At 33.9% G+C, this 69443-nt stretch overlaps 13 protein-coding genes across 15 annotated transcripts in view; 6 read left to right on the top strand and 7 right to left on the bottom strand.

Annotated features, from left to right (window-relative positions):
• The first annotated feature begins 8157 nt into the window (after nucleotides 1-8157).
• Nucleotides 8158-12634, top strand: LOC137825349 (putative CDP-diacylglycerol--inositol 3-phosphatidyltransferase 2). Of its 2 annotated transcripts, none has more exons than XM_068631022.2 (11): nucleotides 8158-8358; nucleotides 8927-9050; nucleotides 9449-9533; nucleotides 9631-9680; nucleotides 10681-10720; nucleotides 10844-10888; nucleotides 10971-11036; nucleotides 11134-11248; nucleotides 11336-11392; nucleotides 11478-11576; nucleotides 12329-12634. In XM_068631022.2, exons 2-11 carry the CDS (start codon nucleotides 8984-8986, stop codon nucleotides 12386-12388), a joined length of 684 nt encoding a protein of 227 aa, XP_068487123.1. In that variant the 5' UTR covers nucleotides 8158-8358; nucleotides 8927-8983; the 3' UTR covers nucleotides 12389-12634. The 2 variants fall into 2 exon arrangements, with proteins under 2 accessions (XP_068487123.1, XP_068487127.1); XM_068631026.1 differs by having other exon boundaries at nucleotides 8219-8550.
• A 1290-nt stretch (nucleotides 12635-13924) lies between these two features.
• LOC137819537 (chloroplast protein FOR GROWTH AND FERTILITY 2) lies at nucleotides 13925-15997 on the bottom strand. The gene is made up of 2 exons (XM_068623423.1): nucleotides 15626-15997; nucleotides 13925-14908 (listed from the first exon to the last, which is right to left on the bottom strand). Exons 1-2 carry the CDS (start codon nucleotides 15899-15901, stop codon nucleotides 14060-14062), a joined length of 1125 nt encoding a protein of 374 aa, XP_068479524.1. The 5' UTR covers nucleotides 15902-15997; the 3' UTR covers nucleotides 13925-14059.
• Nucleotides 15998-19423: 3426 nt separating this feature from the next.
• On the top strand, nucleotides 19424-32088 carry MRL1 (Pentatricopeptide repeat (PPR) superfamily protein). 2 transcript variants are annotated; one of them, XM_068609920.2, is made up of 19 exons: nucleotides 19424-19881; nucleotides 20119-20869; nucleotides 21006-21279; nucleotides 21523-21586; nucleotides 21668-21812; nucleotides 21893-22008; nucleotides 22110-22238; nucleotides 22343-22516; nucleotides 22608-22772; nucleotides 22949-23089; nucleotides 23713-23812; nucleotides 24678-24786; nucleotides 24873-24964; nucleotides 26041-26131; nucleotides 26461-26692; nucleotides 26790-26882; nucleotides 27555-27603; nucleotides 31124-31217; nucleotides 31393-32088. In XM_068609920.2, the coding sequence occupies exons 1-19, from the start codon at nucleotides 19564-19566 to the stop codon at nucleotides 31625-31627; spliced, it is 3372 nt and encodes a 1123-aa protein (XP_068466021.1). In that variant the 5' UTR covers nucleotides 19424-19563; the 3' UTR covers nucleotides 31628-32088. The 2 variants fall into 2 exon arrangements, 1 of the variants encoding a protein (XP_068466021.1); XR_016517272.1 differs by lacking the exons at nucleotides 27555-27603; nucleotides 31124-31217; nucleotides 31393-32088 and having other exon boundaries at nucleotides 22340-22516; nucleotides 26790-26861.
• A 1721-nt stretch (nucleotides 32089-33809) lies between these two features.
• On the bottom strand, nucleotides 33810-34251 carry LOC137832997 (auxin-induced protein 15A). Its single transcript, XM_068641400.2, has one exon. It carries the CDS (start codon nucleotides 34206-34208, stop codon nucleotides 33936-33938), a length of 273 nt encoding a protein of 90 aa, XP_068497501.1. The 5' UTR covers nucleotides 34209-34251; the 3' UTR covers nucleotides 33810-33935.
• Nucleotides 34252-47161: 12910 nt separating this feature from the next.
• On the bottom strand, nucleotides 47162-47865 carry LOC137822274 (auxin-induced protein 15A). Its single transcript, XM_068627163.2, has one exon. The coding sequence runs from the start codon at nucleotides 47818-47820 to the stop codon at nucleotides 47521-47523; it is 300 nt and encodes a 99-aa protein (XP_068483264.1). The 5' UTR covers nucleotides 47821-47865; the 3' UTR covers nucleotides 47162-47520.
• A 6861-nt stretch (nucleotides 47866-54726) lies between these two features.
• On the top strand, nucleotides 54727-55329 carry LOC150022975 (auxin-induced protein 15A-like). The gene has a single exon (XM_090297507.1). It carries the CDS (start codon nucleotides 54919-54921, stop codon nucleotides 55195-55197), a length of 279 nt encoding a protein of 92 aa, XP_090153633.1. The 5' UTR covers nucleotides 54727-54918; the 3' UTR covers nucleotides 55198-55329.
• A 1219-nt stretch (nucleotides 55330-56548) lies between these two features.
• On the top strand, nucleotides 56549-57161 carry LOC137824246 (auxin-induced protein X10A). The gene has a single exon (XM_068629795.2). It carries the CDS (start codon nucleotides 56647-56649, stop codon nucleotides 56923-56925), a length of 279 nt encoding a protein of 92 aa, XP_068485896.1. The 5' UTR covers nucleotides 56549-56646; the 3' UTR covers nucleotides 56926-57161.
• Nucleotides 57162-59901: 2740 nt separating this feature from the next.
• LOC150022976 (auxin-induced protein 15A-like) lies at nucleotides 59902-60489 on the bottom strand. Its single transcript, XM_090297508.1, has one exon. It carries the CDS (start codon nucleotides 60340-60342, stop codon nucleotides 60082-60084), a length of 261 nt encoding a protein of 86 aa, XP_090153634.1. The 5' UTR covers nucleotides 60343-60489; the 3' UTR covers nucleotides 59902-60081.
• A 1610-nt stretch (nucleotides 60490-62099) lies between these two features.
• Nucleotides 62100-62633, bottom strand: LOC150022977 (auxin-induced protein 10A5-like). The gene has a single exon (XM_090297478.1). It carries the CDS (start codon nucleotides 62527-62529, stop codon nucleotides 62257-62259), a length of 273 nt encoding a protein of 90 aa, XP_090153604.1. The 5' UTR covers nucleotides 62530-62633; the 3' UTR covers nucleotides 62100-62256.
• Nucleotides 62634-63941: 1308 nt separating this feature from the next.
• Nucleotides 63942-64511, bottom strand: LOC150022978 (auxin-induced protein 6B-like). The gene has a single exon (XM_090297476.1). It carries the CDS (start codon nucleotides 64348-64350, stop codon nucleotides 64072-64074), a length of 279 nt encoding a protein of 92 aa, XP_090153602.1. The 5' UTR covers nucleotides 64351-64511; the 3' UTR covers nucleotides 63942-64071.
• Nucleotides 64512-65068: 557 nt separating this feature from the next.
• Nucleotides 65069-65619, top strand: LOC150022979 (auxin-induced protein X10A-like). The gene has a single exon (XM_090297477.1). The coding sequence runs from the start codon at nucleotides 65185-65187 to the stop codon at nucleotides 65461-65463; it is 279 nt and encodes a 92-aa protein (XP_090153603.1). The 5' UTR covers nucleotides 65069-65184; the 3' UTR covers nucleotides 65464-65619.
• A 2527-nt stretch (nucleotides 65620-68146) lies between these two features.
• LOC137829983 (auxin-induced protein 15A) lies at nucleotides 68147-68686 on the bottom strand. Its single transcript, XM_068637042.2, has one exon. It carries the CDS (start codon nucleotides 68545-68547, stop codon nucleotides 68269-68271), a length of 279 nt encoding a protein of 92 aa, XP_068493143.1. The 5' UTR covers nucleotides 68548-68686; the 3' UTR covers nucleotides 68147-68268.
• A 500-nt stretch (nucleotides 68687-69186) lies between these two features.
• Nucleotides 69187-69443, top strand: part of LOC150022980 (auxin-induced protein 6B-like) — a 565-nt gene continuing 308 nt past the window's right edge. The window contains exon 1 of the mRNA XM_090297578.1: nucleotides 69187-69443. This exon is cut by the window's right edge and continues 308 nt beyond it. Coding sequence (XP_090153704.1) covers nucleotides 69325-69443 — 119 coding nt within the window. The 5' untranslated portion in view covers nucleotides 69187-69324.

Genomic DNA, 69443 nt, shown 5'->3' on the forward strand with positions numbered 1-69443 from the left:
AGTTAAGAGCTTTGTAAGTAAAGACAAACAAAAATGTTATATTGCAATGTCTCTGTTAAAACAGTTTCAAGGGGGCACTCTTTTTCCCTAAGGAGGGTTTTTTAATGAGGCCATCCAATAAAAGAAGAGTTTTCGAAGTATAAAGTGTTTCCAGATTGTATGTGTGCTATTTTAGAAAGTTTGGAAAAAGACCTTGTCATTTGTACATGATTGGAGGCAAGAAAAGATATATCGCACGCTTTCTAAAAAGTACAAAGTCCTCATCGTCTTTCGGCGATTGGAGGCACCAGTTAAGTTTTTAAGTCCTCATCGTCTTTCGGCGACCGGAGGCACCAGATGGAAGACCTCAACGCCCTCGCGCGTTTTGAGGCAAGTTAAAAGACCTCCTCGCCGTTGAGCTAGTGCAGGCGAGAAAAAGAAAAAGTCCTCCGTGTTTCTGGGAGCGAGAAGATGTAACTCCTGGAGCAATGTTGAGGCAGGTTAAAAGACCTCCTCGCCGTTGAGCGAGTGCAGGCGAGAAAGAGAAAAAGTCCTCCGTGTTTCTGGGAGCGAGAAGATGTAACTCCTGGGGCAATGTTGAGGCAGGTTAAAAGACCTCCTCGCCGTTGAGCGAGTGCAGGCGAGAAAGAAAAGGTCCTCAGTGCATCCAGGGGGGGGGGAGATGTACACCCTGGGCAAGTTGAGGCACCAGACAAAGTCCTTCTCGCCGTCGAGCGAGTTAAGGCCATTAAAAGCCCTTCTCGCCGATGAGCGAGTTCAGGCAAGTAAAAGTCCTCCTCGCCGACGAGCGAGTTCAGGCGAGTTAAAAGACCTTCTCGCTTGTATGCGGGTATAAGGCAAGATAAAATCCTTCTCGTCTTGAACGAGTTCAGGTATGGCGAAGAGGGCGGAAGAAGCTTGAAAGGTGGCTAAGGTAGGTTCGAAGAGAACGCCTAGCCAACCGGTCTTCAGCTCTGAAGTTCAGGGAGGTAAAGGAAGATCCCAAAGGGCATTTTTGCCTCAGTTAAAGAAATGACTGCCAAAGCCTGAGGCCAAGAAAAGCTGGTGTTACCAAGAGGTCCAGGTGATCGCGAAAAGTTCAAACACGGCAAGAAGGTTGAAAGACTTGTTTGATAATGCGGGTCAAGTGGGACGTTGTTTGAACTGATGATTGAATCACAGTTCGTTGCTTGGAACTTTCCTTATGATCAGGTTAGTGCCTCAGGGGTACGAGTTGTTTAAAGCGATTATTGCTTAAGTTTGAATCGGCTCGAAGCAGTTACGCCAAAGGTCATGTTTGCAAAATCGCTAAGTTAAACGTAGCAGAGTTAGGCATACAAAGAAAGTAAAGCGCTCAAGAGAAGTCAGAAGAAATATCCAAATTTCGCTATTGAAATAAGTAGCTGTTCAAAATACATGTGCAAGAGTTTTTACAAGGTAAATACAAGTGAATTCATAAAGAAGCAGATGGGGTAGAATTGGTTGAGCCTTCGGCGGGAACGACCTTCCCATCTACTACTTCGTTGTCTAACGACACCATGCTAAGGTCAAGATCAGGGAATAGGCATGCGAACTGTTCTCGAGCGGCATCAAACCCGGCAACCAGAATCTGAGCGGAGCTTAGCTTAAGTTCTTCGATTTGCTGTTGAAATCCTTCAACCTGCTGCTTAAGCTCCTTGTTCTGCTGCTCCAGCTCTTCGACCTGTTTTCGGAGTTGTTTGTTGGTCTCTTGAGCTTGAAGAAGGTCGTCGACCACCTTCTTGGATTCTGTTTGAGCCTGGGCCAACTCGGCAGCCATCTTCACCTTCTCTTTGTTTGCCTCAGAGAGATCAGCCATGGCGTCGTCTCTTGCTTTCTCTACTTGCCCAAGTAGCTTCTCGCGGTCGATCGACCTTTGCTCCAGTTTTTGTACCTTATCGGCATTAGCTTGAATTTGAGCCTCCAGGTCGCTCGCCTTGGTGCGTAGAGGCACGATTCTGCTTTCAAGTTCGACTTTTTCTTGGGCAAGTTCATGGACTTTGCGGCGAAGGTCAACAGCTTCCTTGCGCGCAAGCCTAAGCTCGGTGTTTAGGGCATCCTCCACTCGAGAATGTTCCATTTCCGCGAGCGTCAGGCTGAATGACACCTTCTCCACCTCGACTTTCATTGTGCTGTTCTCGGTCTTGAGGTTGTAGATGTCATCTTGTAGCCGCCTGGTGGAGCTCTCCACAGCTCTCGTTATGATTGAGGGAATATCCTCTGCAATGGTTTTGAGTTTAGCAGTCAGAGGTTCCCACATCCTCGTGACCTCGAGGGAAAGATTTGCAGCTTGGAGAGGCGTCAGGGGGGCTTGTTGAGGGTTCTCGTCGCCGCCTTCCTTAGCAATATTTTCGGTGGTTGCTTCTTGGCGTGGCGACGCAATCGGGGACTCGGTGATTAGGATTGGAGAGGTGTGAGCGACCTCATCCCCGATTGGAATGATTCCTGCAGCTGAAGTGTTGGAAGGAGGGCCCCCTCCTGCTGATATACGTGGTGTAGAGGCGCTCGGGGGGTCCTCTAAGAAGTTTGGCTCCGGGGCCTCAGTTGCAGGCGGCGCAGTGGCCAATGGAACTGCTTGGACTGGTGGTGAAGGAGCTCGTGGTGTTGGCGACGAGGGAGGAGGGGCAGGCGTTGACGGTGGTGTTGAGGCTGGAGGAGGGGGTGGGGCAGGTGGGGAAGGTGGTGCCACCCTTGTCCTCTTCGTAACGAGGCCATCCTCAGTGACCTCGTCGTCCTCCTCCTCATCCTCTTGGACAACTTGGGGGGCTTTTCGTTTTGGCCTCTTCAGGACCAGTTTCTTTCGTTGGGCGGGCTCCTTAGGCGGTGATCGCCCATGGATGATGGCCTTCTCGACCGCCGAGTTGGGCACAGTCTGGGAACCGCTCGCCAACCCGTGGTTGCGGGCGAGCGCCTTCAAGTCAGCGAGCATATTCTTACCCAACATGGTGTCTGCGTAAAATGAAAGTGCATAAGTTAGCTCAAAGGAGAATAGAGTAAGTGTACAAGGCAATGAAACAGCAAAAGCAGGTATATGCGGAAAAGATAAAACCAAAGTCTTGTGTGTATCGCACAAGACGCCCAGAAACAATATCAGAAGCAATGTTAAGACAAGGGTATAGCGTCCTAACCTATTTGGAATTCCAACTGGTCCTCAAAGAACTCGAAGGAAATCAGGGTGGGGGTCAAGAATGTTATGTGGGCATCTGCCACCCTCTTCCAGAATAGGCAAAGGTCTCGATCCAGAGCTCCCATGCTATCAGGACTTCTGGGCCTCCTGAAGCAGCTCTTAGACTCCTTTTTCCCCTTGTCCACCCAGTACAAGGGGAAACCGTCGAGAAGGGAAGGGTCTTTGTCATTTGCGCGAACCTGGATGAACTTCCCCTTCCAATCCTTGTACGACTGCTGGAAGATGGTGAAGATGGATCTCCTAGCAATGGCGTTCAGGCTGACCCACAGGCGATCTCCTGGGTGTTTGGCCTCAAACAGAAATAAAAATACGTCCACTGACGCGGGCAGCCCCAGGTGGGCACATGTTATCTCGAAGGCTCGGACAAACGCCCAGCTGTTGGGGTGAAGCTGGGCGGCAGCAATATTGAGCTCGGTTAAGAGTTCCCTCTCAAATCGAGTGAGAGGGAACCTGAGTTTGACCTTCTTGAAGAAAGTGGTGTAGACGAAGCAGAAGGGCCCGTCGGCGCTCACTTTATCATCGACGCACACTGGCAGAGTGGCGGGGCAAGGCAGCACCATCATTCTCTCATCGTGCTCCTTGTGGAACAATTGGTGGGCCTCGTCCCCATTGGTCAATCGCAGAACCGCTCCCGCAGTGTTCACCGACGACGTTTCCTTTAAGAGGGTTGAGCTAGCCCATGAGTATAAAACCTTGAAGTTTGGCAGAGGGATGGGGGCTCCTCCAGCGTTTGGTGGAGTCGCCTAGGCCAGAGCGGTTTGAGAAGACGCAGGCCTCACAGCCTGCGAGGAGGGAGCACCACGAACTTGCGTTGAGTCGTGTGCTTGTGGAGGAGGGTCTCGCGCTGATGGAGGGGGGTTCGGGGTGATCTTCGTGCGAGTCATGATAGCAAACTGCAAACGAAGAAGAAAGGGAAAAATAATCAGGAGGGTTACAAAGGCTGACTCGATCAGAGAGGGAAGGTGAAAGACGAACGAATGTGAGTTCGTTGCGACGATCGACAAAGCCCTAAGTTACGCAGAAGGAGAAATGGAAAAACAGCCCACAGCGTATGCACCAGACAGTTACAGGATGATGCAAATCGGTGAAAATGCAAGGAAACCCACCAGATGGAGGAAAGTAGTTACCTTTCGATGATCAGGAGAACGTTGAAGGGAGGTGGTGATCTGGAGCGTCGAGGAACGTCGAGAGTTTTCGCAGAAGGAAATAAGAGCGTATGCAAGTGTGAGGAAAGTGATGGAACAGTAGGAGCGTAAGGGGTTTAAGGGTTTTTCGAAATAAGTTTGGAAGCGCTAACGGCAGATGAAGAGAGCCGTTGATGAAGCCACGTGTCGAACGATGCGCGAAGGGTTTGGTGGGGCGTCAGAGCAGCAGAAAGTACTATCGCTTGGAATTCTGCGTCCACGCCACGTAGACCGGTGTTAACGAAGGCTTTTTCAGTCTTTTCGCTAGACAAGTCTTCGCTTAAGACTGGGGGGCTTGTGTACCGCCCTGGTGGTCGGGTGCGATGACGTGGCACCCTGCTACAGTGTAGGCGTGTTGACAAGGCGCCAGGTTGGCAGTTAGGAAGGAAGTCGGGAGGCACGTGTGGTCGCCGATTGTTGAGTCGGCGTGTTCCGATTTCCAGTTTACCAGAATAGGCGATCGCCAGGTTGAAGATGAAGTCGCCAGATGTAGACTCAGGCGACCAGGCACTCGGAGATCGCCAGAATGATCACATCGCCGAAGACGAAGGAGAAGCAGATTATGAAGGCGGCCGGCGAGACCACAGGGAAGGTGTATGAAGGCCCTAACTCGTCAGTTTCAGTAGAGATCGCACTCCTAAAGTTAGCTATGCACTGGGCAGTACCATGCATAAATAACTTAGCCAAAATAAGAGTAGAAGTAGCGCCAAGTCAGTGAGCCTCCAGATGATGGCACGTGTAGAGACGGATGCGAGCCACGTGTCCAGGTCTGTAACTGCCAGAAGAGAGAAAACCACCAGGTATATAAGAGTTCCTAACAGATTTTCTAAGGTACGCACGTTCAGTTCATACACTTTACGCTTGCGAGTGACAGAGCTGTTTGTGAGAGAGATTTGCACGGTTCCAGTTCTTAGTATTTGGTGATACCGTCACTGACTTGAGCGTCGGAGTGCGATCGGCCGCAGCGGCGCCGTATCGTTTCTTTGCAGGTTCTTGAGATAGATCCAGAGGAGGAACGGAGGTGAGAAGCGGCGCGCACGTCGATCCTTTGACGAGGCATTCTCCAGCGCTCCGGTCAACAGGCAGGATCAGTTTTGAAAATTGATATTCAATTTTAGGTTGAAAATTCAAGTTAGAACATGTGAATAGAAAACAAGTATTTTTTTATTTTAATTTTTTTTTGGTCGGCAGTATAGTAACACCTCAATTTTATTATTTGTACTTGTTATGTTTTGATAAACTTATAGGAAATTTGATTTGAACATATAATAAAGAATTATGAATGAAAAGTAAATTATTAGAGTATTGAACTTATAACTTAAACATAAAACATAAACTATCAAATATATTAAATCCTAACAATATTATAACTTCATTCATTTATTTTCATTACCAATATTTTTACCGTTGAAAAGAAATGTTGTTTATTTTCCATATTTATAATTCATTTTAATTCAATAAAATCAATGACAATTATTTCAATTTCTTTACTTATTGAAATTTATTAACTGTTATTTTATTTTACTTATATATTATACACATTTTAATATTTTTATTATAAATTTTTGTTATTTCATACTCTTTTTTTTTTCTAATCTTATCTTCGTATACCATTGTATTTTTTTGAGATTTGAAGATAAAAAGAGTTATAGTTGTTCTCGAACGGATGATGTTGGACATAGAGAACAATGTTTCTGCTTTCATCTTAGGTCGGTCACTGCTACTCCAAGCTTCCTGCTTCGTCTTCCTTCTCCCAGTCGCTTGCTCCGCAGACGAGGGTGGTCCGTGCAGAAGACACTCCAACGCTCAAGTCAGTAACGTGTCGACACTCGAGTGTTAGAGTACTATAGATAATGACGTACCTGGTTATTTGAATGTGAGCTATTTATATTACTTTAATGGTCATTTATTGGTGGATCGGATTACGAGGTTGATTTATGGTTAGAGTTGTGTTAAACAACCCTTAATTGTGGATTAACCCTGTTGACTTGGTTAGTCATGAGCCGGTCAGTCACGTGCTATTATATGACCCTTTCATTGTGGTTAAGTGACTGAATGGACTCACTAGAGTCGTCTCGGTCGTCCGAGTACAATAATAAAATTGTCAAAATGTAGACCAATCACCAAACATTTACAAAAGTAAAAAAAAAAAAAAATCAGCATGAAATTCTTCAAAATGTAATTTTAAACATATGTTCATCTTATTTCAGAAATGAAAACAAATCTAAGATATAGAAAGATAAAATTTGGAACATGTTAAAAACCACTATAAGTGAAACTTAAATATTTGAATTAGTAAACAGGGTACAACAGATAAATTTTTATTTCCTAAAGGTAAAAACTGAATTATCTGAGTAACTTGACCACACGTATATAATTATTAACAATAAAAAAAACTTTAATAACAAATTATTGTTGTTATTTAAAATATTAACTAAAATGTAAAAAAAAAAAACTAAAAACACTATATCAAATAAGCAGACGAATAAGACTGCATAAAAATGATAGACTATTATTGCTTTATCCAAAATATTCACAGTCTCGGGCTCCAAACAACTGTTTCAACATTAAATAAAGAAGATATTTAAATTTCATTAACTTACATAAATTAATATATATGAGTAAAAATTTTATGATCATTCCATGTTGAATCCATAGTTTTTATTCCCTTAAAAGAAATTGTATTCGTATTTTTTTTATGCAAGATTTAAGAACAGATATTATTCTTTTGTTTTAAAGATTCCAAATTATCCATCCTTCTTTTTTATTCGAGATAGTTTATTTTAAGTCATAGATTTCCTTAAAATTCAGGATAGGTCAAAGAAAATACAAATAGTTTATTGTATTTGATTTCTTTCATATTAACTTATGCTTCTTGTTAAATACAAAGGAAAATAACAATTAAGTGTATTTAATATCATTTTTTAAAAAGGTTTATATAGTTTTTCAATAGTCAAATATAATTAACTTAAGCGTATAATTAATATGAATATAAAAAAATAAAAAAGTTTATATAAAATTTGTGTTGTTCAATTATTTTTTAAGAAATTTATCTTTTGACACAATACTTAATTTTAGTAGCAATTAATATATAAATTAAGAACACAAAAAATTATTTATAGATAAAATAATTTTATTATAAATTAAAAATATAATACATAAATAATTTTTTATTTAATATTTGATTTTCAAAGTTAAGTACTTCACAATTTAAAAATGATAATAAATAACTATTACAAAAAACCTATTGAAAAGTCCAATAAGAAGGATCTAACTTTTCATGAGTGGGGAGCCCAACTTCTCTCTTACAAAAATTGCGTGTGTTTAGGAAAAGATTTTACAACCTGTTTGATTCCAAATTGAAAGAGGTTATACATGTTCCAAAGTTGAAACAACAAATAAAATATAATATAAATGATTATTTAATGTGCACTCAGTTGTTGAAAGAACAAAGAATCTTGTTTAGTGTATTAATTAGGTCTTGGTCAGAAGTTTAATGAAAATATTTTGTAATTAAAATTTGATTCTAGAGATTAAAATATTAAGTTAAATATTATTTTGTCAATATATATATTATAATATTTAAAAGTTGTTTATATTTTTTCAATTTGTTTATATCTTATACATTTAAAGGTTTATCAAATTCTTTTTAAAGACCAAAATTAATATTAATTGTAATATCATAGGCAAGTTAAATTAAGAATTAATGGATGCACTTTATACTTTGTACACTTCTAATTAGCTTCTTTTCTTCTTCTTTTATATATGTGGTAAGAATAATGATAAACTACTAAAGAGGGAAAAGAATTACATAAAAAATAAATAAAGAGGGAAAAGAAAAAGAAAAAACGAAAAAGGAGAACGCATAGTTTTGCTCAAAATAAACAAAGTGCCACCTCAAGTTTGTTCCCTGTTTGGATCAACCCGTCGTTGCAACCGGCAGCCGCACCTCCTCTGTCGCCGGAATCCACCGCATTCTCTTCGGCACCGGTATCGTATAATCATCTCTCTCGTTGATACCGTTATTCCTTTCAATTCCCTCTCATTAAGCCCTAGCTACTGATAGCATCACCGCTCACACCGTCAACGTGCCGAATGAAGAACCGTCCTCTGCGGCACGCCAGTTAGGGCTTGGACGGTGCACTGCATTTTCGAATTCCTGACTTTCAATTGGAATTAAGGGTGCAGAAGAGAACATTTTTTGATTTGGCATCGATTTGTGATTTGACTTTTGTAAAACGAATCCACAACACACACACACGGGCACACTAATTGAGCTTATGGTTATGTTGCCTGAAACTGTTATTGTGGAGAGGAGATTGGTATTCGGTTGTTTCTGTAGGGGAGAATATACTAAGGAAGTACGTTATCGGATTTTGAGTTGCGGTACCATCAGATTATTGGTTGTCTGTTCTGTTTTTATATAGTTAGGTTAGGTAGATGATTGCGACTTAATGCATGTTCCATATGTGTGCATGACATGGGATGTGAGTACCTATTTTAGCACGTGTCTTCATAGATTTTGATGGATTTCTTACTGGAAACTACTTGCATGCAGGTGAATATTTGATTGGCAATACTTAGTAGTGAAATTTTAGAATACAAAGAAGCTTCAATGGCCAAGAAACCAGGACAAAGATCCAGTAAATTATCTGTGTACCTTTACATTCCTAATATAATAGGTGGGTGTTTACTTTCTACGTTTACTTACGTAGTGTAGCAACAATGCTCTTAAAAAAACACATTGTAGCAACAATAGTGTTCTCTAACACTTGCGTTAATAAGAATAAAGGGATACAAATCTGATAAGGGACATATAGACAGAGCGAAACAGAAATTTCTCCGGGCCATTTGTCTTATTGGCACATTTGTTTTTGGAAAACATGAGGCTCTGTTACTCCTTTATTTCATTATACCATGTGTTAGCAACTGCTGTTTTAAACAAATGGTTGTTTGATATTGTAACTAGTGTAACACTGTTTATGATTGGATCGTTCAGGAGATTTTACTGAACTTCTTGGTCATAGTTCTCCATGAATACAAACTGTCTTAACTCCTGACGGTGTCCATGGTGATGCAGGATACATCCGGGTTCTTTTAAACTGTTTTGCCTTCTCCCAATGTTTAACAAACAAAATATTGTTCTCTTTTCTCTATTTTTTGAGGTGGGATACCAGTTTATGGACTTTCTCTTTTATTGATTTTCTTACCATTTATGATTGTGGGATGTGGGACATAATTTGGCTGAATCTGTGTTGCCAGCTTTGTTTGTGATGCTGTCGATGGCTGGTGTGCCCGCAAATTCAATCAAGGTATGAACTTTTTTTTTGATGTCAGATAACAATACGTTTATCTGTTAAGGTTCTCCTATTGAATTGAGAAATAATGTCAATGCTCAACTAAGAAAAATCTTGCTCATAATTTATCTGTGTTTCCACAATGCATGCCATTGCATTTGCATATATCACACTAACCTTCAGAAAAAGTTAATTGAGGGATAATTGCGTTTTGACTCCTTGTAGTTTACTCTTTAGAGCTTTTGAACACGATCTCTGTGTTAATTTTTTTGTACCCTTAGTTTATCTCGGTTTAGTGTGAGAACACGTAAAGTTTTACTTTACCTACTCTTTTATCGATTATTGAGTCCTTCAAAATCATCTGGAACTTAGAATCTGGAAAATAAGTTTGAAACTGAGGGAATGTCTATATATCACAGCAGAGCTATAACTTCCTTAGATATTTCTTTGAGACGCATAGTATATACAGTATGAATTTGAGGTAATACTGATTTTCACACAATTCTAAGGCTGATACCATCTGAACAAATATACATATTATTCTACTATTTTTTCACTTAGCTAAGGGTTATTTAATAGCAAATTTAGATGAAAATCTGAAGAGTCCACCAAATTTCATCATGTGCTAACTCCCAGTGTTAAGGATGTTTGTTTGCATTCCGTTGTCTGTTTGACCTTCACATTTTTTAATAAAACACTTGGTAGACCATATTGAACAAGAAAATAAAGGGATAACATGGCATATGCTAATGAGGGTTGGCTTAATTGGTATAATCAAACATCATATGTGAGAAGGTCCTGGGTTCAAATTGTGCTAGTGATCTTTCAGTGATATCATGTGTAAGCACCACTATCTCCCTAAATTGGCTTGTAGCTTGCCCTAAATGGGGGATTGGGACAGTTACCTATCTCCCTAAATTGTCTATTTTTATTCTGAAAAGACAATTATTCTGTATAATAAACATATATATTAACCTAGCATTTTTTATTTTGTATTGTTATTTTCTTGATTCAGTGTCAACCTTTGGGGCTGTGCTGGACATGGTAACTGACAGGTTATTCTCGGCTCTCTCTCTATGCTTGCATGCCAAAGATGTCTGATGATCAATGCTGTTATAACTTCTTTATGTTGCTCAATTCTTGTGTGCTTTGAATTAATGTGGCTTCCTTGATACCAGAATTAGCACTGCTTGTCTACTTGTTGTCCTTTCCCAACTGTACAAGTAAGATGTTTTCCTTTCAAATTCGTTAGTCACTGTAATATTAAGCATGTAAACCTGACTTTTGGGTTGAACTTGAGTAAAGGCCCGGCCTTATCTTCTTGTCATTGCTTGCTCTAGACATTGCCAGCCACTGGCTGCAAATGTACAGGTAATGCATATCGTCTGTGTATTTTTCCCCTAATTTTTATTGATGTTTCTGCAATTATTGGGTTTAATCTTGATGATATTTGGACTTTTTAATGCAGTACTTTCTTGACGGGGAAGGCTAGTCATAAAGATGTAAAAGACAGTAGCAACTGGCTTTTCAGGGCATACTATGGGAATAGGATGTTTATGGCTTACTGTTGTGTCTCATGTGAGGTAAGTGTAATATCCTCTTCTTGATCTCTGTGGAAAATCTTTAATAAATAGTTTTTTATTTGGATTCTTATCCTTAATATTCTATAGGTTATTTACTTAATCCTGTTTTATCTTGCGGAGAATCAAACAGAGAAATTGGTGGATGTAAGTTTTCGCTACTGGTGTTAAATTATTTAAGACTTTTCATTTACCATGATCATCACAGTTTCTCAATTGTTTCTATTTCCAGGTTTTATCAAATAATTTGCAAAAGATATCATTACTTTCTCTCCTAATTGGTACTAGTTTATTTGGATGGGCAGTCAAACAAATTATAAATGTTATTCAGGTTCGTATGTTAGCTCTGCATTTTTTTATGATTAGGTGCCTTCATATTTTTAGATTTTGACCACCCAGTCAATAATGAAAAGACGATGAAGAAAAATGAAATTAAAAGAAGTAACACGTCAGAGAAGAAAAGAAATTCCAAAGTCCAACGAAACAAGTGGCTGTGGCACTAATTGTTCATTTTTTTTAATATTCATCCTGGAAGTATCGCAGTAGTACAAAATTTTGAATCAAAATATTTTGTATTCTACTTTTATTTGTGGTTTAATTATCGTTTGCCAACCTTTTTTCTATGCAAAAGGAGAAATTTACATGCAGACAATTTTTTATTTTGAAGTCGGCACAAAGTTTCGTGAACTGTATTTTATTGAGTACAGTTATAAAATTGTATTCTACTAGAGATGGTGACATTACTTCAATTTGCAGAAGCTTTCCACACAGTATCAATTAATCTTGATAATAAATTGAGGGATTGTTTTAGGCTGTTAAAATGTGGATTAAGATTCAACACATTCGGTAACTAGCAGGTTCTGTGGTGCCTCAATGTGAAATATATTAACTTTTTGGCTTGACTTGTTAACTTAATATCATGACTTGATAGTGAAAGGAGTTTTCTTTACATTCTAGCTATATAGAGAGTCTTGGAATAACAACTGATTCTTAATGTTTTTTTTCTGATGCTTTTGATTATTATTTACTTGATCATTAAACTGAGTCCTGCATTTATCTGCCCCAATACCCTTGTGATTTCAGATGAAGACAGCAGCAGATGCGTGTGTGCTTTATGACATTGACAAAAAACATAAGAACTGATGTTCCTTCCACGACGAGAATCCCTTGCCTTTGTCTCCTTGTACCAAATTAATATGAATTGCCATAGACGGTAATTGAGCTTGAATTGTTCAGTTTTCTACATTTGTAATGAAAGAAATAGAAAATGTTAAAGTAAAGAATTCACCTTTCCATGTAGCAAAAAGATTCTGTTCAAGGCTGAGTGTTTTTTCTTAACCCACTGTTAATTACAATGCAACGCAAAGAAATATTTGTTCTGTTGTGAAATTTCAAATCCCTTTGTAGGAAAAGGATTGTCTGATTGTGAGTTTATATTCTCTCTCGGGCGAGATGGGGGTGGGGGTGTATAAACTGAATAAACACCTTTTATTCCACTTTGCAACACACTCTCTTGAATGTTTATGGAAATTCGTATCACAGTGTGAAGTGATCCAATGTCACGTGTTCTTATATATTTTGCTAATTTACGGTATTCGCCACTGATGTCTCTGTCGAATCTATTCCATGAATCCATGAATGATAGATTCATTGCCTGCTCAAAATTTAGTTTAGACTGGATATGGTTTGCGCAAAGTAATTTACACAGGATTCGACAACGCATGATGGCACCATTTTTTTTTTGCAATTCCATAACGGGTGATGACTGCTGCTTTCTGTTTCTCTTTTGTAAACAGTATTTTATTTGTTACTTACATTGTTGGATGCATAAAACGATCCATCTGGGATCTTTACAGTAATAACCATAGTTTTCCATAACGACACTGGAACGATAGTAATGTACTATTTTCAACTTATTTTTCCCTGTTAGGTACAATTCATTACTTAGGAAGTAAATTCCAACATCATTTAACAAGTTTATCATGAGTTTTATCAAGTAACAGAAAATGATTTTAAAATATTCATTTTCCTGCATTCTCATGTCGATATTAGATAATAGCTAAGCACACTTTTAGCTTAACATAGTTTATTTAAAGAAATAATTTTATTGCTGTAAACTGTGATTAAAAAATAAATCATTTATTCATATTTAAGCTATACTAAACATGTATAGGGTAAAAAGCAAATGACTCACTTTGATACAAGTCACTATTTGTTTGTGCTCTTCAAACATTAAATTCCTAGTTATGCAAATAATCGTTCATTTTATTTTACTATTTACCTTTTTTATGCCAATATCTTAATTTTATGAGGTGTGCGTTATTAGTGTAATATCGTATAATAATTTTCAAGAATTTCTGAACCGGTACGACGACGTTCCAGTGTCGAGTAAACATGGTACAATGCATTACGCCTTTTGTACATGGCTACATCAGCAGCTGCAAACTGGCGAAATGGTACAATAATATCACACCTTTGGAAAAGCAATGACTAAATTATCGTCCTGTCTGCATAATACATACTACTACTGCATAAGATCCAAGGCATAACAATACACATGCATAAGCAGAATATTGATAAAATCAATCCAAATCTTCAAATGAAACAGCTACACAGTTATTGACTGCATAATAATTGAACCTACCAGAGATATATACATTCACAAGCGTAGTCAAATAATAGACAAAATCAAAATCACATGTTCCATAAATAATGACCTTGCTCCAAACAAAGCAAATTTCTCTATAGCGTCCCTACTTTTCCTTGACAGCAAAACAATGTTCATAAAAAAGGTTCCTGGCTGATTAAAGAGTGCTAATAAAGGCTAAATCCAAAAAACTGGCTAATGATGATGGCAAATCCAAGGGCTATTGCAACAAGAGAAGAAGCCCAAGTAAGTTTCTCGGTTATTCTAGGTATTCTATCTTTTAGTGCCTCGCTACACGAACCAATAAATACCGTGTAGCTCCCCATTGCAACCACAGTTCCAAATAAGAACATAATGAGAAATGCAGCACCAGCCACGCGTGAAGGCAGAGCAAGGGCAGGCAACACCATCATCAGAGCGTCTGGTTGCAGTCCATGAACTATTCCAGTGGCAAAAGTAGCAAAACCAATCTTCTTCTTTCCTACTACAGGATTACTATCACGCGATTCATAGACGCCGCCGACATCACATTCACCATTTTCTAAGGCAACACATGGAGCAGGCACTTCTGAAGCTTCCTTAATCCCCATAGCACCAATTACTAGCAGGGTAAGGCCAACCACTCTAGTGCCCCATGTTCGGATAATTTCAATGTGAAGTCGATCCTTTAGGAGCAAAAATATTAAGCCAAAGATCACTTGACCAGCATCATGGCCACAGCCCCAAAGGGCTCCAACAGCAGCACTCTCCATCCGTGACCGGCCTATTGACAGTGGAGCCAAAGCTGCAAGGTGATCAGGCCCTGATAGTGTGTGCAAGCAACCAGCAAAGAAACCAGTCCAAGCACTGCTTAGAAGCTCAGTGCGGATAAGTTTTCCACCAACTGCAGCAGCGGCAGGGCCACCAGTCTTGGCAGCACTTTGAAAAGTCGCAAAAGCTGCCGGTGCAAAAGCCGGCTGGATTAAGAGCAAAACAAGAGCAGACAGTACTGCAAATGTCCGAGCTGTTATTATTGCCTGAAAAAACATAGCAAATCATACTTTTAAACTTCACTAGAGTGTTCAAACATCTAAAAGGCAATAACTGTGTGAATCAAGTCTTATATAGTATAAACCCTTGTAACCTTAAGCCAAATAAATGAATAATAATAACAATTTCAGTGAAACCTTTCACGTATACCCAAATTTCAACTCGGTTAGACCCAATTCAACAAATAATTTAATGATCACGTTTTACAGGTAATAACACGTGATTAAAAAGCTAAGTTTGGTTATGATTCAACTCAACTCAAGTCCAGAAACAAACAGTATTACCAAAACAGAGCTATTGATGAAAAAAATCAGTCACAAAACTGCTATATGCATAGTACACAAGCAACATAACACCATCCGTTCAGATTATAACATTTCTGCACACATATAAAAATTCCTCCTTTGTTGGTAATGTCCAATTTTCTAAGGCCATTAATTTACCCCCTTTAAATAAAAAAAAGTAACGTAAACAACCACATTAATAGAATTTGCCACTTAGCAGAATACAAAAATTACACGGATTCCCTATGAACCAATGACATGGTTAGATGCTTTTGAATAAAATCACGAAGAGAATATTCTAGAGGATACAGTTTATGACCCAGAACACCGTTGCATTAAAAACGAGCAGGATATCAGATGCAAACAGCATGAAATGCACCCAAGATCTAAGCCGAAATCATAACAGCAAAAAGCACCTACCTTTGGTTTTTGGAAATTATTCCCAGTGGTGATCTGATTGAGGGGTTGGGATTGGGGTGTGGAGGTTTGAGCACGAATGGGTTGAGAAGTGATAATGGGAAGTAGGGTTTTTGGAACAGAAGACGACAACGGAGATGATGCGTTTTCATGGTAGCAAGAAATTGAGGTGAAGGAAGAAGGCTTTGAGGAGAAAAGATTGAACCTTGGAGAAAATCGTGTAAAGGGCTTGAGATTGGTGTGAAGAGGAGAAGAGGATAGAAGCCTATCCATGGCCATGGCTTCTATCGGAAACGAAGAGAAGAGAAGTGAAGAGAGATGCTTTGATTGGATAAAGTCTTGGTTTTGCACCCAAAGTTGAAGTTTACCAATTTCCTATTATTTTTTTTAGGAAATTTTTTTTTTTTTAATTTAGAAATAAATGATCTGTTGATTTGATTGTACCTATAAAAAGTAGCATTAATTTTAGGAAACAAGATTGTTTAATCTATTCTTTAATTTTTATTAATTAAGATTTTGATATATTCTTCCTTCAAAATTTAAATAAAGGAACTGTTATTTTGACATGGTAAAAACACTCCTCTGACAACTCAAAAAATTAATATTATATTTATTTTATTGTGTTTTTTACTTTTTATTGTGTCAAAGAATCATTATTGAATATACGATCATTAAAATCACGACCCTGCAACACATTTATTATTAATTAATATAAATCAAAATAACATAATTTCTATTTTTCTTACCAAAATCATTACCCGTGTGAATATGGAGGTGGGATTTACCTTTAAGTATTAATTGACATATGATTTTTTCAACTTATTATCAAATAATTAATCTGCATTTATAAATCAAATAACTAAACAAAATTTTCAACGATTTACACCCATTAAATTTATTTTTCAAAGAATTATTAAATACAACAAAACAATCTCGAATAGTTGGAATTTTTTTCATACATTTTAAATCATGTTTACTACCACGCATAAATTCAAAATGGTCTTGTCACTATTAGACTAATATTTTATAGTTCAATCCACTACATTTTGAAAAACCGTTTAGAATATTTACTATAATTTCTTTCTTTCAAAATCTGTTATAAAATCAAATAATATCTTGAAAAAGTCATAAAACCGAATATAACTTTCCTAATATAGCATAAAAGGTAATTTTTTATTTATTTTCCATATTATTATAGTAAAAGAAATTCATCTTAATAATAAAAACATATTTAAACACTGGTAAATATCCTGATAAAATTTAGGGTGATAATATTTTTTTTTTCTCACTTTTCATAAATGAAAAAAAAAACAATTATTTTAAATTTTAAAAACTCAAAAAGTATTCCGTGTATAGATTATAATAAGTCGATAATTGAGTTTATTTGAGTGCTTTGATCTTAAATCCTAATTGATGATTGAGTTTCTTTATGTGTTTTTGATCTTAAACACTAATAGAGGCTAGGAGATGTTCAAAAAAAAATTTCTATGAAAAAAAAAAAAAAAACCACAAGCAACATTGCATGGAAATTAGAAAGATGTTTATGGAATCAAAATGAGACTTAAGAATTGTTCACTTCTTTTTACTAGGTGGAACAATTTAACAATAAGAGGAAAATAGCAAGATGGAGTCCTCCCCTTCCTTGAAAGCTCATGGACAACAATGGAACCAAATAACTAAGTGTTTGACTTCTCTTTAGTTATACTAGTTAGAAGGTGAAAATAGTGTATTAATGCTTTTCTGATGGTTTAAATGAGATTTTAAACACTCATTGAAGACAATTCCCTTTTGGTTAGATTTTTGTTTTAAAAAATTTAACTAAATTATAGATTATACCAAAAGGTAAAAGTGTAGTTAATTTATATTTATCTTATTAATAAACCTAAGTGTAGTGTAATCAATAGTGTCTAATTAGATTTTAAATAGATGATACATATAGATCCATAGGTGGCAATATATTTTTGTGACACTAATATATGTGGACAAACAATTTTTTTCAACCAAATTAAAATGGTGATTTTTCAACGTGTCATAACAAGTCATGAAACTATATTCCTAACAAGGTTATATCATGGTAGAATATGGTTAGTTGTGTTGTGCCAGTGATTAAATTGGTAATTGTGATTCTTGATATAACAATGAGAATAAATGGTGATGGAATGATTAGTTAAACAATTTTTAGTTGACATGATGGTTGAAAGAGTTTGATTGATTTCTTCATTAAAGATACTCACAAAATATGTTGCTGAATTAGTTACGAAATAAGGTTAAGTGTGCTGTTGTGTTAAGTGTTTCACAGTTGTTATGATTGTTATGAACCCTTCTAGTTGCGTAAAAGATGTTCATGGGTCTCATTGTACCATTGTGAAGGGAACATCATTGACATTCATTGGCAAGATAATTGGTTAAAGTTGACATAAAATGTGGTTATGAAATGGTTAAATGATAGTTATAATTGGAACAATGCTTAGTCATTGATGATAGGTATACAATGACACATTCACATTGTCACTTACACTACCATGTATTGGTGTGGGACTGATATAATTAACTTTGTTTCGTTAAAGTTTATTTGCAAACTCATTTCTTGTACATCCAAAACACATAAACCAATAATCATTTGTATCATTTTATCAACTAGATAGTTGATGCATTTAATAAATTAAATATACATATTCAAATTCACATTACAAGAAAATCATTAAATAAAGATTAATTTTAGAGACAAAAAAAATTAGTAATTACATTAACTATTAAATATTATTTTAAAGACTAAAAGAATTATTGATATGTAAAAGAATTTCTATTATTAATAAATAGTTTCTAATTTAGTATCTAATTAACTAACAAAATTTTACCTACCAACTAATTAGTTTATAAAGTTGGTAACTAAATTTTTTATAACTAATTAAATACCAATTCAAAAACTATTTATTAATAATAGAAAATACTTTAGATAAAAAAAATTTATAAAATAATATCTAATTTAATTAATATAATGACTAATTATTTTTTATAGTATTTTTCTTGTAATATTATATTAATTTATATATTTAATCACTTCAACAAATATTCCTAATTTTAACAAGTTAAAAACAAAAAACAGTCCATTAACTTGATCTTTATATATATACAAAGCATATTTCCGTAATATAATTTATACAATTTTTTATTAATAAATTTATACTAATCTAAAAATCTTTTAAGGAAATATGTAAAATATGACACCATCATCTTATCACATATCAACAAATTATACTCTAAATATATTTAAAAAATAAATAAACTACTAAAAATAGTATAACGATCTTACATAGACAGTAAATAGTTGGTATAACAACGTATTTTTGTTTTCAGTATAATAAAAAAATTACAATCTCATTACAATAAATTGAATGTTAGTTTTCTCATTAATGAGTAATAAGATTCAGCAATCTTTCGTGACTGTTATGTATAACAACGTATTTTGTTTTCAGTATAATAAAAAAATTACAATCTTATTACAATAAATTGAATCTAATTACGTTAGTTTTGTCATTAATGATTAATAAGATTCAGCAATCTTTCGTGACTGTTATAACCGTTCTATTAAAGAAACAAATCTTATGATTTGTACTGAATATATTTATCCACATTTAAATTGCTGAATTTATAACATTTGTTGAAGTATAGTATAATAAAGCAGGTAGGTGTAGAGAGTTAGTTACAATGTTGTTTTAAAAACAGTAAAAGGTTAATACCGTTGTGGGTAGGAAGTGTGTTGTAACAGAAAAACAAAAACGCGCCACGTCAGAAAGAATCGGATGAGCAAGAAGTGGTGTCGCTGGTTGCTCAAAAGAAGGTGTGCTGCGTCCTCTCCTCTTCTTTCTGCTAAATGCTAATCCACTTCTTCTCTTCCACTCTCACTCTCACTCTCTCTCTCATTCTCTCTCTCTTCATCCATGGAAGTTAACCTCTCTCTCAACCGACACCGCGCCCTCTCCCTAACCTCCCGCGCTCCGCTCTCCGTTCTCCGCTCACACTTCCTCGCCTCCACTCACTCCCTCCGTCCGCCTCCCACGCCGCTCTCCCTTCGCTCCCGGAACAAACGCACCACCAGCCGCAATTTAGGTCTCCTCCGCTTCCACTCCCCGCGCTTCGTCTACAAGGCCTCCCTCCATTCCCACTCCCTCGTTGTCCTCGTCATCGTCGTCACTTTATCCGCCGTTTCCTGGCTTCACTTCACTCTCACCAAGAAAAAAAACGACTCTCTTAACCAGGTCACTTTCCAACAATAATATTCCAATTTTCCACTTCTTCAATTTTGTTATCAGATTCTTTTCTGTCAATTACTTTTTTATTTTCGCATTTACCGAATTCTTCACTCCGCACCTCTGATTAGATGCGTTTAGTGTTGTAGATAGAGTTTTTGTGCTGCCCAAGCCATGCAGCTTGTGAATTGATTGAATGTCTTCTGTTTGTGTGACTGCCACCTTCTAACTTTTTCGCTAGTGCAGACACGGGGGCATGCGAAGTTCGCGTTATCGCCTCAAGGAACTAACGTTGGGAGTCAGGTCATTGATGGCGAGATTCTTGGTTTTACGGAATTTCAAAGGGATAGCGCGCTGAGTGAGATTGGGAAGTTGAAGGATCACCATGGGGAAGAGTACCGGGTGTTTGAGGAAAACGAGATCCACCTCCCGTTTTTGAAATCTTCGGTGGTACAAGAAGTGGCCCTCGCCGCTGAGACTTCAGAGTCATCTTCTACTGTTCTTGACTCTGGTGTGAATAATAATAGTAATAATAATAGTTTCAAGGTGTTGGATGAGTCTTTTTCATCCGTGGGTTTCTCATCAAGTTCATTACCACCTCTAGAGTTCGCTGAGGAAATGGTTATACAAGTGGAAGAAAGTCAAGATAAAGTTGACTCTGATCCCGAGTTGTCTTTAAATAACGTCGAGTCTGAGCATACTGCTTCTTCTGTTCGCGTAAACAACGCACTGGCAACTGTTGGTGGACATACTAAAGAAAAAATTGAATTTGGTTCCATCAACGGTGACGTCGTTTTTGGGGAGTCAGTTAGGGAAGGGCTTTACATGTTTTATGAGGTTAACAAGCCTGCAACTGGTTCTATGACACCACTGAGTGGTTTAAAGCCATTATCTCCCCGTGCTTCTTTTATGAATAAAAAAAGATCGCCCTCAGTGATGGGAAATGTCACACTGAAAGGAACAGGGTTATCTACAGATATTCCTCTACAAAATGCAGGTAATTTACATGAAAGAAAATTTATCAGCATATCATTTCAATGATGATATTTTTGGTCAAATCCTTTCATAGTTATCGTGATGAACAGGCCAATATTTAAAGAGAATTTTATGTAAACCATGTTTTATTGTTTCAGAACATGTCAAAGGAGCAGCTGAAGTTTCCAGTCATAAAGATGGCTACCCTCTGCAACATGTGAGTAAAAACTTGAGGAGAGGCAGAAGCTTTTCAGGAGACAGGGAAAGGACAAACATGGATTACAATAATAACACAGTTTTCCCCCAGAATACTACTCTCTCAATGAAGATGCATATTGATCTGAAAAACGATCAAATCATGGTGCATGATGATCAGAAAAATGTTCCTTCGGAGCATCTAAGCAAATATAATAATTTGCTAAAAGTTGGGAGGTAATTTGCTAACTTGATCTGGCTCCTATGAACACTGAAAACTTAATGTAGTTGATTTATGAGAATACTAGTTGGAGTTTTAAACATGAAACCATTTACTTTCAATGAAACAGTGAGGTGAAATTCCTCCCTTCACTTCTTTCTTATTTGTTAACTATATCATGATCATGATGCCCATCTGACCTATTTTCACTATTACTTTTAAGTTTGAGAAACTTATACTAAGTACATTGATTTTGTTAGGCTACATGAATGTGTAGAATTGCTTAAACATATGGAAACAAAGGGTTTATTAGACATGACTAAGGTACCTGCATCTTTCTGGTTTTACTTGATATTTAGTTCTTCAATTTTTTGTTTCTCTTATTTGCCTATTTACTGGTTATAGGTTTATCATGCCAAGTTTTTTAACATCTGCAAGAAGCGAAAGGCTGTTAATGAAGCGTTTGATTACATTATGCTCATTCCAAATCCAACGCTGAGTACATTTAACATGCTTATGTCAGTGTGCGCAAGCTCCCAAGATTCGGAAAGTAAATATTCTGGTTACTCTCTAAAAGTTCCTTCTTTGTTATCTTTTCAGCTCATCGCATTTTTGTTGTGCATGTTTCAGGGGCTTTCCATGTTTTGCAGCTTCTTAAGAATGCTCAACTAGAACCTGATTGCAAACTTTATACCACTCTGATATTAACTTGTGCAAAGAGTGGAAAAGTTGATCTAATGTTTGAAGTATATTATCGCCCTTCAACTCACCATAGCATGATTTAATTAAATCCAATATAATTTTCTGTAAATTATGAATCTATTAAAATTGTTAATCGTATGCCTAGGTGTTTCACAAGATGGTTAATTCTGGAGTCGAACCTAACGTACATACCTACGGAGCACTTATTGATGGTTGTGCTAGAGCTGGGCAAGTGGCTAAAGCATTTGGTGCTTATGGAATAATGAGGTCAAAGGTACACTTATTGCAAATGTCTTTCTAAAGAATTATCTTTGTAGTATGACTTGAGCTCCTCCCTGTTTTTAATTGTACATGCTGATGTGATGTTTTATGCAGTAGAATGTGAAGCCAGATCGTGTTGTATTCAATGCACTTATAGCTGCTTGTGCCCAATCAGGAGCTGTAGATCGTGCTTTTGATGTTTTAGCAGAAATGGCAGCTGAAATGCAGCCCATGGACCCTGATCACGTAACTATAGGTGCATTGTTGAAGGCATGCACTAAAGCTGGTCAGGTGCTGTTTCGTTCTTTCCTAATCACTCTTTTTTATTGTACTTTATTATGTATCTATTTAATGTTAAATGATTTCTGTTTTTTTTTTTCAGGTTGAACGAGCAAAAGAAGTGTACAAGATGTTACAAAAATATAACATAAAGGGATGTCCAGAAGTTTACACCATTGCCATTAATTCGTGCAGCCAAACTGGGGATTGGGAATTTGCTCTTGCTGTATACAATGACATGACCCAGAAAGGGATCCTCCCAGATGAGGTACTTTAAAAAATTAATTGTTGGTGATATGGATTATTAAAATCTTTAGTTTCAGTATATTATAAAGCATAATAAAAAACACTTTCATTTTTATTGTGGTTTCTTGAATTGGTTCGTGTATGTTTTTCATCATTTCTATACTGTTGTTTGCTTACAGAAGCTGACTCATCATGCAGATATTTCTGAGTGCACTGATAGATGTTGCTGGTCATGCTAAAGATCTGGATGCTGCCTTTGATGTTCTACAAGAAGCCCGTGAAGGAGGAATACGTATTGGAATAATGTCATATAGCTCATTGATGGGTGCCTGTAGTAATGTATGTCCTGTCAAGTAATACAATTAAAGTTGAAAAGAAACAGAAAACGAGACTGTCATGAATGAAAATGAAAACATCAATAATGAAACCTAGGACAAATTTTTAGTCATGAAACTCAAAAAAATTGGATTATGGATTTTTTAGAGTATGCATAATAAAAGGTAAGGGAACTGAAATGGATTGAAGGTCTATTTATGGGACAGTAGAGTGTATTTGAATTATATATTAGAAACGGATGATAAAAAGATGTTTTTATGTTTTAAATAAAAACATTAATTTAAAAAGAAATTCATTTAATGACTGTTATTACTCTTTCTACTTGGGAAAGTAATGAAGTAATGGGTTTCCTAAAATTACCATGTTTTTCTGGCATTCTAGCTATTGATTTTAATTAAGAAATATGTATGGATGTAGAATGTTTTCTTCAGTGTAGTGTATATATGGATTTTGTGCTCTAGTTGGTGATCCGCAATCTAGAAACTAATAATAATGAAGTACAAGTATGACCTAAGGCAACTACTGTGTACTTTTATGTTTATTTTCCTTAGTAAGTTATGTTTTTTCAAATCTTTTGCCGCCTGCATTGACTTCACCTACTAACTAGTGGCAACTGCTTGTTACAGGCAAGAAATTGGCAGAAAGCATTGGAGCTATATGAATATCTTAAATCTCTTAAATTGAGAATGACCGTTTCAACAATTAATGCTTTGCTGACTGCACTTTGTAAGTTTGACTTTTTTCCTTGGTCCATAAGATTGTTACATTCATTTCTTTATGCCTCATCACTAAATTTTTATCGGAAAAACATTCAATAGCTTGGAAGAGTAGTTCCTTCTAAAAAATAACTGCAAATTTGAAGGTCTGTGAATTCAGGGGAGTTTAAGTTAATAGGTTTAGTAAATATATCTGAAGATGGAGAGATAAGAGAGACGGAACGAAACTTGTCACATGACTAGACAACTAAGGCTAACATTTCATTCACTCTCAGGTAATAACAGGTGAGTTATTGCTTGACTTGGGACTTGTCAAAGTTAGGGTACCATTGTCGACCAGTGAAGCCAAGGAAATGGGGATTTAACTAAAACTTTGAGTAGTCCCAAGTATTCTGGCATTTTACACACACACACACATATATATATAGAAATACCCGAACTAGAAACTTTGATTGCTAACCACTAAAATACCCCTAAGAATGGAGTGATGGAGAGAAATTGCTAGAGAAGCAGAGTATTTTATACACAGTTACTGTTACTGAGCACTTCTTTTATACAAATTACTGAACTTTTAACTACAGAAAGCAAAACTTGTAACTGAACTCAACAACTTACTAACTGAACCTATAACCAAAATGTCATAATATGATATAACAACTAAAATATGATAAGGACAGTGTAAATTAAGATAAATTCCAAATGATCTGACTTTGTTTAAAATTTCTTTTCCTAAAGCATTTCTTGTAAAGGGCATGAGTGACACCCTTTTCTTGTTTTCATTTTTATAGCTGTTTCCCCAATTTGTACAGTTTCATTTTTAAGTTAGCTGATTAATGGGGAAAATGGAGTTTAAACATTGTAAGAGTTCTGTACAGGTGATGGAGATCAATTTCACAAGGCTATGGAAATATTTTTTGAAATGAAAGGATTAGGATTGAGCCCAAACAGTATCACTTTCTCGATACTTATAGTGGCAAGTGAGAAGTAAGTGGTCTAAGGATTTTATCTTTAAATTAATGTTTTCTTTTGGTTCTTTCTCAACCAATTTCTTATTTTTACTTCCTTGATAGAAAGGATGATATGGAGGCTGCTCAAATGCTCCTTTCTCAAGCCAAAAAAGATGGTGTAGTCACTAATCTCATAATTTGTCGATGCATAATTGGTGAGTCTCGTTTAATTTTGTCAGCTTCAATTCTCGCCCTGTATTCGCTTTTTCTTTGATATTGCTTTGAAAATCACCAGTTTTTTTGCATGACTGCTGTATTATTAAAAAATAATGTTGCTTCTTGTGATGAATGCAAATACATTGAAAATTGATGTATAGTTTTCCTTTTTTGCGTTTTTTCTTTTATGTTGTTACCTTTGAAGCCCAAATATTTCATACACCACGGGTACAATATGACACGTGTAAATGATATGAAAAAATTCTTAAATTTCAAGATTGATTAGAGTTAGATTTGTTAATATGAATTAAAAACAAGCATTTTTTGCATAAATGAACTATCTTTTTTGAGGGACATATCCTTTCTATTTAATACTTAATCATATTAGTGGTTGGTGATCACAGTTTTAAAAAAATTACTTGTTGTGATCATATGGCCAAAGACCATATCAAAATATTTTCTTTCCTCAGTGAACATATTATAAAAATTTCATATTTACTCGCACCTCTATTTGAACATCACAAAAAGCATCTTTAGTCCTCTTCAAGAGAAGTCTTCTATAAAAAAAGTTTTGGCTCTATAAATTTGCCTTCTTTTAACTATTTATTTAAGAATATAAATGAATAAAATAGACTCGTATTAAAGCTGTGTAATTTAATCCTTGTCAAAACGTAAGAGTAGTATTACAAATGTATTAATATTTTAAAAAAATGTAAAAGTTGGAAAATGCTCCTTATAAGACAGGAGTATATGGTTTTATAGGATCTTACAAATTCTTTCACAGTTTTGTGTTTGTTCAGTCAGTTAATTATGTGCAATCGCACAGGAAATATTTCTAAGGCTGTTTCATATAGAAAATACTGAAATCATGGAGAAATCTTATTCCTTCCCCTAAATTATAAAAAAAAGTTAGGCTCATATGATATGTATAGAATTTTATTTATAGGACTAGTTCTTAATTTACTGGGAACTTCAAGCAGAAGGTTGTGGATTTTGGTTATCTTGTGGCCCAAATGTTATGCCTTGATAGTTCGGTGGTTTGTAAATCCTGATAGCACTTTGATTTCTTTGAAAGGAATGTGCCTGCGGAGATTTGAGATGGCTTGCAGTGCTGGTGAGCCTGTTTTATCTTTTCACTCAGGACGGCCACAAGTTGATAATAAATGGTATACGTTACTTGGTTTTTACAACTTCTTTTAAGACAATGCTTTACTTAACTATTTATTTGTGTATAGACATTCTTTTACGTATTTGTTTTTACAATTTGTGAAAGTTAGAGTGCTGCTTTTCATAGTGAAACTATTTCTACAAAATTTTGTTTGAATTGATCCTATTTTTGTCCATTCTTCGCAATTGAATCTGTCAAAGGAAAACACTTAGAACACTAGGGAAGTCAGTAAATCTCTGTTCCCAGTTTTTTTATGACACTTAATTTTCACAGGCTTCTCTTCAACTTTTCTTTGTGGAAGTTTTTAATGCTGTTTTTACTCTATAGGACATCATTGGCCATAATGGTGTTTCGTGAAACAATTGAAGCTGGTCAAAAACCTACAAGTGAAATATTGTCGCAAATTCTGGGATGCCTGCAACTCCCTTATGATACATCTCTGAAAAATAGACTTGTTGAGAACCTAGGAGTAAGTGCAGAAACTTCAAGAGGATCAAACCTTTGTTCATTAATGGAGGGATTTGGTGAATACGATCCTCGTGCTTTTTCAATACTTGAGGTCAGTATGGAGCTGAAACTAGTTGTGTTCAATATCTTGTGTCTTTTTGTTTCTAAGGGAACCTGGATGATCATATGATGCTGTAATAATTTTGTAGGAATCCGCTTCATATGGACTTGTTCCATCTGTATCATTTAAAATGAGTCCCATTGTTATTGATGTTAAAGAATTGCATGTTTCTACTGCTGAGGTGAGCTATTCTAACTCCTATATTGATTATTTATGTTTCATAAAAAGGGTGCATTTTAACTGTGAAAGGCTAGAGAAAGAGGGAACTGTATGTGTGGGATTCATTAACTCAACTGTATCTAGGAATTACAATCCTTGAATTTCTATTTATTGGAATCAGGTTGAGTGTAAGTAACATACCCAAGCCTGTCCCATAGTTCATGAAAGCCAACATATGCTCCTTATATTCCTAAATTAACTAACAAGTTTAAAATTAACATAAAGTGCTTTAACAGTCGATAAACCTGACATACACAAGCCTGTCACTTAGTTCATGAAAGCTGACATAATCTTACAATGTTCCAGGATTAACTGACAAGTTTAAAATTAATTCATTAGAGTCACTGGACACATAATTAGCACACAACATAAACAGACGCAAATATTGGTCTTTATTTTATAACCACATTTGATATTTGGTGCACATATACGATCTATTATGATACCATAATTTTTGCTCCAAAGTTTGAATGATGGATCCAATAACCTCCTGTTTCCTTGCTTATTCTCTGTTCATGTCTCTTTCATACTCGGTACTTTGTGTACAACTGAAACATTTGCAAATTTGACATGTAGACATTTGTGCTACTGCAATTGTTAAATCCATATCCTAAATCCATGAAAATGTTAACAGGTGTACATCATAACAGTTTTGAAAGGTCTCAAGCATAGACTAGCAGCAGGTAATATAATCATCATTTAATAGTATAAGTCCTTTTATTTGTTGAAATTTTCATTCATTGAAAGATTTATCCTCTTATCTTTATTTATGATTGTTGTCTGAGATAAATTGAAATTGTAAAAACAAGTTAATTTGCTAAACTGACTTTATTTATATGAAACATACTCTATTGATTCTCACTTTTGATATCTGGACAAGGAAGTGAATTAAATCTTTAGCGTAAGTAGACGTAGTTTTCATTTCGGAATCCTTTGCAATATTGTATGGAAAAAAGCTGGCAAATGATCAGTAAGAATATGCTTTATTTTATTCACTTGAGTATCATTATCTTCTTTTGTTAAGGGTAGAAAAAAATCTAAATTACAAAATCCAATCCATAATTATCCAAATTCATATTAGTTTTAATCCATTTAAATGGATTTATCTCAAATCCAAATCCATATTTTTGGATCTTAAATCCAATCCATTTAATTGGATATGAATTGGATATATTTTTATATTATCCAAATTGCATTTTGGGTTGGATTTTGAGCAAAGACAATTCAGGCTCAGGTTGAGCAAAGACAATTCAGGCCAGGTTCAGCAAAGACAATTCAGGCTCAGGTTGAGCAAAGTTAGCCCAAGTCCACGTCAATCCGAGTCGTCGGGGCCTAAGTCGAATCGAGTCGTACAGGTCCAGGTCGATGTCAGGTAGAGCAGCCCCAGACCGATGTTGAGTCGTCCGGGCCCTGGGCGATGTCGAGACGTTTAGGCCAAGGCTGATTTTGAGTTGAGCGGGCCAAGGACGATATTGAGCTGAGCGGGCCCGAGCCAATGTCGAGCCGAGCGAGCCTGGGCCGTTCTCGAGTTGAGAGGGCACGAGGCGGGCCCGAGCTGATGTCGAGCCGAGAGGGCCCGGGCGATGTCGAGTTAAGCGGGCCCGAGTCGATGTTGAGCCGAATGGGCTTGAATTGATGTCAAATCATTCGGGCTCGGGCCGATGTCGAGCCATACTAACCCGATCCGATGACGAGTCGAGCGGGACTAGGCCGATGTCGAGCCGAGCGGCTTGGGTTGATGTTGATCCAAGCGGCCCCGGGTCGATGTTGATCCGAGCGGCCTCGGGCCGATGTCGAGTTGAGCGGGCCCGGGCCGATGTCAAGTCGTCCAAGCACGGGCAGATGTCGAGTCGTCCAAGCACGGGCCGATGTCGAGTCGTCCAAGCACGGGCTGATGCTGAGACGTACGGGCCCGAGCCGATGTCAAGTCATACGGGCCCGGACTGATTTCGAGTCGTACGGGCCTAGATCGAGTCGTATGGGCCCAGGACGATGTCGAGTCCTACGAGCTTGGGCCGTTGTCGAGTCGTCTGGGCCCGGGCCGATGTCTAGCCGTTCGGGCCCGGGTTGATGTCGAGACCAGCAATTCCGGGCCAATGTCGAATGGAGCAATTTCGACCGATGTCGAGGCGAGCGGGCTCGGGTCGATGTCGAGTCGTCCGGGTCCGATTCGATTTCAAGTCGTCTTGGCCAAGGCTGATTTTGAGCTAAGTGGGCCAAGGTCGATATTGAGCTGAGCGGGCCCGAGCCAATGTCGAGTCGAACGGGCCTGGGTCGTTGTCGAGTTGAGTGGGCTCGGGCCGATGTCAACCGAGCGGGCCCGGGCCGATGTTGAGCCGAGAGGGCTTGGGCCGATGTCGAGTCGAGCGGTCTTGAGCCAATGTCGATTCGAGCGGCCCCAGGCTGATGTCGAGACGAGCGGGCCTGGATCGTTCTTGAGTTGAGCGGGCACGAGCCGATGTCGAGGCAAGCGGTCCCGAGCTGATGTCGAGCCGAGAGGGCCCGGGCGATGTCGAGCTGAGCGGGCTCGAGTCGATGTTGAGCCAAGTGGGCTCGGATCGATGTCGAGTCGTTCGGGCACGGGTCGATGTCGAGTTGTTTGGGCTCAGGCCGATGTCGAGTTGAGCGGGCTTGGGCCGATGTCGATCCGAGCAGCTCTGGGCCGATGTTGATTTGAGTGGCCTCAGGCCGATGTCGAGTTGAGTGGGCCCGGGTCGATGTCGATTCGATCGAGCCCAAGTTGATGTCAAGTCAAATGGGTCCGGGCTGATGTCAAGTCGTCCAAGCACGTGTAGATGTCGAGTCGTCCAAGCACGGGCCGATGTCGATTCGTACGGGTCTGGGCTAATGTCGAGACATACGGGTTCAGACCGATGTCGAGTCGTACGAGCCCGGACCGATGTTGAGTCGTCCGGGCCCGGGCTATTTTCAAGTGTTCGGGCCCGGGCCGATGTCGAGTCATACGGGCCTAGGTCGAGTTGTATGGGCCCGAGACGAAGTTGAGTCGTACGGGCCCAGGCCGATGTCGAGCCGTCCAAGCACAGGCTGATGTCGAGCCGTCCAAGCACGAGTCGATGTAGAGTCGTACGGGTTTGGGCCGATGTCGAGTTGTACGGACCCATGCCGATGTCAAGTCGTCAGGCCTGTGCCGATGTCAAGTCCTACGGGCCCAAGTTGATGTCAAGTCATACGGGCCTAGGTCGAGTCGTATGGGCCCGGGCCGATGTCGAGTTGTACGAGCCTGGGCCGATGTCTAGTCGTCCAGGCCTGGTCTGATGTCGAGTCGTTTGGGCCCCGTCCGATGTCTAGCTGTCCGGGCCCGGGTTGATGTTGAGACTAATAGTTCCGGGCCAATGTCGAGTGGAGCAATTTCGATCGATGTCGAGGCGAGCGTGCTCGGGCCGATGTCAAGTCGTTTGGGCCCGGGTCGATTTCAAGTTGTCTGGGCTCGGGCCGATTTTGGGTCGTCATGGCCTGGACTGATGTCAAGTCGTTCGAGCCCAGACCGATGTCGAGTGGTCCAGACACAGGATGTCGAGTGATCCAGACCCGGGTCGATGTTGAGTTTAGTTGGGTTAGACCCACTCTGAATCAAATTAGTACGTGTACATATCAAAAGAGATTTAATATATCTAATAAAGTGAATTTAATCTAATTAATAAATAATTTAATTTAAATTTAATCCACTTTAAATAAATTTAAAAAATTCAAATAAATTTGATTTATGAATTTCCTTCTATTTGGATTTGATTGGATCTATCCATGACCACCCTATCTTTTCTTTAGCATATAATAGTCGGTTTGCATCCGTTTCTTGGTAATACTTCATCTTTCCTTTTATTTAATGATTTTCCCAACAATAAAAGGAGTTGTTTTCTGGAACTCTGTAACAAATATTGTGAACAAAACCTTGTTATTATGACATTTTGCCAGATCAATCTCTTGGTGATCGTTTGGAAATTTTAAATTGGTGATCTAAGTCTATAAACTGCAGTTTTTCTTTTAACATACTATTACAGGATTCTCTTTTTTCCCTTTTTTAAATTGTTTGTTTAAATATGTCCAAAAAAAATGTTCGTTTAAATAAACTTAATTAATAATTAACAAGTTTACTAAACCAACAGATGGCATGAGGTAGAAATATTACATTATAATCTCCTTCCTGACTTTGGTTGGGGATTCCCATGAAAATCTTCTTTGCAGGTGCAAGATTGCCCAACATAATCATTTTATTGCCTGTAGAGAAAACAGAAGTTGTGTCTCCAAAGGGGGAGAAGATTATTAACCTTGCTGGAAGGTAAGATCGTCAATCACAAATGTGTACGTTGTCAACATGCTTTTAACCATATAATTGCCCCACCTATCTGTAACAATCCATTGTACAAACGTACAATATGAAATGCTATCCAAATTTGTCCATAAAATATTGTTTAAGAAATTTGTGTAACAAATATGCAATATTTTGGCTTCAGAATGGGCAAAGCAATTGGAGCGTTATTGAGGAGGCTTCAGATTCCTCACCAGGGTAATGAATCGTATGGTAAGCTTAGAATTAACGGTGTGGCTCTGAAAATATGGTTTCAGCCTAAACTTGCATCTCCATTTAGCGGAAAACCAGGTGATTGGAGTTCCTCCATGTCACGACTGGGTAAAGGTATTAGTCATCAGCAACGAAACATCCGAATTGGCAATCTGTCTTTGGACTAAGACGAGTGTACATGTATTGATTACCGGCCTAAAACAAGCATCTGCTTTTTGCTTTCTTCACTAAACCATCTTAATATTTTTTCAATATCTAAGTTGAAAGCTCCTTCATCATAATGGTATAATAGAAGAGTGATTTTAGACCCAAGAATGCAGATAATGCCTTCTTGAGTGCTGAGGCCATTGAATGCTAGGAGCAGGGAAAGTGTGGTGACCAAGGTCGTACCCGCGATACAATATAAATGGCAGTTCTTCACCTGCAGCTATGTCATGGCCTTTGCTACGCGGATTATATATATGTATGATGATAGAGATGCAGATGTTTCATGTATTCTTTTTGTCTAGAACTCTCCACATGTAAACTATAGAATAGGTAACTTCAAAAAAGAATAAGACGATTTTGATGTTTATAACTTCTTCCCTTATTTTCAATCACCCTATATCAGATTAATGATTTCTCCCTCCCTCTGTGCTCGGCATTTACTTTGGATTATTCACATTAAAAAATACCAATTAACATGACCTATGTTTAGCTCACATTTAGAAACTGATTTAGGATATAAAATTGAATTTCAGGTTGAAGTAATTTTATCCGATTTTTACATTGATTTTTACTATTAACTTGTTTTAAGAATAATTGTTTAAATGTCATCTCACTTTGTTCACTCATATAGAAAATCACCATTCAAATTCTTGATCACTTCCTTAAAGAATACAGAACACGAGTTCATCAACACTTGACTTGTGGGTCTAATAAGATTATTATTTATTACTACATTTTTTATTTTAATCTTTTAGATTGAAGCATAATATTTGAGTGGAAAAAAATAGTTAATTACAAGAATATAACTTGAGCCAAGTGAGGCATATATTTAAAGCTTGTTTAGTGAGCCAAGTAAACAAACTTATTGTTTGAATTTAACTCATTCATTTAAATGAATAAGAGGTTTAGTCTCTAAAACTATATATATAATAATATTTGTTGAGAAAAATAATCTCTGTTATGAGTCCCAAACGAAATACTCTGAACTCCAAAAAAGATCAAATTTAACATTTGAATTTAATATAAGATTCATAAAACTTTAAATTTAGCTACTTTTTAGTCTATTTATGTCTTGATTTTTTCATTTATAACATATATATTTGGGAGTGTTTTTTAGTTCTATCAATGAGGTATTTTTATTATGTTTTTATACACATTCAATAAACAATCTCTTTATTAACTAGGTAACTAGGAGACTTATATATAAAATAAGGATAGAGGAAATAAAAAATGAATAGATAATGCATATATTCAAAGTTTAAACGCTACTGTTATTTAACCATAAACCATCTTATATAGTAAATTTGTTTTTATAATATTAATTTTATAAGTATGAAAAGTGAATTTTAATCAGTCGAGAGTGTATAAATTAACCTTTAGAAAACAAGTAAATTAAGGTATCTGAACAAAAAATGATTAAGTAATTTTTGAGATAAAATTAAAATATATTATACATATTTATATAAAATAATTGTTAGCACTGTATATATAAATAAATTTTGAGTTTAGTTTTTATACCGTGTAAAAAAATATTATTGATCAATAAAAAACATTATTGGTGTGATTTTTAAGATAATTACTTTAAAATCAATAAGCATATTTTATATGAAATTTTTAATTAAATACCATGCTAAAAAAAATATACTGTCACTTCTACACCATTTCCTCGACAAGTTTTTCAGAGTATGGATCCTCTTCATCTCCCCTCTTGCGTATTTCTCTCTTTTTATGTTTTTTTTTCACTTTAACATTTTTGTGTGTTTTGTTACCCATGAAAGAAAATCCAGTTTTGAAATATTTGCGAAGGTTTATGTCAAAACCTTAAAAAGTTTAAACTTGAATAATGTATAAAATCAAATTCACAGTCAAATTTAAACTTACCCATATTAAAAAAAAAACAAAGAACATAAACATATTTAATAACCCGAATAATTAATTCAACTTGTTTATTCCGTATTAACTTCTGCAAGGTGAAATTTTGCCATAAGAATAAGCAAAGGTTTGAAATAATAAAAAAATTGAAGTGAGGTTTACAGGGAGTAGAAGCTACAAGTGGCAGAATTGCCATGGAAATCAATTTTGATTCTCCAGACAGTTAACTGATAAGTTTAAACATAATAATAATAATAATAATAATAACAAGGTAATATTAATTATAGTACAAAAATAAAGAAATAGAACATACAATTTTGTACTTGTCAGAATGAGTGAGTCAGAAGGAAAAAGCAAATGCAGTCAATTAACAGTAGCTTATAATAATGGTGTGTTTCAGAAGGCACGCATTCGAGAAGTGAGATTGATGAAAGCGTCTTCTTTGCAAGGAATCGTGAGACCCCCCATGGGATGGTTGAACCCAAACTCTTCTTCTGCTTGGTTCAGCAAATCCAGAAACAAAGGGTGCTTCAAATATGATATTGGAACCACAAACCTCTTCTTTTCGACATCTCCAACGTAAACTGCCACGTGACCCTTTGGAACGTTGTTCGACTTCAACCATGTCTGTTTTGCATTAACCATAAACGGCAAACGAATACCCATCATGGAGAAGGAAGTTTGGTTTTGTTTTGTGTTGTGTTGTGCAGAACGTAGAAAATGGTGCTGTGTTGTGGTCTGGTTGAGAAAGTATTTATAGGAGGAACATGGTGGGAAAATCCGTACGAATCCAACTCATGGTTCAGTAATGTGTCCCACTTCACAATAATATTGGAGAAAGAGTCACATGGTTTTGTTGAAGTAGAAGCTGAAATGCACGTCAAAGTGTCCTCACTATTTGGTTTGGTTTGTGAGCCAGCTAAGTTCCATTGGAGATAACTCCTTTCACCATTCTCCTCTCATCACTTTCTCTATGCAAAACAGAGTGCCGTACGCTCAAAACGGTAACTGTCTATCATGTCTTACTTCACTCCACCAAGATTCCTTACGTTACGGAGGATCACTTTGCCCTTCTTTTTCTTCCATTTTCTGTATTCATAAATGGAGGAAACACCACAGGCCTTCCATTAATTCTCACTTCACTCACATTCATATCATTATTCCACCTTCCAACGTTTTCTCCAACCAAAACTTTATCTTCTGTTTCTTCTGTCTTTCACGCACCCACACTTTCTTTAATACCTTCTTTAATGCATTTTCATCTTATTTTATCATATAAAACTCACATTTATACGATGTATATGTGTGACACGTAATGTTAAGAGTTCTTAAACTTAGAAGATATAATTGAAGTCGGTTAAACAGGGAGTTCCTCCTCCCACAATGAATAACTCCTTCTTCTACGATGATATTTCAACGATAATACTTCAACGCTTAAATCAATAAGAGAGCATAAAATATAATAAGTATAGTATAAAATATGAGTTGAGAGTACTCCTTGTGTTATGTATTAAATGATTTTTTGTAGAACATAATTTGAAATATATAGATTGAATTGTAATCTCTTCACATTTAATTATGATTTTGTCTTAATTGAATGATTAAAACTAATTAATTAAGATCCTTTGACTTGTATTTCCTTAGATGTCAAACCATAATCTTAAAATATCTAACACCACACATATAAAATACACCTACCATATATCAATAAAATATCTAATTCAAACAATATTTTTTAAATTTATGATAATTCTAACATACTTTTAATACAATTTAAAAAAAAAACAAATAGAGTAATTTTCTAAAAATTGATTCTATAAATCTTTCTATTATCATTACAGAAACAAGTAACAAATTTTATATAATCCAAAATATTTAAATTATATATGTACTATTGAAAATAATTTTATTTAATTTGTTATTATATTAAACTAATATAACTTTTTTAAAATTATTAATTTTTTTCTAAATGAAATTAAATTAAAATGTCTTTTTCAATTATAATGATTAAAGAAAGGGATGAAATGACTTAATTCTTTTCATTTTTAAAAATTTTAAATAGTACATCAAATTAAATTTTGTTATATTTAACATAAATTTTGCTTGTCATGTATCTTAATGAGATGATTATGAGTCCCACATCTATGAAGTCAAAATAACTTACCAAAACAACACCCTCTTGCTTTATAAACCGACACACCACACTGAGCTACGATAAATACTGAAAACTAAGATTTCGTGGTCCATTATAAATGTAATAATACGTAAAAGGAAAAGAAAAATATAAGATGTGAGGGTTCATCAGTGAACCGACAAGATTCGGATAGAAAGGATAATAAACAAACATGGAAGTTTAAGAATCTCATCAGATACTGTCACTCAAACTTTACAAACACCAAAACCATTAACACTTCTTTTTCCTATTTCTTTTTTTCTGCCTTTTAGATTATTTGTTTCTTCTGATGAGATGTTTTGCAGTTAGTTTTAATTGTTCAGTACCCACTAAACCTATTTATGCTGTCCCACTCACGTAGATACACTTCCAACTTTTTACGTACACATATAACGCGGCAAAAGTACAATCATACGTATTCTTTTATCACTATATACGTATTACGTTATACCATCAAATTAAATTCAAAATAATATTTATATCTTTTATACTTTTTAAGTTTTTTTATTAAATAACAAAATTAAAAACTATAATTTTTAATTAGACAAATTTATTTTTAATAAGAAAAAAATATTTTTTTAATTTTTTAATTTTCTGACTTTAAATAATTAACACATATATTTTTGAATCTTTGAATTATGTTTTAAAAATTGTATTACACCGTTGATTTGCATGCCCCACTCCATAGATATGTTGTTAACCTATTTAGAAGAACATAGCATAAACCTATTAGCCTATGTATATGGATTCAATTATGGCACCACATACCATTTAAACACACAAACATATAGATCGAAACGTATCACTCAAAAGACATTTTGTTTAAGAAGTTTGGTTCCTCGTGACAAATAACATTGATAAGAATATATTCGAAACGTCAAATCCAAAATACAATTATAATTTCAACTCAAATTTGTCAAATCAGAATTGGTTTCAAATCACAATTCTTCTATTTAGGTTGTGAAAAGAACAGGACTTGGAATTAATTGGAAATAACTAGCTATCATGTTACATAAGTTTTAAAGGAAAAAAAAATCAAAAATAAAACAACAATGCTAGTATTGAGCCTAACAAGTGGTGGTAACAATTTGTATTTTTTTTAATTAGATAAAATATAGTTTGAATCTTAACGATGTCACTTAGATAAAGAAATATTGTGTTGGGAGTATGGTATTTTGTATTACTTTGAAGTATGTCATTGATACTATGTTTTGAAAAAAAAAAAAGTTGTGGAAATTTCTTTTCTAGATTCTCTTCTTTTCATTTTTCTTACAAGGTTATGAAAAAAAATACAAAAAATTAAATAAACGAGAGATGAAACGTTGAACATGGAACAATGATATTGAGTGGAATCATTCTAGAGGAGGGTGCATTTGAAGCTTAGAATATGCTCAATGAGCCAAGGAAACGTTGATCATAAGGGAAATTTCTAAGTTAAAAAATGTCATCTCCCGAATGTAGTTACAAAGAAACTCAAACGAGAACACCTTCAAATTAAGAATCTCAATCTGCTAAACGAAAGAGCAAGAGACGTTGAACGAAGACATTACATGAGGACTAGATAAGTTTAAGAGTATAAATAGAAAAGAAAAATTATTCATATAGAACTCTTGATGGCTAAGAGTGAAAGTTACTTCTAAATTTGTAATATTTCTAGTTGCAAGTTATCATTGTATTCATTGTAAGACATAATTAGTTTAAGTAATTAGTAGTTTGTTTATTTTCCTCTTAAATGGTAAATAAATTAGTTAGTACTTAGTTGTATAATAAGTTCCCTCTAGATTTGGTGATTTATGATACTTAAAAGAAATGCTTCTGCAGATAATTGTTGTTAACATGAGATTAAAAGGTAACAAAAAGAAATATAAACAAGTCAAGAATAACAATGCTCAATTTTGTTTGCACGTTAATGAAAATTGTTTATATTGGAGCCTGCATGTGTTAGCTAAACACAAAAATATTACAGAGATCTTGAAATTCATTCATCAAATCAATGGATGACCTTGATGTAACATAAGACTTCTAAACTAAAATGGGTAGTTTGAGACATTTTATTGTTCAACTAAACTCATTAACATCTAAAAAAAGATATTTATAATTTCTTAACCAGTATCTTAACGATATTCTAGTCTACCATTTTACTTCTTATATTTAAAAAATTAAAGAGATAAAATCACACAAGAACTTTTTTTAGAGAGATGAAATATTACTAATTTCTAAAAGTTTAGAAACTAAAACTCCATTGTAGTAACATTTGAAAATGAGTTGGAAGAAATGAAAATGATATTAAAAAATGAAGATTTAATTATAAGACGGTGAAAGAAGAATATTTCCGTACGTAAGTGGCAATCATGTAAAGATTTGTTGCATGGCACCGCAATGATCAAAATCAAAAATGTATATTACTATTATTAGGGTTTCTTCCTCACCTCACAACCTTCACTATGCAACTTGTACTTTCATACCTTCATGTTTATCAATCATAATTCATCACCACATTACACTTCTAATCACTATTCACAAAGATATCAATCTTTCTTCTATGGCCATAACTCTGTGGGATAAACACTATAATTTATTCATCCATACACATGTAGGTCCCTTCAATCTTTATGTTTGTTTGGTGGGTATTCCTTCCCACACCCTCACAAACTTCTTCCTGCACCCATCAAATGGGTGAAAAGACCAAAATACTCAGTCTCGTTCTGAAAATATATTTCTACAATATATTTTAAAAAAATTATTTTGGAAAACACATTATAAACATTGTGGAAATCTTATTCTAAAATATGCTTTTCAGAATTTCTGGAAAAAAATTTCGAAATACACTTCTATATTCTGAAAAGGGGTGTTTGAGAAGATTTTGAAAAATTTAATCCGAAAATCATTTTAAAAAAAAGTAAAATTGTGTTTTCGATATTAATGGGAGTGCAGAAAGAACTTTGTCGGGTGCAAGAAGAAACACCCTTGTTTGTTTGTTTCTTCTTTTCTTTCTCGTTTCAACACAGCCTATATCCATTGCGGTGGGTTTAAATCCTTTTTTGGCCCTTTTCTGAAAAGTGTGTTGGGCTTGGAGATTGCATTCATGGGTAGATGGCCTTTGTTGGGTAAAGCTTTGGTGGAAGGCTGCTTCTTCCTGCACCTCCATACCTTCTCATGTCACCCCCATAAGTTTTTTGTATTCCAAAAATATCCTTTTTAATATTCCAGATTACATAATTTGGAAGTCTTTTTTTTAATCCAGAATTAGCTTCTAGATTATGTAATCCGAAAGTATTTTGTGATTAGCTTCCAGATTACATAATCCGTAAATCTTTTCTATACATAAGATTAGTTTCCAGGTTATATAATTCGGAAACATTTTTTTCAGATGTCTGATTAGTTTATAGATTACATAATCCAGAAGTCTTTTCTAAATATGAGATTGATTTCCAAGTTATGTAATCCAAAATATATCTAGATTGCATAATCCATAGGCTTATTATTTCAAATCCAAAGGGGTGGCACAAAAAAAATAAAACGATATTTTCACATTTAGTATAGGGATGACACAAGAATATATGGAGGTGTAGGAAGAAAAAGTCTTGGTGGAATTGAACGAGGGGTAACGCATCCTACACTCCCATAATTTCAACCTTCACCTCCATAGATTTTAAATTTCCAAATTTATCCTCGGTTTAGGATGTTTATTTTTAGTTTTTTTTATATAACCCGGAAACGTTCTGGATTATAATAAATAATTTTTCGATTTTTCGTTATTTTTTTATAAATTATTTGAAAAATTAGTAATATATTAAAAGAAACTTTCCATAAAAATTTAAATAAAAAAAGTGATTCTAACTCGTCACACTTCTTGTGTGATTGGGAACTTTGCAAACTCACCACTTTACAGTCATACGTTAACGGTTCGAATGCCTTTAATCTAACATATCGCGTGAAGAATTTTACTTCATGTGACCTCATTTTTGAAGCCGCACCTCAATAATTGGTTGAAATGACCGAATTGTTCCGTTCGCTTCTCCTCACTGCACTCCACCGACATTATCACTGCTGCTCCATGAGTATTGTAGAAAAAGAAGAAAGAAGGAGAAAGCTGCAGTTAGAAGAAGAAGAAAAAAATTGTTCTAAAACGTTTGTTCAAAAAAACTTCTAATATATTTTAATTTTTTTGAATAAATAATCCAAAAATCACTTCAAAAGATGCATGTGGTGAGTGATGATAGACGTTGGTAATTGAAATAATGCAGGTGATACTATGTTAGATCCTGTTACACTTTACGCTATAACAAAATATTAATATTTTTAATAAAAAATTAAAAAAAATCTTCAAGTATAAAATATTAAAATAATTTTTAAAATTAAAAAAATTATAAATGATTAAAATATTAATATATATTGGAATGTAGGTGAAGCATGAGTGTAAAAAAATATTTTTGTAAAAAAATACATAAAGTACAAAACTAAAAAAATGTCAAATATAAAAAATCGTTTTGTGAATCTTCTCAAACACATGATAGAATTATTGAGAGAAGAATGAAATTGATGATGTAGTTCAAGATAAAAAAGAGAGAGTAAAATTATACTTTATTTAGAATTATTTAAAAATTTTAAAAAGATTAAAATTATTTTCATAATTAATATAAAAATGTATAAGAAATTTATGGAGTTAGAGAGAGAATTTGTGTGCAAATTGTGAGAGTGCAAAGCCCCCCGTGAAAGTAGCTTAATTGGCATAACATAACATGTGTAGGTTGGGCCAAAATCCAATTCAACAGACTACTACAATGTTGATATTTATCCATAACCACTAGATGAAAAACCTTTTGATGAAATTGAAGATAATTTCACAGACAATTGAAATTGGTTGAACAGAAGAGCATAGAACACTGTCTGATTTGGGCAAATAATGTTAGTATTATGAAAGACAATTCATTGTGCAAACGTTATAGAGTTGTTGTCTTTGTCCAACATATGCAGACGAGGAGCATATAAATGGGACATATTTTTGTATGCTAAGTTCTAACATTGCTTCTATTCACTGCTCCTTAAATTTTAACTGCCTGATCTACTACGACGCTCATTTGGTCTCTTCCATTATTTCTTTCTCTTCAAATAATATTATGTGTCATTAATGATTCTGTCATCTTGTGTGGTTTTGAACCCATTTGTAAAAAATTACAGTGTATTTGGATAGACATCAATAATGTGTATACTACCAAATTTCTGCACCTAATTTATTCACAACGTGAAAACTATGATATGTAGATTTATACTAGAAAAAAGAAAGCAAAACACCCAAATTCATTAAAGAGAAGTAAAATTACACACATAATTAACAGGGCAAGAAGGTTTCGCTGTTTTAATGAATTAAAACACTAAATTAATCGATTAACACAAATTTAATCAATAAAACATTCTATTTTTCCATTTACTTTATTATTTATTTATGTTATTATTTATATGAATCATGAGTCTTTCAATAAATTAGAATTGTATTTGAACAAATCAAGATCATCGTACTCGACATTTTGATCTATCATCCGAATGATACTATGATCCACTTATTAACTTAAAGTATTTATATTGAATATTCATATATTCATTAATCTCATGAATAATGTCAAAACAAAATCTTAATTCAAAGTTTTAATAAGAAATTAGACCACTAAATAAGTCTTAATTATGAACTTAGTAAATATTTTAAGTCTAAAAAAAATCCCCAACAACATATTTATCACAAAATTGTATAAATAAAATTAAATTCAATAACATTTACGATTTATTAATACCTTTAATCATTCTAACAATATAAGTGTTTTTTTCATATATCTTTCGTCTTTGTTGATTGAAGAAATTGAAAATAAAAAAAAGCAAAAAAGCAAAAACAAAACAAATTGAATAGAAAAAAACCAAAACCACATTGAAGTGCAATAACATCACCTATTAACTTACAGAATAGAAATTGTGGTAATAAACTATTTTAATGATGATGAGAAATGAGATTAAGAAAATGATAGAAGGCACATGGAATCACATGATTGTCCATTGGATGATGAAACCCAAGTCATGTTTTGGGACGTAATTTCTAAAGTTGGGCCTCAAAATTGATGACTTGAATGAGACCTCAATAGTAAAACTTGCCTTCAATAATCCATTTTCAACACTAATTCGTTAACACCTTTTATTTTCACTCTACAACTCATTTTATTAATTTTATATTCAATAATTTAATTTATTTTTTAATTAAGAAACTTAAATCAGTATGTTATTATTATTTACGGTTGTTAAATAGTGGTTTCAAAATATCTTTTCCCCTTTTCATAGCATATCAATAATAGTATGCTATTATTGATATTTTTGTACTGAAAGATGGACATTGGAATGAATATGCACAATCTTCGAAACTGTATATTTGTGGTGTTGTGGATCCATTTCCATTATAAACCTGTAAGATGCTTGAGGATACGAGACTCTCTGATGTCATAAATTAAGTACGATTATACATTATAAAAAAAAATATGAGATAAAGTTAATTTTAGAAATTAAAATAATTAATTATTATTTAATTAAATTAAAAATAATTTTATAAATTAAAAAAATTATTGATATCTAAAGTAGTTTTTATTATTAATAAAAAGTTATAAAATAATTTTTAAATTAGTATCTAACCATTACTTACTAAGTTTTAATTATTAATTATTTTATATTTTATATTAGTCTCTATTAATTTTTTAAAAACTAATTTATAATCTAAAATATTAGTAATTATAATCTTAGTAGTTAATTTAGATATTAATTTAAAAATTATTTTATAAATTTTTATTAATCATATAAATTATTTTAGATATTAATAATTTTTTAATTTTTAAAATATTTTTTTTTACAAAAATTTTTTATATCAGATATCATTATAGTACTTAACATCTCAATTAAACTGATATTTCAAGTAACAATAATCATTTGTCAAAAAAATATATTATTAAAAAAATGAAAAATAAAAAAATATAAATATATGAAAAAATTAAACCAAAATTTATGTATTAACAAAATAATATTTAATTTAATCTGTCTAATTATTTTTTATTTAAAGTTAATTATTATTTAATAATTTGTTTATAATGATAAATATGTAATGATGACGATTGGAGATTGTGATGTGATAAGATTTGATATTTCTAGGAATGCTTTTAATAGGACAAAAGTCGACCAAAAAAAGCATTTGATTAAAATATTAACATTGAATAGAGAAATTTGATTAATATCTCCTTTACATTTACAATACTTTAATCTTCCTTGTTAAAGTGTTATAAAGATAAAATATTGACCATTAATTATATAAAAAAAAACTAAAGACATGATTAGGGAGAAACATAAAACAGAAAAGGAAAAAAAACAATTTGATAAATAAATCACAAATAGTAAATATTAGGAATAAAATATGATGAAAATAAAGAAGAAGTTAAATAATATATAAAGAAAATTTAAAAATTTGAGATTAAAAATAATGTTCCAGTATTTTATACAGATTAACTTATTGATATCAGATATTTCAGTTATTGGATAAACTTGTAAACTATAAGGAATATTTATAACGTTTACTAAATGTAAAAGATTTTGAATTTACATATTATAATTTAGTTATATTTAAAATGTTACTGTTGGTGGGTGTGACGGAAGATGGGAAGTTGCAGTGTCCTAGTTGCCCACTTTACGGAACTTGCACCCTTAAAAAACTACATCTAATTACTATCTATGCTTCCTTGTTAAATTAGATTCAGACTTACCAAAACATTGCATACCATAACACACAATGATGCATATATGTACCAAAAAATCACGAGATGCACACATGTAGATCCAAATGCAATGCATTTTCCACTGCCAGGGACAACCAATTAACCATTCAAACTTCCCAACACCTTTCCTAACTTTTCTTACTGTTGTTCTTATGGAGATGAAATTTATAGAACTATTGAAGTCTTCTTCTCCTTCTTTCGGTCGGTCAGGTTGTTGGGTGATGAACTCGGATTCTTCTCGTCCTTTTGCTTCTCCTTCGGCACTCGATCTCGGATGAACACCGGATGGTGGGGTACCTGCGAAGACACTCCGACACTCAAGTTAGTAAAGCGGTTGATCAGTACTCTGGTAGGTGAATAGTAATAAATGACGTACCTTTCTTCTTAGGATGTGTGCTATTTATATTATTCTAATGAACCTACCTTGTTGGGCCTGTTTACTGGAGTGGATCTTGCTTAGGGTTGTATTACATAATTCTTAATGACGGATTAACTTCACTGACCTTGGTTTGAGCATTAACAGTAGTATGGGTCGGTTGGGCCGGCCGTGATTCTACTGGTCTCGGCCAAACTTACCTGACTTCGGCTAAGTTTCTTAGGGCTTGGTCGCCTCGACCAAAACTATCGGGACTCGGCCAAAACTATTGGGACTCAGCCAGATTCTCCTGATCTCGGACAACCAGGTGGGTCTTGGTTAGGGAATCCACATGTCGGTCTCGCCCATACCGGTATACCTACTATGTCTACAAATATTTTTACACTACCACATGAAACTAGTATATAATTAAATATAAATCTTATTTTCTAAATCGATTTTATAAAATTAAATTAAATTTAAAATTTATTTCTTAATACAATATCAGAGTTATTTAAAATTTATCTCGATAAAATTTATTAAATTAGTCTTATCAAACTACTAGCTATCAGACCACTTATAAATATATAATTTCATGTCCAGTCCAGTCCCCTTCTTAAAATAATATTACAGTTAATTAAAAATTGTTTTAACAAAATTTATTAATATTATCAAACTGTTGAGTTATAAATATATAGTTCCAACCCACCTCTTAATATATATCATAAATTTCTACATGTGAATTTTGTTTATATGTAAATATATATGTTAAAAGTTCAATTTCTAAAAAAGAATAAAAAGTTTGATTTTAACTCTTGTGAATTTTTAAAGTATGGTAAGTGGCTTTTTCCCTCTTTACAAAAGAATTTAAAGTTCAATTTTGACTCTTATAAAAGCTAAAGTAATTCCTTTTTTAAAATAATAAACTTTTAACCTTTTTTCTTAAAGCATGAAACTCGCATAATACATTATGATAACATGAAATATTTTTAAAAAATAATGTATTTCTTAATAAAAATTATCGATATAGACATATTTTTTTAAAATTACATAAATGGATAAATTATGTCTGAAAAATATGATTTCAAAGACCCCTTGTTTTCCAAACGCGACTTCAAATGAAACTGTGTTTTGGTATTATAATTTTTAAAAATTGTATTTTAGATACACAACTTTAATTTTTTATTTTTATGGAAGTCCTACGTACTATCAACTACTTCTTTCAATCTTTCTAGTTATATATATATATATATATATATATATATATATATATATATATATATATATATATATATATATTCTCAGAAGCAGTGCTCTTAATATTTTTTTCTTTCAAAATGCACACTTCTCTATTTCTTTATTTCTTTATTTTTTTTAAAATTTTATATGAACATATATATTTCTTAAATTAGTTTTTAATAATTAAATTAATGGACTTTTTTTTATTTTTTTCATGTTTTTTAAATTTTTACATTATAGTTTTTTATTTTTATTTTGAGATATTTATTTTAATAATTTAAATTTAATATTTTTTATATTTTAAAATATTTTTTTTTGAATAATTTGATTAATACATTTTTTAAATCTTATAAATTTTTTATGTCAACATTTTTCTAATTTTGAGATATTTTTTAATAATTTGATTAATGAAGTAAAATTAAAAATTTCTAATTTTGTACCTTTTAATTTTTTTTTGCTTTTTTCAACTCTTTATATAAATATTTCTTATTTAAAGTTTTTCTAAAAAAATTTATTATTAAAATTTATATGTGATTCTTATTTATTATATATATTATATGAATATTTTGAAAAAAATGATAATATTTTATATTTAAGTTTAATTTATTGATGAAATAATTTAAACAAATTTGAAAATAAAAAAGTTATTTATTTGAAAATTATTAAAAGTTGTACACGATTTGACTTTGAAGTGGTTCTAACAAAACATGTGTTTATTATTTTTATCACTATAAGAAAATCATTAATAGAAACTAAATTTAGAGACAAAAAATAATTTGGTGGTATAGTGACTAAATTAGAGAGACCATTTTAAAGACAAAAAAAAAAATTTAGTTTTTAAATTAGTTTTTATTATTGTTAAACGATTTCTAAATTGATATCTAGTTTAACTACATTTTAACTACCAATTATTTAGATTCTAAATTTGGTAGCAAAATCCTTGATCCCTACCAACTAATTATTTTTTGTCCCTAAATTAATTTATATTTCATGATTTTCCTGACTGTATAGTTTTTTAACGATTTACCCATTTCAATAAGTTTAAATAAAAATTTCACCGTTTTAGTAAAACAATCCTAGCATGAGTAATATGAATGAGATGTGATTAAAAATGTTATAATATAACGCATTTTGAATATTGAAATAAAAAACAATACTTGACAAGATACATTAAAGAAACAAACTTAAATTTCTAAGTATTTATATATTCTCATATAAAAATCTTTAAACTAAAAGAAAGAATCAAACTTAAACTTCTAATTTATACATATACATTATCACCTTTATCCAACTTAACTTTTTTATTAGATATAAAATATTTATAAAATAGAAAAATAATATAATTAATTTAAATAAAGTGTTTATGGTTATTAATTTACAATACAAAATAATACTACACTTTTAGTCTATTCATCCATCATGGTAAGGAGGATTTTGGAAATAATTATTATAAAAATGAATAAATTTACTAGTTAGTGGACCAGCCCAATAAAAAGTTTTTTTTTTAATAACTAATTTAATTTCGTTTGTAAATTTTTAAATTGAGTCTAAAAGCATGATAAATGAGTTTTTTTTTTCTTTGCAAGAAGAATGAAAAGTTAAATTTTAACTCAAAATTTGATTTTATTCTTTATGAAACTGAAAGTTGGATTGTAGTACTTAATTCATCATTTCTAATATGGTGATAGTTTTAAAAACATTAATCTAATACTATTTTTCTTTATATTTAAACACATCATTCAATAGTTTTTAATCTGTTGATAGTTTTAGCAATATTTTGTAGTAAATAAGTGAAATGGTTAGTTATGAAGTTAGGGTTTATGGGCTAACATGAGTTATGGGTTCAAGTTTCACCTCAATAATTTTTTTATACAGAACATAACCTTAATAAGTTTGATGAAAAAAAACAATATTTTCTACTCTCCTCAGTACATATTAATGCCAAAATAATTTCTATAAAATAACTGTCATTTTAAAACTATTGTTTTGTCAACTGTATAATTGATGTTATTGCTGTGCTGATATAATTTGGATGAAGAATGAGGAAATGATATTATAGTTGATGAAGCTTAATCTTATAACAGCAGTGACAGAACAAACTACAGGGTAAACAGATTTTCATATTGCTTACATTCAAAGGCCTTTGTTAGCACTTGGAGACCATTGCATTGAAATTTTCAGAGCAAAATTTGGAAACATAAATTTGATTAAACTCAATTGAGAGAGAGAGAGAGAGATATATACAAAATTTGAAGACATCACTTGGGATGCAATTGGATTAAGGAGAATCTCCAGAACAAAATGAATGGAGGAGACCTGATATTATTGCTCCTATCTATCTATGAACTAGGAAACTCAAAATGGCCAATGTTGAATTGGTCAATTTGATGAAACCATTTCTGGTTTTTGAAGAACTAATCAATTAAGAGAAGAAGTTAGAGTGATGAAGTAATGTTCAGTGCATGGAATAGTGAGACCACCCATTGGGTGGTTGAATCCGAATTCTTCTTCAGCCCAATCCAACAAGTCTCTGAACAAAGGGTGGCTTAGGTAAGATATTGGAATCACAAACCTCTTATGGTTCTCTCCAACGTACACTGCCAAGTGCCCTTTTGGAACATCAGCAACAGCAGAAGCCATTTTGATTCTTTGTGAAAGTGTTCTCTGAAGTTTGTGCTTGGCATTGGCTATCCCCACAAATCTGTTACCAGTTTTCATGATGGAGAAGGGTAGATAGGAACCAAAGTGTGAAGATATTAAAGTGATAAAAATGTTTGATGGTAGAATTAGATTAAACTTGGTTGGAATTGGTATCAGAAGAAAAAGCAGAGATGTGTATATATAGGGTGAAGGCATGCACTAACTAAATAGCTTGATAAGTATGATGTGAGGAATGTCTAGAAACATGTCAGGTGAAGGATTTGGGGTATCTTCACATGAGTGTGCCTAATCCAGACCAGAACATGAGGACCCACTAAATTTTGGAGCCAGAAAAAAAAGTGTGGCACCAGTTGAAAGTTGTACACTACTTGCTGATTATTGTTTCATGCTTTGAACGAATAATGCTTTGGCCCTTTTTATTCTAGGCACGTTCTTGACATGAAATGCCAACATGAATTGGAAAATATGTTGAACTGGTCAGACCTATTCAAAAGGGGCTTTGAATTTAGACTGCTGCTCTTTACTGGCATTTTCTTGTCATCACTAGACACCTTCTGTTGTGTTCAACTCATAATAGATAACCCTATCTACTTGCTTCACATAATTTTGGGATTAGGCTAAACTAATCCATCTTTTAATTTGGTCCAAATTGACTTAATCTGATCAATTTAATCTTTTCTTAAAAACCCTCATCCCAAATAGTAGATGCAATGTCAAATCTATATAATGAAATACCATCATCCGATTCTCACCAACCTAATATGTTGGATTAATTCAAGCAGAGAAACTTTATTTCTAAACTAGATCAGACTCAATTCAATGACCCATTGTAGAGATTGATTTGGTCCTTTGAAAGCAAATGGTAAAGAGAATTAAAATGAAATGATTTTCTTTTTTAAAGATCTCACATCCACAAAAAAATTAAGATATTTCGTAGTTTCATAATATATAAGTGTAAACTTTATAAATTAATTTTATGAGATTGAGTTAGGTTTAAAATACACTTCTTAATATTATTAATTTATTAACTACTGAATAATCTATATATATAATTTGGTTGATGAATAATTTTTATTAACAGATTTAGTTAATTTTGTATTTGGATAATATATAAGTAGATGTAAATCTCATCTTATAAATTGATTTTATGAGATTGAGTTAAGTTTAAAATTCACTCCTTAATATCATTAATTTATTAACTACCGAATAATCTATATATGTAATTTGGTTGATGAATAATTTTTATTAACAGATTTAGCTAATTTTGTGTGTGGGATATGTTCTTTCAACCATGTTTTTTTTTAAAAAAATAAAATAAATTTGAGATCTTACTTCATACTAATGAGTGAATAATTCATTTGACTTTAATAATAACTACCTTAAAAATATTCGTATGATTAGTTAATTATGTAAATTTTACATTAACAATGCATTAAAAATAATCCCTTTATATAAATTATATAAGCATATTAGATTACCGACATCGTTTACAAATATAATGAACAAGTGGAATAATTAATGGGTGAGCACTACGTCATTATTGGAACAAAGCCAAATAAAAGGTTTCAATTATTTGGTAGAAGGTTGGTTCGTGCATTAGACCCGCTACATTTGTTCATTTGCTAAACCAAGGATCACAACTTGTTTTCTACAGTTGCATAAACTGCAACATTTACTTCTCTTTTCTCCTTTTAGTTTACTTTCCTCTTTGTTAGGTTTTTTTACCCGAAAGAAAAACATAAGGTTTACGGGTTATGAATTTTTTTTCCGGAGAAGAAGCAATGAGGGTATTAAGGGAATAAATATCAACTATCTCTGTGTTAACAGTTGTAGTAAGATAGATGATGGAAGCTCTAGTGTCATGGACGAAGTTTGATGTTGCGTGTTAATGGATCGCTTGCCGATCTCGTTTTTAAAGTTTTGATTTCATATTAACACAGATTGTGGGAATCCTGAATAATTAGTTTATAAATAAATGAGAGCATTTATTATGAAAGGATGCCAATAATAAGGTCAGATACAGTAGAAATGGAAGCAAAGACTAGTATATATATACCAAGAAGACACAAGCAAAAATCAGATTATACACTAATTAAAAATACACTTATTCTTGATTACACTGAATGTTCTAGGTTTGAGACCGCCAATACTCTTGTCTGGAGCACGAGCATTATCCAAAATGATTGGGCGTAAAACATCTCTAGGTGGTTTTTTAAATTCTTCATCAAATCCTAGGACTCAACCTTGGAGAGGTGATGATTCAACCAATGAATCATGAATATTTTATATAAAAAATTAAGAAATCATTTTCAATCTAAAACGTTAAAACTAAATTTATTTTCATTCTATGTTATTAAACTCACACTTACAATCATAACACTTTTCGACTCACTTACAATCCTAACACTTTTCAATTTTAAAAAAATAACTTAAAATCGCAATGAGATATACACTCCATTACATCAAACACAACTTTCACGGTAGAAGTTTGCAATGTTTGGTGCAAGTAAAGTAGAGTAAAAGGCAAATTAGGTGTGGTAAAGTGCTTGTTATGCAAGTGGATTAGAGCAATAGATTTTGAAGTAGATTAAATAATGGAGATTTGATAAGAGTAATGGGAAATGGATAATTGGTTGGTTAGTTAGATGATGTTCACTTGAATATACTTTTAACCTATTCATTCTCCATTGAATTCATAAAGCATTCCAATAATAGAGGCACTGAAATGAAAACTCAAATCGTCCATGTGATTGCTCAAAAGTTGTTTTCAACACCGCACGTGAAATACTCCCACCACTATTCGACTACTGGACCCGATTTTTGGAAGTTCAAATACTTTAACATTTTATGTAACATTAGTTTACTTATGGTTAACCTTAAATACTATATTAATTGTTTCACCCATCACTATGTTGTATTTGTGAAACACCTCTAATAGCAAAAACATTATCAGGAATGGAAGACAAAATCGACAAGGAACGTGAAAGAAACTTTGTCATTTTATAATTCAATTCGCACTCCTTTTGACCTCACATAATAATCTCAAAAACAAAGTTTTTTTTTTTTTTTTTTAATCTACCACCAAAACTTCATTTTAGAGTGTGGTTTTTTTGCTATATAATTTTTCTACAAAATAGAAACATGTAGTCAATGAAGTTCTTTAATATTTGTCGAGCTGGCACAAAAGACAACTTCTTCCTGCACCTCTACAAATTTCTTCCTGCACCCCTTCACTTTCAAAAAAGACTGTTTTCCCCTTTAAAAAATGACTTTCAAATTCTTCTTTCCGAAATAATTCTGGAGCGTCTTATCCAGATTTATGAATTTTGGATTTATAAATCTGGAAATAAAAAAAAATGTTCCGGAAAAGATGTTCCAAAATGATTTTTTTGTCTTCCGAATTTTCTATTCTGAAAATATTCTTCGTTTATGGAACCACTATTTCGAAAACACCTAAAACTGTAAAGGATAATTTCGGTATTTTAAAGAATGCAGGGGTGTAGGAAGAAAAGTGTAGAGGTGCAAGAAAAAACAAACCAAAACAAAATTAGGCTGGAAAGTATCACGGGCCAGCCCCATTTCTGCATTGGGCCCATTGATATCTATATCCATTTATGCAGGAAATTGCTTCCTGCACCTGCATCCGTTGAATTTATAAAATTGTCCTTCATTATGGAATTGAAAATCCAGAATTAAAAAATACATCAAGGAAAAAAAATCTCGGAATATATTTTTGTGTTGGAAATGAAATTCCATAATAGAATTGGAAAATCAAAATCCTATTTCAGAAAAACCGGAGTAAACTTTTCAGAATCTCTTTATGGAATTTCTAGAACAAGATTTCGGAAACAGAATTTCTAGAACATAAATATGAGGAGGTACAACATATTAAAATTTCCAGAACATCTCTTTAAGGCAGCTGCGGCATGGTGCAACAAGGGAGGGTATTTTAATCTTTTTCCATTAGTATGAGGAGGTAGTAATCATGGGGTGCACGAAGAAAAAGTCCAAATTCATACACATTCTTTTAACTTCTAAGTGGATATAGATATCTAGGGATTGTGCTATTGCTAACTGAACTAAAATACATTATTTTTCACATGGTGTTCTCAATTTTTTCTTTTTTAATTATGAAATGGTTACCGTTTAAGATGTCCTTAAAAAAAAATGGAACCTCCAGCTTCACTTAATTCTTCATCTTTGATAAAATACATTCTTGATAGTACCATTTGATCCTTCAAGCCTATGTTTCTCACCAGACTGACTCCATTTGGATTACTCTTAATGAATCATTTTTGTATCCAAGAGTTCTAAAACCTTCGGCTTAGCATAGATAGAGATAGTCATGGTTGCAGTCACAAACAAGTCAAGTCCTTAGCATTTTGAAAGCATAAAGTTCTTCTTATTCAAGTCTTTTTCAAATCATTCTCTTGATCTGCAATGGTTTCTGTTTGCCTGGTTTTCAAAAATGCAGTGATGTCCCAAAGGGCTATCTATCAGTTTATGTAGCAAAAAACCAATCGAAGTGGTTTGTGATTCCTATATCATATTTGAACCAACCTTCAATCAAATACCTGCTGATTGAAGTTGAACAAGAATTTGGATTTGACAATAAAATGGACGCAACAACAATCCCTAGTAGAGATGATATCTTCCTAGATGCTTCTAGGTTGAAAAGGTCATTAAAGAGAAGATTGAAATGTACATGATCAATGACTAGTTCAACCTAGTAGAACTCCATGATCAATTTTGTGCATAGACATGGTAAGACATTTGTAAATTTTAACAATCTTGTTTGTTGTCCTTCCTAGAGAATGGGAAAGATTCACTCAGACAGAAACTTAGAAACACAGTTGCACGTTTCTCATTCTGGTTCTGTTTCTTTCATAAACTTTCCCATGATCCTTTTATTTCAAGTTGTTAGGTTAGGTACATGCTGTCTATTTCCTTTGGCAGATTTGCAGGATCATAGTTTTACTAGTGCATGAATCTGGTGAATGATCACTTCAGGAGTCCTGTGTTGATGATCTTCATGTAGTATTAGTGCTTGCTTCTTTATATTGATATGTTTGAGAACACAGGAATCTACCTTTCTTTTTCTTGAATTTTTAAAATGATTATTCAGATTCATGATGAAAAGCCATCTTTTTGATTGGATAAGTTGGACAAAATTGCTAATGATCTGAGTGCCATAATGAGAGATACATGAATCTAAATCCTAAAACCTCTGTATTGCATATGTTTACAAGTAACTTTTATTGTATATATCAATATGCATGAAAATAATTCTGGCATAAGTAAATTTTCGGGGAACTTGTAGAGTGTGTGCATTCAAGAAAAAATTCAAAAGTCTCACATTAAGAGTTATGTCATATGCATAGACTTGCCCTTACATCCAACCATGATTGTTTACCAATGATGTAGAGTTGTACCTTTTCAGGAGATGCTTCAGGAGTTGTATGTCTCTATGTTCAGCTCAAAAACTTACGATGGAATGCAATAGGGCTGCTGTAACGAAAATGTCTATTATCAAGTTTGGCCAATATCTCCAAAAGATTAACTGCATTTAATCCCTACTAAAAGATAATAGGTTAGCTGGTGTATGTCAATTGAAATTTGATAATGATACTATATCATTTGTACGTATCAGAATAAATTGACATTGGACAAAAGCAAAAAAGTGGTTTTGCAATATCTTGTGTTAACATTCTCATTCAAGTCAAAATTTCCAAGTTCAGTTGGATTACACAAGGAAAAATACAGCATAACAAAATTCATAATAAAAGAAAGTTCTTTCTCTACAAATTTGGCTCAACCAATCTATCTGAGCTCCATTATAACATGATTTACAGCTCTGTCAAGAGAAGTGAGGTTTAGAAACTCATCCTCCTTGCATGGAAATGTAAGACCACCAGCTGGATGATCATATCCAAACTCTTCTTTTGCTCGACTTACCAATTCTTGAAAATAAGGTTGATCTAAGAAAGATTCTGGAATCACAAACGGCCGCATCTTATCTCTAACATAGATTGCAAGATGGCCTTTTGGGATTTCAAGTCCCTTGAAGTTGATTTGGCTGCAGAAAATGATGGCTGTCTAATAATACCTGGTATGAGGAAACCATTGTATTTTTTACTCTACAAACAAATAATATTCCGAGTATTGTCGAAAGGCTTGTATGAGAAAGAAATATTTTAATTGTGATGCTTGAGGATGTAAATGAATTGTGTTGCTTGAGCACAAAAAACAGTGTATATGTAGTCGCTCATGGATCCTCTGCATCTGCAATCCAATTCCTCCATTAGTGATTTTTTACAGCGCTATGAACAGTTCTATTGAGGGACAAGGGATCAAATGGTGTTGTCATCGAGATTTATTCCAAGGATTAGGAAGATAAATGGGAGTGTATACCATACCCCACCTTCTGAGATAATGGCCAACATATTTACCCACTTGAACTTAAATACATCAACAATGGTGAAATGTAATGCTTGTTCATTCATTGAGCTGTAGCTATTTCATTGCTAGACATGCTTTAGACATCACCCATGTTTCTTTGAAGAAGATATATAAAATATATAAGTGGCAAGAAACAAGCTGTAAACCTTGAGACTTGACCATAGCTGATTGCAGCTTTGAAACAGCGTTTGGAGATAAGAAGAGAACCAACATTGAATACTTGATCACGAGGCACTATGGACCACATTTTTTATGTACATCAAATTCTAGGCAAACATCGTGTGTAATTTGCATAAATAAAGTTTGTGGCTACTACTGTGTCAACATGATCAGTTAGTTTTCCTTTTTCACATATGCACGTTTTATTTTAAGTGGGGTAATCTGTTCCAGAAGGTGGGACTTGGTTATGTTATCTACTGCAACATGTTGCGTTGAATCAGTAGAAAGTCCTCTAAGACAACACCATATGCTTTGCCTCTCATTTGGTCCCATAACTCCAACTCATAGCCCTCTTTCACCAATAATCCAAGTAGCCTATGGTTTCTTGCATATCCTTTGATCTATGTATATATATTTGTTGCTAAGAGAACTTAGGACCAACACAAATCATTCACACCCTGAAGCATTCAAAGTTCATTTTAAAAGTCTTTTCTTAGACCATTCTCTTCTCCAGTCTCTAACACAATCAATATAGCAATGGGTTTTCGTTTACCTCTCATGAGAAGGACATTATTTGCTGGAAATCACACATCTTCAAAAGCGGTGGATGTACCAAAGGGCTATTTTGCAGTCTATGTTGGAGAGAAAATGAAGCGGTTTGTGATTCCTCTATCATACTTGAACCAACCTTCTTTCCGAGAATTGTTGAGTCAAGCTGAAGAGGAGTTTGGATATAATCATCCCATGGGTGGCCTTACAATTCCTTGCAGCGAAGATGCTTTCCAGCATATAACTTCATGCTTGAATGGGATATAAATCCCACACTTTAGAAGACTGACATAGATTAGGAGAGACATTTTGTACAGTAGAATTAACTATCTGAATGACAAATTAAGAGTATGCTCTGTCTCTTTTCTTGCATTATATCAATGAATTGCATTTTTCAAATGGCTTCTTCGTGTTTTCTGTCCATTAGTTAAAATGTTAATTTGTCCCTTGAATAAAAAATTACAAATCATGTGTAAGGCTGCTTGATCTAGGAAAACACTACAGTTGGCTGAACTAATAAATTTCAAAGCTGGAACAGAACATGCGATTACTTGTCAGGGAAGTGCAAGAGTATATTTCTTAGGAGTTAGGAAGATATAGAAAGATGATATACTCAGGGAGAAGTTAAATTAATTTTTTATAGACCAAAAATATGTATCTTTTTTTTTTCTTTCAAGATTATACATATGAAATCAAGATTTTTGAGGAGCATTGACCCAGATCATACATGAAGTGCCTTCTCTGCCTAGGTAGGTCCACAAGAACAATGACATTGGGGTGGTTTTTACAACAACAAAGGCTAATCCCAGTAGGTGAGATAAGTTATATGAATCACACAACGCTATTTAGCTACTTGTGTTAAAGGTCAACTATATTTCCACTGCAATTTTAAATTTCTCATGCTAAATAGTGCAATAACATCCAAGTGGAAATGAAAAAAAAAATCTCTAGGTGATTTGAGAAACCAAAATATCTATATTTACTAGCCTATAGGATATTTGACCAATCTCTTTAAAGATTTCCTTGTATCCAAGTAAGCTCACAAACTTTGGATTGGTTCTATCAACTGGATAATCATCTAGTCAGAGTAACTGAGCAAATCAATAGAAATCCAATTTTAATTTTGGTATCTTTTAGTTACAAGTAACAGTCTACACAACATTTCAAGTCCTGTGTTGTAGGGACTATACAATGGATGCTCCTTTGCACTATTTTTATTACGTGGAGGGTGAAACAGATACACATATCCCCACTACAGTAGACATTTATTTTACTGCTTTAGTCATCAGAAAGTGGTAGTTTATTAACTTGAAGAACCGAAGTATATGTTTTGAGACTGTCTGGATCATAAGAAGAAGGCCATTATATTGGTTATGCAATTATTTGCTTATTGGCTGTAAAGTTTCTTTCTGAAGTGCAACCAGGTTGGCATGGATTCTCAATTCTCAAATAATCCCTCACCAAAATCATGTAGGCAATATCATGTGACACCTCATTAGCCCTTGTCTCTCACTAGACCCCATCAAGCATCAAATTCCCCACCAACCATCGAGTTCATCAGAGAACCGATTTCACAGACTCGTATATCTATCTATATATACTCACAATGACATTCTCAAGCAATGCAAGTCAGTCACAAAGTATTCAAACATTTCTTTCACACACAAGCTCTTGCATTCTTTGGTATTGTTCTCTGTGCAATTCATCTAAAAAAACATGGGCTTCCGCTTACCCGGTATTAGAAGATCATCTTTTTCAGTGACCAAAGCAGCTTCCAAGGCTGTGGAGGTCCCCAAAGGCTATCTAGCAGTCTATGTCGGAGAGAAAATGAAGCGGTTTGTGATTCCTATTTCATACTTGAATCAACCTTTATTTCAAGAATTATTGAGCCAAGCTGAGGAAGAATTCGGGTATGACCATCCAATGGGTGGTATCACAATACCTTGCAGGGAAGATGCTTTCTTAGACATCACTTCTCGTTTGAATAGGCTATAAATCATATTGGAGGAGACTGACATAGAATAGTTGAGGCAAAGTGTACAGAAGACAATTTTATTCATTTATTATCCTTCTTTTGTAAGTGGAAAAAACCATCTAAGTGGGGTAATTATTAACAGAAATGTTATATTTCTATTTTGGTCAAGTTTCAATGAATTTTACCTATACACTTTCTCTGCCAAATTTTATTTATATTAACAGCCACTGTTATGTACATTCTCTTAAACGCACTTTTCTTCTCCCTATGCTGTTCTGCTGCTACTGTTGTACAGCTAAAGCAAATGTAAGTTTATCCTAACAGACCTGTCGTACAATAGTGCATGATCCATGCCCTTGAGCTTTTTCTTACAATAAATTTGTGATAATGTTGTCCTTTTAGAGGAGGGAGTTGTAGTGAGATGAATCGGAGTTAAAAACTTGAAAAATAAATTTGACAGTGTAAAATATGCACATACATATTTGAGGTGGTGTGGTAACAATAAATCCAATTTGTGTGGATAGATACATCCAGATGCTGTTTTGCTATACTATGTTGTGGATGGAAAACCTAAACTTAAATGGATAACTATTTATTAGATATAACAAGGGCTAATGATTTATTAATTCAATGATCTTGTGTTTGAACTAAATTGATCAGCCTGAATTCACACATTTACCTCACAACAACAAATTACTTGTACAATTAACTAAACACAGGAGTACAATTAGCATCCCAAGACATAATAACTAATAAATATGCACCCCCTAGGCATAATAACTATAAAAATATGATGATATCTTAAAAGTTTGAGTTGGTAGTACTTAGGGTGACTGAATGGTCAACCCGGCCTGTTTTGGCCCAATCGTCATTGACTAACTAAAAGTAGGGCGGATTGACTCTTAAGGTTATACGGACTAAAATTAGTAACTCGTCCCGCTAGAGGTGGATTGACGGGTTGACATGCTGAACCGCCACTTTTTTATTTTTATTTTTTTTAATTATTTTGTTTTAAATCTATTTACTTGGTTGTAGTTATTGATGTCACTTTTTTGGACAATAAAAATGTAAGGAAGAGTAATAAAATTGAATCAAACTTTAATATTATAATAAAAGAAGGTTTAATGCCTAACAAAATAAAGTAACTATTATCAATACTTTAATGAATAAAATGGTGTATAAAAAATTAATATAAATAAAGTTTTATATAAAACATTGACTACCACCAATATTAATTTTAAAAGCATGAAATTTCTCTTTAAAAGTGCCAAAGATAAAGAAGCCCCGCCTGTTTTTTTTTTATCAACAATAAACAAATATATATAAATGGACCACTTCAAGAATGATCCAACCCATTTACATAGAAACAAGGACACCCTAACAACATAACCCCTTCCACTGCTAAAAAAACTAACCCTCACATAGAACAAACTCCAACACCAAACTAAAGCCAATAAAGACAGATTAGAGGATCAAGACACCAGTCAGAAAAAGAAAAACAAGTCGGGGATATTTAGAAGAGAACCAAGACTAAACCTTCAATTGAGCAAAATAGAAGATATCAGAATAATAAAAAACCTCACCTTTAAAAATAATTTTATTCCTATGACTCTAAATCTCACTAACCACCGCAATCCAAATATTCTCCATCCCTAATAAGATCGACTCCACAACATTACACAACCTGAACTACAGAAAATGGGAGTGAACATGAATGGGGACAACCAACGAAATGCCTAACTATGTAAATTGACCTTAGTAACAATCTTATTTTCCAACACCCTTCAAGCAGTAACATGAACTGAGGGCAAAACCTTAATCCTCCAAAACAAAATTAAACATCCTCGATGAATTTCTTCCTGTACCCCATCATTTTCGAAAAAAGACTGTTTTACCCCTTTTAAAAATGACTTCCGAATTGTTCTTTCCAGGATATTTCCGGAACATATTTTTCAGAACATATTTTATTAATTTTGGATTTACCAATCTGGAAATCAAAAAAATGTGTTCCAGAAAGGATATTTTGGAATGATTTTTTGTCTTCCAGATTTTCAATTCTAGAAAGACCCTTTGCTTATGAAATTCCTGAAACACTTTTTCTTAAGAAACTCTTATTCTGAAATCATCCAAAATTGTGAAAGGATAATTTTATTATTTCAAAGAATATAGGGGTACAAGAAGAAAAATGTAAAGATGCAGTAAGAAACTATCAACTTATTGACTTTTCAAACCCATCTATACGGGTTCACAAGTTCAAAAAAAATTAACTTGCCTTAATAAATGATGGCGGCCCACCGAACCAGTTTTGTCATCCCCTAGTACTAATGTTAGTTAAGGTATCATCACTTAAATAAGTTTACTTGGTTTTTGAAAAATTATATGCTATCCATAAAAATTTAAGAAATTTTGTAAATGAATTTCCATTTAATGATGCAATGTGATACCGTTCATTCTTGACAGAGAAGTTTTACTCATTGAAGTTAAGCTCCTAATAATTTTTTTTCTATTTAAATTTAAAATCTGTCTATTGCTTTAAAATATATTATAAATGCTTGACCAGAAAAAGTACTATATTTTAAAAATCTGTTCAAATATAGTTTTCAACCTTAATTGTCTTAATTGCAGTTTGGTCGAAACTCCCGTACACTATCTTACCCCGAACAATTACATTGATATTAAAATAAAAATAATGTAACAATAAACGTGTGCAAACAATAACATGTTTATGTTTAGGATCACAAATCATGAACCTCACTAGCAAATGACATCAGAAAGCAGCAACAACCCTGAAGAAGACAACGGAGCTGGGGAATAGATTATTCATTAATAAACCCTAAAAGTGAATTCACACAAATATATGTACAGTTAAATTATACTAAACCCTAAAATCGAATTCATTCAAATATTCCCCAAAAAAGATAAACTGAGCTTGGTGGATGAATATGAAACCCAGAAAGTGCAAGCTAATGGTAACAGAGTATGCAACGACAAATAAATGCTTTAAACACAGCGAGTGTGCATATGTTTCAATTCCTCAACATAATCAATGGAAATAATAATTTTGTTCCTAAACACATCTTCCACTTTTGCATGAAAGCAAAGGGAAAAAAATAGAATCTCTACAAAATTGTTTGTTTGAACTAAATACATCATGTGTGTCGGTGTCTGAGAAGTCTTCAAGTGAGAACCGACATGATATTTAAGAAGACATCTTCTCTGCAAGGAATTGTAAGGCCACCCATTGGATGATGATACCCATATTCTTCTTCTGCTTTGCTTAGCAAGTCTTGGAATGAGGGTTGGTTCAAGCATCCGATCGGAATTACGAACCTCTTCTTCTTCTCTCCGACATACACTGCAAGATATCCTTTTGGGACTTCGGCACCCTTTGAAACTGCTTGTCTAGTTCTTCTAGCACCAAGCAAACCAAAACCCATGTTTTCTACTGGATTGTTATAGAATGATCTCCAAGACTAATATGCTAATCAAGTGTTTCAAGTTCGATGCTTTATGACATATTTGAGAGTGGAATGATGGGTATATATATGGCGTTTGTGTGGATCACCTTGCTTCTCAAATTGAATGGTTTAAAGGGTATTTGGGTTTGGTGAGAAACAAGGGATCATGAACCATGTGGTTTTGTCTTGCACGTCTTTGTCAAAAAAGAAGATTTTTTTAGAAGAGTGGTCAATAAAGTTGCTTGAAGTTGAAAGAGAATTGTACAGCAAAGAACCTAATTATTGTTCAAACCATTTAATGCCCTGTTTCTTGTTGTTGAAGACATGTACCAGACATTACTCCTCTTCTCTTCCTCACACGTATGTTTCATTGTTGACAAATATCTGTGCAGGCTATTGGAAACTTATACTCAGTGGTTGCACTTGTACAATGCCATTCATCATGATAACAGCTTGCATGACAAGTCCTTGCCAACCGCACGGAAGGTACTTGAGATTTAACTCTCCATCAGGACCTCACAGTTTACTACGGAACAAGTACAAAGCAACATACAATTTAATTAGAGACTGAGACATTGTTTGTTGCATTGGTATATTCCTTTTATGACATTGTAGTGTATTTGGATAAAGTATTGGAATAATGGAATATACCTTCAGTTTCACTCCAGCAACTTCCAGTAACCTTCAGGGTTAGAAAATCATTATTATTAACTTTTACTTTTACCCCTAACATTACATACTGCCACATGCCTTCTTAAGATGGATTTTTTATTCCATGTTTAGTTCAGTTTAAAAGTAAAACTGAAAACACGAGATTACAAAGACTTTTGATAAAAGGGTGAAGCCTAAAGCTAAGAAATTATGACATTTCTACATTCTGTCGCCAACTTCTATTAAGCCATTTGTCTTGGCTTTCACTGAATCTTAAACCAATCAACTCTTTCTTTTCAAATTCTATCATCTTTCAATGAAAATGAAAATGGAAATCTCTATAGGTGTTATGTCAAATTGCCAGTTGGAATAAATGTTTTGGCACAATGGGTCATGACAGAAGACAGACACTTAGCTTAATTTAGATTTGACATGTACTTATACAGCTCATAGATTGCGAATCACCATAATTACATTGCTTATGTGACACTGTTGAACGACATATTTTACTAATCCAGTAACATACGTTTATTCGTTTGAAAGTAATCCAGTAACAGATGTCAGGTTTTTATTTTTTAAAATGTGTTATTTCTTGTATCGTTTTGCTTAATTCTACAAGGATCACAAAAGGAATAAGTGAATAAAAATGAAGCATGCATGCCGAGGAAAGAACATAACGATCTAGTATCATTTTAAAAAGATAAAAGGAAATACATGAATGTTACATTAAATATACATCATGAAAAAAATAAAAATGTACAATATTATTTTTCTATAGAGGCTTGGTAGATGACTCTAATTTGTGATGGAGTTCAGAGATTGCAGCAAACTCTGTAAAATTAATCACTTTATTTGCAGTCTTCTTTTCTTTTGTGTCTAGAACTGGGGTCAACATTTTGGGATCCATGTCCAAGGTTATCGACAGAACTGCAATATTACATTCAAAACAGCCAAAATCAGGTTTAGCAAACTAATTTATATTTCCTATAGACCAGTTAAGGGAGGCAGATGCTAGATGGTCGTCAAGTTTGTGCTGTATGGTATTTTAATTCATTCATGTATACAAAAAGTAAGAACAGTACAAATTCAGAATAAATCTTTAGTATGTTTTCATGTAAGTGTCATGAATTATTTTACAACATCTAGGATAATACAAAAAATGAAAAAAAGAAATGCCTGCTCTACAATGTTTGTCTCAACCAAGCACTCTATATGTTACTCTCCTCTAAAGAGCAATATGGGCTATAGCACATTCAAGCGAGAAGCTATATCTAAGAACACATCTTCCTTGCAGGGAATTGTGAGACCTCCCATAGGATGATCATAGCCGAACTCATCTTCAGCTTGTTTTAACAATTCTTGAAATAAAGGCTGGTTCAAGAATGATATGGGAATCATGAACCTCTTCATTTTTTCTCCAACATAAACTGCAAGATAGCCTTTTGGGACTTCAACAACCTTTCTAGCTGCTTGGCTTGTAAATGATGTCCGTCTTCCAAGTAAGCGAAAACCCATTGTTTTTGCTTCTACACCCAAAGAACTACAATGTGATCTCAGAGGACTAGTTAAAGTTTGCACTAAATTTGAGTTCTTCCGATTCAGTGTAAGAATGACTTGTGAAGCTTGTATGCACAATGACAGATACACAAGCATATATAGATAGATAACTCAAGCCTTTCTCTCCTGAATTTGGAGGTGAATGTACTATTTGATAGGGCCAAGTAAGAGACAGGGCTCATTAAGGTTGACGTGATATGTCTTGGATAGTCTACCATCAGATTTTACTTGAGATCTAATAAATTCTGCCTATGCTAAAGTCCTTGGATAGGTTACCATCAGACATGTTCTAGACATATTAAAGATTGTGTTCATGGTTTCTATAAGCCAACTGGCAGATATTGATACACTATAAACCCTAAAATCTATTTGAGTTATTAAATAACATTATTTGAAGACAAGAGATGTACTGCTTTTGATGATTTTACTCTGGAAAATGCTACAAGTACCTTGAGTACCTGGCTTATGGCCGTACAAATGAGTCATCCACCTTGTTATGTTGCTCAATAGATAGTTACATGACAGAGTTGTGTGGAAGTAAGGGTAGTTAGTTATAAATAGCCCAGTGTCATAAAAATATAATATATAAGTTTGTTGATTTACTTAATTCTCTGAAGTCTAACCAGATAAAAATGCAGTTGATAAATCCAAACTCAAGTTTGTGAACTTTTCTGAGGTCTTAAAATATGAGAACATTGGAAACCTATTGAGCATAACAAGGTATAATCCCTTATTAGGCTAACAAATATTCCATTCCTGGGTTCTTTAAAGCACTGATTTGTTCTTAAATTTCCTTTTTATTTTAATATTTTTCACTTTAGCCTCTGAGCTTGCTATGATGAGTAAATTTACAAAGCAACTGCAATTTGCCTTCAGCTGCACAACATATAAGCTCTGAAATCTGATAAATGCTGCACTGATCAAATTTTGGTAATTATAGTGCTTGATTTATGGCTAAATCTTTCAGTGAAGGAATAAGAGAAGCTAGCTACAGGTGTATGTAAACTAAACCACAAGTCTAACGAATATGAAATTTGGTTAACTACAGAAGTTATATATCCATAGAAATAGATGGTAACAATTAGGTTGAAAAAACCTATATACTAGGTCCACTATTATCTGTTTTGCTTGGTAGTTTGGTAGTGGTGAAATCTTGTTTACGATGGGGGCAATTAATTTTAACTTTACATGAGGGCATAAAAATTAAAAATCTTTATATCCAGTCCTAAATAAACTGATGCTTTTCTCTTTGGCTGAAGCAAAATTCTATTAGCTCTGCTAAGACTGCGAGGCACGTGGGTGGTTTTGGTGTGGAATTCATGCTAAAAATCAAGTGCTAATTGAATTGCAGAAAGAACTGGACATTGTAATTGATAAACAAGAGTACTCTGTAATTGAATTCATTGTCACAACAAAAAATGGGGCAATCTTTACAATTTGAGAAGATGCCTCTTGTACAAAATGTTTCTACTAATCTGTCAGTGTCCTACAGTATGAGAGTTATTGTCTATTCAAGCGAGAAGCTATATGTTGGAAGACATCTTCACTGCAAGGAATTGTGAGGCCGCCCATGGGATGATCATATCCAAACTCTTCCTCTGCTTGACTCAATAAGTCTTGAAATGAAGGTTGGTTCAAATATGATATAGGAATCACAAACCGTGTCTGTTTCACTCCAACATACACAGCAAGATAGCCCTTTGGGACTTCTACAGGTTTTGAGGTTGCCTGCATAGCTGTGACTGATGGCCGTCGAATACCTGGTAAACGGAAACCCATTTTTTCTTCCTGTTTGAATGAAGAAGATCAATACCAAATTTACTGTGAATGAAACCCAAATGTTGAAACTTGAGGATGCCAATGGCTTGTGTTGTTTGTGAAGGGAAATGATATAGTATATATAGTTCTAAAGATTCCCTAGAAACTAAAATCACAGAAAAGGACTGTTAAAGGATGGAGAACATACCCATGAGATATCATGTGGTGCTGTCTTTAATGTCTCTGTCAAGGATAAAGTTGTGTAGAGTGTGTAACCCCACCACACCTTATCAAACAGTGGCAAACATAAAACCTCCACCTCCCACTTCTAACCAAATGAGACGTGCCTAAGTGAAACCAAACGTTTATTAACAAATCAATTGGTATTCCATAATTTCGTAAGTATGCTTTGGAGATGTTTTCTTAAGGTTGATAATGCAGCCTAATGTTGAAGTAAGTAATTTCTGGCTGATGAGTTATAAGGGTAAGGATTGTGATAGATCATAGACATATGTTTGATATCACACGTCTGTTTTATTTTAAGTGGATTTGCTTCAGAACGTGGGACCCCTTTGATCAACTATAACATGTTGCATTAAGTCCTCCAAGGCAACGCAATATGCCATGTCTCCTTGTTGGTTCCCTAATTCTTATCTCATAGACCTCCACCTTCAATAATACACAAGGACAACAATTTCTCACAAATTCTTTCATCTATATATATTCAAGACCGTAAGCATTTAGAACGACAAAAAATCATTCATATCAGAGAGCATTTGAAGTTCACCATCTTGTATCTTTTTACGAGATTTATTCTCAACATTCTATTCCCAAGTCTCAGCAGCACACACAACAATGGGTTTTCGTTTACCTGGTATCAGAAAAACATCATTTGCAGCAAACCAAGTTTCTTCAAAAGTTGCAGATGTGCCAAAGGGCTACCTTGCAGTGTATATTGGAGAGAAGAGGAAGCGGTTCATGATCCCCGTATCGTACTTGAACCAACCTTCATTTCAAGATTTGTTGAGTCAAGCTGAGAAAGAATTTGGTTATGATCATCCAATGGGTGGGCTCACAATTCCTTGTAGAGAAGACGTGTTCCTAGATACTATTTCAAGCTTGAATAGGTGTTAGCCCCTTGAAGATGAAGTCGACATAGATGTAGACTAAACTTCACCGATTTTTTGTAGCATAGTTTCTTACCTTGAAAATATTCTCCTCAATTTTGTTATCATACTCTGGCAAGTGTAAAAAAATGTTAATTTAAATGAGAAGTTTCCTATGTGAGAAGTTGTGGTTTTCTTACAAAGTGTTTATATAGATAAACTAAGCAATTTATCAAATGAATATGAAATCTCTTCAGCCATGGATGCTATCTATTGAAACTAAAATGGGAACAATGGACCACCATATTAAATCCACTGTGACCACCTTGGCAATTTGGTGGAATCTTGTGTACGACCGGGACCCTGAATTTTAATTTTACAAGTATGATATATAAGAGTTAAAAATATTTTCAGACCCTTCCCAAATAAATTGAAGCTCCTCTGTTGCCCTTGGAAATTGTAAACCCTTGCTACTCTGGATATTATTTATATTTAAATATAACTTCTGAACGGGTTTCCATTTCTTGGTCTTGAATGCATAGTTTAATATCTGTTGAGTAGATGTGAACACTTTCAGTAGGTCTACAAAAGCAACTCTTGAGGTTCATTTTATATAGAGTGAATTTGTTGTGATTGTGAAACATTCTCTTTTAGATAATATACAATACCTTCTCTTTTCCAATTTTGTCTCATAAGTACTCAACCAAAATTTATTTTGCTTTACTCTGATAATCTCCTTCATTGTTAACAATTTAATATATATATATATATATATATATATATATATATTTTAACTATTGCATGATACAGATTAGCATCCTTGTCCAAAGTATTTCTGAAGGTCCAGAGTTTCGGTTGCTATGTTGATGAACATATATTTTTTGACACACAATAGCCTTAATCATAGATTATTGGACTATAATATTAAATAAATCGATTGTTTTAATTAATATTCTTATAATTGGGTTTATTTGGGCCTTAACTATTATTTTTGTTAATTTTGTGTTTTTAGAGTAAATTATCCGGAGGAAGCATCTAATGGGCCAAATATGCAAAAGTCCAAGTTGCTTCTTGAACCAAAACAATAAACACAAATTCTGAGGAGGAGGAAGAGAAAATAAAATCTACAATGTATCAAACAGAATTGGAAGCAAATCTTCTGCAAAATACAATAATTCTCGAAAGTTGGAAAGTTGGAAACGGTTAACATAATATAAACCACAATATTTTCCCAAGATCTTTGGAGCAGAAAAGCCATAAAAAGGACACAAACATCAAGGAGAAAATGAGAGAGCTTCATAGGGTTTTCTTAGTTTACTTTCTTCTTTGTAACTATTTTGTTTTGCCTCCGCATGGAAGGCTAAACCTTTTTGGTTGATTCTTTTGTAATTCCCCATTGAGTTCTGAGGTTTTGTTTAATAAAAGTTTCGATTTTTAATTCTCTATAGCAGTTGTTTTAATAGTCTAATCTCTTGGAAAATTGGTTTTTGTGAGAGGTTGTACTTAAACGCATGATTGAGAGTCTTCCTTATCTTAAACTTTGGTTTCTTAGCATTGTTTTAATTAATTTCAAGAGGAGGTAAGCATTCCCATGGAGTATATGCATGGAACAAAGTGGGTATTGATTAAACCAGTAGACGCATGTTTTACTGGTGAGTTGTTTCAGTTGAATTATATTGACGCATGTTCAATCTGGTTTAACTCTGTTGGAGGATTAAGAAAAGATTAACCTTTAGAGAACCTGTGAAGAATTCAATGGTGGAAGAACTTGGGATCAACGGCTTTTTATTTGTTATTTTAATCTTTTTTATATTTTTCTACACAACTATCTAAACCCCTTTTTTTATTATTATTGTTATTGCTAACTTTTATTGCTTGCATATAGATTCTAAACACTGATCTACTGATTTTAATATTGGATTCGCCAGAATCATATTAATTTGACAGCAAAACGACAACTAGCACATGTCAATCAACAAAAAGAAGAAACATGTGATAAAGTGATCGGTAATCCAGAAAGATACTATGGATTAATCAAAATAAAGTATGATGATGGTAACAATAGCTGTATGACAGCTAAAAGAAACGACTTCAAATATTGATAGTTGTATATGTACATTAGCTGTTTGGTATGTAAGAGTTTCTATTTCAAATCAATTAATGGCTGTAGACGACAAAGTCTCAAGTTAAAACCAATGCAATTCTTTGTCATAACAACTTCAACCACTCGTGAGCTGTGATGAAATACGGAAAGTACAATGCCAAATATAATTTAATTGGAGATTGTAACATTGTTGAATAGTGAGATCAAGTAATGGTGGAGCTCATAGATGGGGAGAATCAGCATAGATGCAATTCACGTGTGACACAGTGAATGATATAACTCAATTCTGATAAATTTCATTACTACCCAAGGCATGGAGAAGTCCACCATTACCTATTCACAGACAGCGTATGTTGTGTATGATTGAGACCATGAATTTTAATTTTGGGAGTATAGAACTTAAAATCTTTCAAGTTCTGTCCCAAATAAATTGATGTTTCTCTTGGCTGTGGCAAAATACTATTATAGGACTGCCCAGAATGTGAAGCAGATGAGTGTCGACATGCCGTGGATTAAAAAGAACAATGAACTTTTTTTTTCAGGCAAATAATTCTGTTCACAGTTCTAATTTCAGGGAGAAGTTAACTTTGTAATTGATTCACAGAAGTACTTTGCAACTGATTTTGTTGTCATTACTCAAAACTGGCTGATAAAAGTTACATGTTAGAGAATTTGCCTATTGTACAAAATGCCTCTACAAATCTATGTCAGTCTCCAAAAGTGTAAGATTTATTGCCCCTTCAAGCAAGAAGTTGTATGTTGGAAGACATCTTCATTGCAAGGAATTGTGAGGCCACCCATGGGATGATCATATCCAAACTCTTCCTCGGCTTGACTCAATAAATCTTGGAAGGAAGGTTGGTTCAAATAAGAAATTGGAATCACAAACCGCTTCTGTTTCTCTCCAACATACACTGCAAGATATCCCTTCGGGACTTCTACAGAATTTGAAGCTGCTTGCCTAGCTGTGGATGATGCCGGTCGAATAGCAAGTAAACGGAAACCCATTTTTGTGCTTTTTATGAGAAGAAAGAAGAACAATATGAGATTTGGAAAGAATGGAGCAAAAAATTGATACTTGAGAATGCTATAAAGATAATGTATATATAGTTTTAAAGACTCCCTAGAAACTGAATTTGAAGGAAAAAACTGTTAAAAGATGGATGGCATACACATGAGATACCATGTGGTTCTGTCTTCAATGCCTCTATTAAGGATAAAGTTGTGTAGACATGGGTAACCCCACCACCTTATCAAACAAATGAGACGTGCCTAAGTGATATTAAACGTTTATTCATGCATTAATTGGTATTTCATAAGTAAACATGTTTGGGACATGTTCTCTTCAGGTTGATAATGCAGCCTAATGTTGAAGTACACTATAGATGGAAAGAGATCTACGGATAGCAAGAGATCTTAGACCATTATGTTTTAGAAGTTTAGATCAGATATCAGTTTTATTTGAAGTTGATTCCCTTCTGAAAGTGGGACCCGTACTATCCACTATAACGTGTCACATTCATCCTTGAGAAAGTCCTACAAGGCAACACCATATGCCACTGTCTCACTGTTGGTCCCGTGAATCATATCTTATTGCTCTTTCCCTCAATTATTTATGTGGACAACAATTACACACAATTCTTTCATCTCTATATATATCTTCAACTCCACAAACCTTTAGCACAACAAAATCATTCACTTCCCAAAGCTTTTGAAGTTCATAAACTTGCATCTTACAGAATCATTTTTCATAACTTTTTTTCCGAAGTCTCAACACATACAACAATGGGGTTTCGTTTACCTGGTATGAGAAAGACATCATTTGCTACAAACCAAACATCTTCGAAGGGCTTGGATGTGGCAAAGGGCTACCTTGCCGTCTATGTAGGAGAGAGACTGAAGCG

This window comes from Phaseolus vulgaris, chromosome 11, assembly GCF_051622355.1.
Source record: "Phaseolus vulgaris cultivar YP4 chromosome 11, ASM5162235v1, whole genome shotgun sequence".
Classification (NCBI taxonomy): Eukaryota; Viridiplantae; Streptophyta; class Magnoliopsida; order Fabales; family Fabaceae; genus Phaseolus; species Phaseolus vulgaris.

Excerpts from the sequence above, each read along its gene's own strand:
- LOC137822274 (XM_068627163.2), bottom strand. The coding sequence starts at position 47,820 with ATGAAAACTGGTAACAGATTTGTGGGGATAGCCAATGCCAAGCACAAA.
- LOC150022977 (XM_090297478.1), bottom strand. The coding sequence starts at position 62,529 with ATGGGTTTTCGCTTACTTGGAAGACGGACATCATTTACAAGCCAAGCA.
- LOC150022979 (XM_090297477.1), top strand. The coding sequence starts at position 65,185 with ATGGGTTTTCGTTTACCTGGTATCAGAAAAACATCATTTGCAGCAAAC.
- LOC137825349 (XM_068631022.2), top strand. The coding sequence starts at position 8,984 with ATGGCCAAGAAACCAGGACAAAGATCCAGTAAATTATCTGTGTACCTT. Across the intron at positions 9,534-9,630 it reads TCTTTTCTCTATTTTTTGAG|CTTTGTTTGTGATGCTGTCG; the intron begins GTGGGATACCAG and ends CTGTGTTGCCAG. Across the intron at positions 10,721-10,843 it reads CTGGACATGGTAACTGACAG|AATTAGCACTGCTTGTCTAC; the intron begins GTTATTCTCGGC and ends CCTTGATACCAG.
- MRL1 (XM_068609920.2), top strand. The coding sequence starts at position 19,564 with ATGGAAGTTAACCTCTCTCTCAACCGACACCGCGCCCTCTCCCTAACC. Across the intron at positions 19,882-20,118 it reads AAAACGACTCTCTTAACCAG|ACACGGGGGCATGCGAAGTT; the intron begins GTCACTTTCCAA and ends TCGCTAGTGCAG. Across the intron at positions 21,280-21,522 it reads AATTTGCTAAAAGTTGGGAG|GCTACATGAATGTGTAGAAT; the intron begins GTAATTTGCTAA and ends TGATTTTGTTAG.
- LOC150022975 (XM_090297507.1), top strand. The coding sequence starts at position 54,919 with ATGGGTTTTCGTTTACCTCTCATGAGAAGGACATTATTTGCTGGAAAT.
- LOC137832997 (XM_068641400.2), bottom strand. The coding sequence starts at position 34,208 with ATGATGGGTATTCGTTTGCCGTTTATGGTTAATGCAAAACAGACATGG.
- LOC150022976 (XM_090297508.1), bottom strand. The coding sequence starts at position 60,342 with ATGGGTTTTGGTTTGCTTGGTGCTAGAAGAACTAGACAAGCAGTTTCA.
- LOC137829983 (XM_068637042.2), bottom strand. The coding sequence starts at position 68,547 with ATGGGTTTCCGTTTACTTGCTATTCGACCGGCATCATCCACAGCTAGG.
- LOC137819537 (XM_068623423.1), bottom strand. The coding sequence starts at position 15,901 with ATGGCCATGGATAGGCTTCTATCCTCTTCTCCTCTTCACACCAATCTC. Across the intron at positions 14,909-15,625 it reads ATAATTTCCAAAAACCAAAG|GCAATAATAACAGCTCGGAC; the intron begins GTAGGTGCTTTT and ends ATGTTTTTTCAG.
- LOC150022978 (XM_090297476.1), bottom strand. The coding sequence starts at position 64,350 with ATGGGTTTCCGTTTACCAGGTATTCGACGGCCATCAGTCACAGCTATG.
- LOC137824246 (XM_068629795.2), top strand. The coding sequence starts at position 56,647 with ATGGGCTTCCGCTTACCCGGTATTAGAAGATCATCTTTTTCAGTGACC.